Source organism: Taudactylus pleione, unplaced genomic scaffold, assembly GCF_031769625.1.
Source record: "Taudactylus pleione unplaced genomic scaffold, aTauple2 ptg000173l, whole genome shotgun sequence".
Classification (NCBI taxonomy): Eukaryota; Metazoa; Chordata; class Amphibia; order Anura; family Myobatrachidae; genus Taudactylus; species Taudactylus pleione.
This window is the reverse complement of record NW_028284575.1, coordinates 4271441-4343529: the sequence shown is the minus strand read 5'-3', so window position 1 is coordinate 4343529 and position 72089 is coordinate 4271441.

The window sequence follows — 72089 nt, the reverse complement described above, 5'->3', positions numbered from 1 at the left end:
TATTTCTCTCCAAGACTTAGTACATCTATCCCTAAAGACCTCCTCACTGCAACAGGACTAGCTGACCATACAGGTCATAGACATCAATGATAATGATGGTAGCTGGCCATATCTGTATGGATAACGCTGACAGAAGCCAGCTCACCATACAGGTTATACAGGACCTAGCTGGCACTCTCTGCTTTCCACTGACATCACACATCCCTATAACTTACTTCCTACCAGTGTCACTGACATCTCCATCACACATCCCTATATCTCACTCCCTACCAGTGTCACTGACATCTCCATCACACATCCCTATATCTCACTCCCTGCCAGTGTCACTGACATCTCCATCACACATCCCTATATCTCACTCCCTGCCAGTGTCACTGACATCTCCATAACACATCCCTATATCTCACTCCCTACCAGTGTCACTGACATCTCCATCACACATCCCTATATCTCACTCCCTACCAGTGTCACTGACATCTCCATCACACATCCCTATATCTCACTCCCTACCAGTGTCACTGACATCTCCATCACACATCCCTATATCTCACTCCCTACCAGTGTCACTGACATCTCCATCACACATCCCTATATCTCACTTCATACCAGTGTCACTGACATCTCCATCACACATCCCTATATCTCACTCTCTGCCATTGTCACTGACATCTATATCACACATCCCTATATCTCACTCCCTACCAGTGTCACTGACATCTCCATCACACATCCCTATATCTCACTCTCTGCCATTGTCACTGACATCTATATCACACATCCCTATATCTCACTCCCTACCAGTGTCACTGACATCTCCATCACACATCCCTATATCTCACTCCCTACCAGTGTCACTGACATCTCCATCACACATCCCTAAATCTCACTCCCTACCAGTGTCACTGACATCTCCATCACACATCCCTATATCTCACTCCCTGCCAGTGTCACTGACATCTCCATCACACATGCCTATATATCACTCCCTGCCAGTGTCACTGACATCTCCATCACACATCCCTATATCTCACTCTCTGCCAGTGTCACTGACATCCATATCACACATCCCTATATCTCACTCCCTGCCAGTGTCACTGACATCTCCATCACACATCCCTATATATCACTCCCTGCCAGTGTCACTGACATCTCCATCACACATCCCTATATATCACTCCCTGCCAGTGTCACTGACATCTCCATCACACATCCCTATATCTCACTCCCTGCCAGTGTCACTGACATCTCCATCACACATCCCTATATCTCACTCCCTGCCAGTGTCACTGACATCTCCATCACACATCCCTATATCTCAATCCCTTCCAGTGTCACTGACATCTCCATCACACATCCCTATACATCACTCCCTGCCAGTGTCACTGACATCTCCATCACACATCCCTATAACTTACTTCCTACCATTGTCACTGACATCTATATCACACATCCCTATATCTCACTCCCTGCCAGTGTCACTGACATCTCCATCACACATCCCTATAACTTACTTCCTACCATTGTCACTGACATCTCCATCACACATCCCTATATCTCACTCCCTGCCAGTGTCACTGACATCTCCATCACACATCCCTATAACTTACTTCCTACCATTGTCACTGACATCTCCATCACACATCCCTATATCTCACTCCCTTCCAGTGTCACTGACATCTCCATCACACATCCCTATACATCACTCCCTGCCAGTGTCACTGACATCTCCATCACATATCCCTATAACTTACTTCCTACCATTGTCACTGACATCTATATCACACATCCCTATATCTCACTCCCTACCAGTGTCACTGACATCTCCATCACACATCCCTATATCTCACTCCCTGCCAGTGTCACTGACATCACACATCCCTATAACTTACTTCCTACCATTGTCACTGACATCTATATCACACATCCCTATATCTCACTCCCTACCAGTGTCACTGACATCTCCATCACACATCCCTATATCTCACTCCCTACCAGTGTCACTGACATCTCCATCACACATCCCTATATCTCACTCCCTACCAGTGTCACTGACATCTCCATCACACATCCCTATATCTCACTCCCTGCCAGTGTCACTGACATCTCCATCACACATCCCTATATCTCACTACGTGCCAGTGTCACTGACATCTCCATCACACATCCCTATATCTCACTCCCTGACAGTGTCACTGACATCTCCATCACACATCCCTATATCTCACTCCCTGCTAGTGTCACTGACATCTCCATCACACATCCCTATATCTCACTCCCTGCCAGTGTCACTGACATCTCCATCACACATCCCTATATCTCACTCCCTACCAGTGTCACTGACTTCTCCATCACACATCCCTATATCTCACTCCCTGCCAGTGTCACTGACATCTCCATCACACATCCCTATATCTCACTCCCTGCCAGTGTCACTGACATCTCCATCACACATCTCTATATCTCACTCCCTGCCAGTGTCACTGACATCTCCATCACACATCCCTATATCTCACTTCCTGCCAGTGTCACTGACATCTCCATCACACATCTCTATATATCACTCCCTGCCAGTGTCACTGACCTCTCCATCACACATCCCTATATCTCACTACCTGCCAGTGTCACTGACATCTCCATCACACATCCCTATATCTCACTCCTTGCCAGTGTCACTGACATCTCCATCACACATCCCTAAATATCACTCCCTACCAGTGTCACTGACATCTCCATCACACATCTCTATATATCACTCCCTAACAGTGTCACTGACATCTCCATTACACATCCCTATATATCACTCCCTGCCAGTGTCACCGACATCTCCATCACACATCCCTATATCTCATTCCCTGCCAGTGTCACTGACATCTCCATCACATATCCCTATATCTCACTCCCTGCCAGTGTCACTGACATCTCCATCACACATCCCTATATCTCACTACCTGCCAGTGTCACTGACATCTCCATCACACATCCCTATATATCACTCCCTGCCAGTGTCACTGACATCTCCATCACACATCCTTATATCTCACTCCCTGCCAGTGTCACTGACATCTCCATCACACATCCCTATATATCACTCCCTGCCAGTGTCACTGACATCTCCATCACACATCCCTATATCTCACTCCCTACCAGTGTCACTGACATCTCCATCACACATCCCTATATCTCACTCTCTGCCATTGTCACTGACATCTATATCACACATCCCTATATCTCACTCCCTACCAGTGTCACTGACATCTCCATCACACATCCCTATATCTCACTCCCTGCCAGTGTCACTGACATCTCCATCACACATCCCTATATCTCACTCCCTACCAGTGTCACTGACATCTCCATCACACATCCCTAAATCTCACTCCCTACCAGTGTCACTGACATCTCCATCACACATCCCTATATCTCACTCCCTGCCAGTGTCACTGACATCTCCATCACACATCCCTATATCTCACTCCCCACCAGTGTCACTGACATCTCCATCACACATCCCTATATCTCACTCTCTGCCAGTGTCACTGACATCCATATCACACATCCCTATATCTCACTTCCTGCCAGTGTCACTGACATCTCCATCACACATCCCTATATATCACTCCCTGCCAGTGTCACTGACATCTCCATCACACATCCCTATATCTCACTCTCTGCCAGTGTCACTGACATCCATATCACACATCCCTATATCTCACTCCCTGCCAGTGTCACTGACATCTCCATCACACATCCCTATATATCACTCCCTGCCAGTGTCACTGACATCTCCATCACACATCCCTATATATCACTCCCTGCCAGTGTCACTGACATCTCCATCACACATCCCTATATCTCACTCCCTGCCAGTGTCACTGACATCTCCATCACACATCCCTATATCTCACTCCCTGCCAGTGTCACTGACATCTCCATCACACATCCCTATATCTCAATCCCTTCCAGTGTCACTGACATCTCCATCACACATCCCTATACATCACTCCCTGCCAGTGTCACTGACATCTCCATCACACATCCCTATAACTTACTTCCTACCATTGTCACTGCCATCTATATCACACATCCCTATATCTCACTCCCTGCCAGTGTCACTGACATCTCCATCACACATCCCTATAACTTACTTCCTACCATTGTCACTGACATCTCCATCACACATCCCTATATCTCACTCCCTGCCAGTGTCACTGACATCTCCATCACACATCCCTATAACTTACTTCCTACCATTGTCACTGACATCTCCATCACACATCCCTATATCTCACTCCCTTCCAGTGTCACTGACATCTCCATCACACATCCCTATACATCACTCCCTGCCAGTGTCACTGACATCTCCATCACATATCCCTATAACTTACTTCCTACCATTGTCACTGACATCTATATCACACATCCCTATATCTCACTCCCTACCAGTGTCACTGACATCTCCATCACACATCCCTATATCTCACTCCCTGCCAGTGTCACTGACATCACACATCCCTATAACTTACTTCCTACCATTGTCACTGACATCTATATCACACATCCCTATATCTCACTCCCTACCAGTGTCACTGACATCTCCATCACACATCCCTATATCTCACTCCCTACCAGTGTCACTGACATCTCCATCACACATCCCTATATCTCACTCCCTACCAGTGTCACTGACATCTCCATCACACATCCCTACATCTCACTCCCTGCCAGTGTCACTGACATCTCCATCACACATCCCTATATCTCACTACGTGCCAGTGTCACTGACATCTCCATCACACATCCCTATATCTCACTCCCTGACAGTGTCACTGACATCTCCATCACACATCCCTATATCTCACTCCCTGCTAGTGTCACTGACATCTCCATCACACATCCCTATATCTCACTCCCTGCCAGTGTCACTGACATCTCCATCACACATCCCTATATCTCACTCCCTACCAGTGTCACTGACTTCTCCATCACACATCCCTATATCTCACTCCCTGCCAGTGTCACTGACATCTCCATCACACATCCCTATATCTCACTCCCTGCCAGTGTCACTGACATCTCCATCACACATCTCTATATCTCACTCCCTGCCAGTGTCACTGACATCTCCATCACACATCCCTATATCTCACTTCATGCCAGTGTCACTGACATCTCCATCACACATCCCTATATCTCACTCCCTGCCAGTGTCACTGACATCTCCATCACACATCCCTATATCTCACTCCCTGCCAGTGTCACTGACCTCTCCATCACACATCTCTATATCTCACTCCCTGCCAGTGTCACTGACCTCTCCATCACACATCCCTATATATCACTCCCTGCCAGTGTCACTGACATCTCCATCACACATCCCTATATCTCACTCCCTGCCAGTGTCACTGACATCTCCATCACACATCCCTATATCTCACTCCCTGCCAGTGTCACTGACATCTCCATCACACATCCCTATATCTCAATCCCTTCCAGTGTCACTGACATCTCCATCACACATCCCTATACATCACTCCCTGCCAGTGTCACTGACATCTCCATCACACATCCCTATAACTTACTTCCTACCATTGTCACTGACATCTATATCACACATCCCTATATCTCACTCCCTGCCAGTGTCACTGACATCTCCATCACACATCCCTATAACTTACTTCCTACCATTGTCACTGACATCTCCATCACACATCCCTATATCTCACTCCCTGCCAGTGTCACTGACATCTCCATCACACATCCCTATAACTTACTTCCTACCATTGTCACTGACATCTCCATCACACATCCCTATATCTCACTCCCTTCCAGTGTCACTGACATCTCCATCACACATCCCTATACATCACTCCCTGCCAGTGTCACTGACATCTCCATCACATATCCCTATAACTTACTTCCTACCATTGTCACTGACATCTATATCACACATCCCTATATCTCACTCCCTACCAGTGTCACTGACATCTCCATCACACATCCCTATATCTCACTCCCTGCCAGTGTCACTGACATCACACATCCCTATAACTTACTTCCTACCATTGTCACTGACATCTATATCACACATCCCTATATCTCACTCCCTACCAGTGTCACTGACATCTCCATCACACATCCCTATATCTCACTCCCTACCAGTGTCACTGACATCTCCATCACACATCCCTATATCTCACTCCCTACCAGTGTCACTGACATCTCCATCACACATCCCTACATCTCACTCCCTGCCAGTGTCACTGACATCTCCATCACACATCCCTATATCTCACTACGTGCCAGTGTCACTGACATCTCCATCACACATCCCTATATCTCACTCCCTGACAGTGTCACTGACATCTCCATCACACATCCCTATATCTCACTCCCTGCTAGTGTCACTGACATCTCCATCACACATCCCTATATCTCACTCCCTGCCAGTGTCACTGACATCTCCATCACACATCCCTATATCTCACTCCCTACCAGTGTCACTGACTTCTCCATCACACATCCCTATATCTCACTCCCTGCCAGTGTCACTGACATCTCCATCACACATCCCTATATCTCATTCCCTGCCAGTGTCACTGACATCTCCATCACACATCTCTATATCTCACTCCCTGCCAGTGTCACTGACATCTCCATCACACATCCCTATATCTCACTTCCTGCCAGTGTCACTGACATCTCCATCACACATCTCTATATATCACTCCCTGCCAGTGTCACTGACCTCTCCATCACACATCCCTATATCTCACTACCTGCCAGTGTCACTGACATCTCCATCACACATCCCTATATCTCACTCCTTGCCAGTGTCACTGACATCTCCATCACACATCCCTAAAGATCACTCCCTACCAGTGTCACTGACATCTCCATCACACATCTCTATATATCACTCCCTAACAGTGTCACTGACATCTCCATTACACATCCCTATATATCACTCCCTGCCAGTGTCACCGACATCTCCATCACACATCCCTATATCTCATTCCCTGCCAGTGTCACTGACATCTCCATCACATATCCCTATATCTCACTCCCTGCCAGTGTCACTGACATCTCCATCACACATCCCTATATCTCACTACCTGCCAGTGTCACTGACATCTCCATCACACATCCCTATATATCACTCCCTGCCAGTGTCACTGACATCTCCATCACACATCCTTATATCTCACTCCCTGCCAGTGTCACTGACATCTCCATCACACATCCCTATATATCACTCCCTGCCAGTGTCACTGACATCTCCATCACACATCCCTATATCTCACTCCATGCCAGTGTCACTGACATCTCCATCACACATCCCTATATCTCACTCCCTGCCAGTGTCACTGACATCTCCATCACACATCCCTATATCTCACTCCCTGCCAGTGTCACTGGCATCTCCATCACACATCCCTATATCTCACTCCCTGCCAGTTTCACTGACATCTCCATCACACATCCCTATATCTCACTCCCTGCCAGTGTCACTGACCTCTCCATCACACATCCCTATATCTCACTCCCTGCCAGTGTCACTGACCTCTCCATCACACATCCCTATATCTCACTCCCTGCCAGTGTCACTGACATCTCCATCACACATCCCTATATCTCACTCCCTGCCAGTGTCACTGACATCTCCATCACACATCCCTATATCTCACTCCCTACCAGTATCACTGACCTCTCCATCACACATCCCTATATCTCACTCCCTACCAGTGTCTCTGACATCTCATCACACATCCCTATATCTCACTCCCTACCAGTGTCACTGACATCTCCATCACACATCCATATATCTCACTCCCTACCAGTGTTACTGACATCTCCATCACACATCCCTATATCTCACTCCCTGCCAGTGTCACTGACAACTCCATCACACATCCCTATATCTCACTCCCTACCAGTGTCACTGACATCTCCATCACGCATCCCTATATATCACTCCCTTCCAGTGTCACTGACCTCTCCATCACACATCCCTATATCTCACTCCCTACCAGTGTCACTGACATCTCCATCACACATCCCTATATCTCACTCCCTACCAGTGTCACTGACATCTCCATCACGCATCCCTATATATCACTCCCTGCCAGGGTCACTGACCTCTCCATCACGCATCCCTATTTCTCACTCCCTACCAGTGTCACTGACATCTCCATCACGCATCCCTATATCTCACTCCCTGCCAGTGTCACTGACATCTCCATCACGCATCCCTATATCTCACTTCCTACCAGTGTCACTGACATCTCCATCACACATCCCTATATCTCACTCCCTGCCAGTGTCACTGACATCTCCATCACACATCCCTATATCTCACTCCCAGCTAGTGTCACTGACATCTCCATCACACATCCCTATATATCACTACCTGCCAGTGTCACTGACATCTCCATTACACATCCCTATATATCACTCCCTGCCATTGTCACTGACATCTCCATCACACATCTCTATATCTCACTCCCTGCCAGTGTCACTGACATCTCCATCACACATCCCTATATATCACTCCCACCTAGTGTCACTGACATCTCCATCACACATCCCTATATCTCACTCCCTAACAGTGTCACTGACATCTCCATCACACATCCCTATATCTCACTCCCTGCCAGTGTCACTGACATCTCCATCACACATCCCTATATCTCACTCCCTACCAGTGTCACTGACTTCTCCATCACACATCCCTATATCTCACTCCCTGCCAGTGTCACTGACATCTCCATCACACATCCCTATATCCTACTCCCTGCCAGTGTCACTGACATCTCCATCACACATCTCTATATATCACTCCCTGCCAGTGTCACTGACATCTCCATCACACTTCCCTATATCTCACTCCTGCCAGTGTCACTGACCTCTCCATCACACATCTCTATATATCACTCCCTGCCAGTGTCACTGACCTCTCCATCACACATCCCTATATCTCACTCCTTGCCAGTGTCACTGACATCTCCATCACACATCCCTATATCTCACTACATACCAGTGTCACTGACATCTCCATCACACATCCCTATATCTCATTCTCTGCCAGTGTCACTGACATCTCCATCACACATCCCTATATCTCACTCCCTGCCAGTGTCACTGACATCTCCATCACACATCCTTATATCTCACTCCCTGCCAGTGTCACTGACATCTCCATTACACATCCCTATATATCACTCCCTGCCAGTGTCACTGACATCTCCATCACACATCTCTATATCTCACTCCCTGCCAGTGTCACTGACATCTCCATCACACATCCCTATATATCACTCCCACCTAGTGTCACTGACATCTCCATCACACATCTCCATATATCACTCCCTGCCAGTGTCACTGACATCTCCATCACACATCCCTATATATCACTCCCTGCCAGTGTCACTGACATCTCCATCACACATCCCTATATCTCACTCCCTGCCAGTGTCACTGACATCTCCATCACACATCCCTATATCTCACTTCCTGCCAGTGTCACTGACCTCTCCATCACACATCTCTATATCTCACTCCCTGCCAGTGTCACTGACCTCTCCATCACACATCCCTATATCTCACTCCCTGCCAGTGTCACTGACATCTCCATCACACATCCCTATATCTCACTCCCTACCAGTATCACTGACATCTCCATCACACATCCCTATATCTCACTCCCTACCAGTGTCTCTGACATCTCATCACACATCCCTATATCTCACTCCCTACCAGTGTCACTGACATCTCCATCACACATCCCTATATCTCACTCCCTACCAGTGTTACTGACATCTCCATCACACATCCCTATATCTCACTCCCTGCCAGTGTCACTGACATCTCCATCACACATCCCTATATCTCACTCCCTACCAGTGTCACTGACATCTCCATCACGCATCCCTATATATCACTCCCTGCCAGTGTCACTGACCTCTCCATCACGCATCCCTATATCTCACTCCCTACCAGTGTCACTGACATCTCCATCATCACTACCTGCCAGTGTCACTGACTTCTCCATCACACATCTCTATATCTCACTCCCTGTCAGTGTCACTGACATCTCCATCACACATCCCTATATCTCACTCCCTACCAGTGTCACTGACATCTCCATCACACATCCCTATATCTCACTCCCTGCCAGTGTCACTGACATCTCCATCACACATCCCTATATCTCACTCCCTGCCAGTGTCACTGACATCTCCATCACACATCCCTATATCTCACTCCCTGACAGTGTCACTGACATCTCCATCACACATCCCTATATCTCACTCCCTGCTAGTGTCACTGACATCTCCATCACACATCCCAATATCTCACTCCCTGCCAGTGTCACTGACATCTCCATCACACATCCCTATATCTCACTCCCTACCAGTGTCACTGACTTCTCCATCACACATCCCTATATCTCACTCCCTGCCAGTGTCACTGACATCTCCATCACACATCCCTATAACTTACTTCCTACCAGTGTCACTGACATCTCCATCACACATCCCTATATCTCACTCCCTGCCAGTGTCACTGACATCTCCATCATACATCCCTATATCTCACTCCCAGCTAGTGTCACTGACATCTCCATCACACATCCCTATATATCACTACCTGCCAGTGTCACTGACATCTCCATTACACATCCCTATATATCACTCCCTGCCAGTGTCACTGACTTCTCCATCACACATCTCTATATCTCACTCCCTGTCAGTGTCACTGACATCTCCATCACACATCCCTATATCTCACTCCCTACCAGTGTCACTGACATCTCCATCACACATCCCTATATCTCACTCCCTGCCAGTGTCACTGACATCTCCATCACACATCCCTATATCTCACTCCCTGCCAGTGTCACTGACATCTCCATCACAGATCCCTATATCTCACTCCCTGACAGTGTCACTGACATCTCCATCACACATCCCTATATCTCACTCCCTGCTAGTGTCACTGACATCTCCATCACACATCCCTATATCTCACTCCCTGCCAGTGTCACTGACATCTCCATCACACATCCCTATATCTCACTCCCTACCAGTGTCACTGACTTCTCCATCACACATCCCTATATCTCACTCCCTGCCAGTGTCACTGACATCTCCATCACACATCCCTATAACTTACTTCCTACCATTGTCACTGACATCTCCATCACACATCCCTATATCTCACTCCCTTCCAGTGTCACTGACATCTCCATCACACATCCCTATATCTCACTCCCTGCCAGTGTCACTGACATCTCCATCTCACATCTCTATATATCACTCCCTGCCAGTGTCACTGACATCTCCATCACGCATCCCTATATCTCACTCCCTGCCAGTGTCACTGACATCTCCATCACACATCTCTATATATCACTCCCTGCCAGTGTCACTGACCTCTCCATCACACATCCCTATATCTCACTACCTGCCAGTGTCACTGACATCTCCATCACACATCCCTATATCTCACTCCTTGCCAGTGTCACTGACATCTCCATCACACATCCCTAAATATCACTCCCTACCAGTGTCACTGACATCTCCATCACACATCTCTATATATCACTCCCTAACAGTGTCACTGACATCTCCATTACACATCCCTATATATCACTCCCTGCCAGTGTCACTGACATCTCCATCACACATCCCTATATCTCATTCCCTGCCAGTGTCACTGACATCTCCATCACATATCCCTATATCTCACTCCCTGCCAGTGTCACTGACATCTCCATCACACATCCCTATATCCCACTACCTGCCAGTGTCACTGACATCTCCATCACACATCCCTATATCTCACTCCCTGCCAGTGTCACTGACATCTCCATCACACATCCTTATATCTCACTCCCTGCCAGTGTCACTGACATCTCCATCACACATCCCCATATATCACTCCCTGCCAGTGTCACTGACATCTCCATCATACATCCCTATATCTCACTCCATGCCAGTGTCACTGACATCTCCATCACACATCCCTATATCTCACTCCCTGCCAGTGTCACTGACATCTCCATCACACATCCCTATATCTCACACCCTGCCAGTGTCACTGGCATCTCCATCACACATCCCTATATCTCACTCCCTGCCAGTTTCACTGACATCTCCATCACACATCCCTATATCTCACTCCCTGCCAGTGTCACTGACCTCTCCATCACACATCCCTATATCTCACTCCCTGCCAGTGTCACTGACCTCTCCATCACACATCCCTATATCTCACTCCCTGCCAGTGTCACTGACATCTCCTTCACACATCCCTATATCTCACTCCCTGCCAGTGTCACTGACATCTCCATCACACATCCCTATATCTCACTCCCTACCAGTATCACTGACCTCTCCATCACACATCCCTATATCTCACTCCCTACCAGTGTCTCTGACATCTCATCACACATCCCTATATCTCACTCCCTACCAGTGTCACTGACATCTCCATCACACATCCATATATCTCACTCCCTACCAGTGTTACTGACATCTCCATCACACATCCCTATATCTCACTCCCTGCCAGTGTCACTGACAACTCCATCACACATCCCTATATCTCACTCCCTACCAGTGTTACTGACATCTCCATCACACATCCCTATATCTCACTCCCTGCCAGTATCACTGACATCTCCATCACGCATCCCTATATCTCACTCCCTACCAGTGTCACTGACATCTCCATCACGCATCCCTATATATCACTCCCTGCCAGTGTCACTGACCTCTCCATCACGCATCCCTCTTTCTCATTCCCTACCAGTGTCACTGACATCTCCATCACGCATCCCTATATCTCACTCCCTGCCAGTGTCACTGACATCTCCATCACGCATCCCTATATCTCACTTCCTACCAGTGTCACTGACATCTCCATCACACATCCCTATATCTCACTCCCTGCCAGTGTCACTGACATCTCCATCACACATCCCTATATCTCACTCCCAGCTAGTGTCACTGACATCTCCATCACACATACCTATATATCACTACCTGCCAGTGTCACTGACATCTCCATTACACATCCCTATATATCACTCCCTGCCAGTGTCACTGACATCTCCATCACACATCCCTATATCTCACTCCCTGCCAGTGTCATGACATCTCCATCACACATCCCTATATATCACTCCCAGCCAGTGTCACTGACATCTCCATCACACATCCCTATATCTCACTCCATGCCAGTGTCACTGACATCTCCATCACACATCCCTATATCTCACTCCCTGCCAGTGTCACTGACATCTCCATCACACATCCCTATATCTCACTCCCTGCCAGTGTCATGACATCTCCATCACACATCCCTATATATCACTCCCAGCCAGTGTCACTGACATCTCCATCACACATCCCTATATCTCACTCCATGCCAGTGTCACTGACATCTCCATCACACATCCCTATATCTCACTCCCTACCAGTGTCACTGACATCTCCATCACACATCTCTATATATCACTACCTACCAGTCACTGACAGCTCAATCACACATCCCTATATCTCATTCCCTACCAGTGTCACTGACATCTCCATCACACATCCCTATTTCTCACTCCCTACCAGTGTCACTGACATCTCCATCACACATCCCTATATATCATTTCCTGCCAGTGTCACTAACATCTCCATCACACATCCCTATATCTCACTCCCTGCCAGTCTCACTGACATCTCCATCACACATCCCTATATATCACTTCCTACCAGTGTCACTGACATCTCCATCACACATCCCTATATCTCACTCCCTGCCAGTGTCACTGACATCTCCATCACACATCCCTATATCTCATTCCCTGCCAGTGTCACTGACATCTCCATCACACATCCCTATATCTCACTCCCTGCCAGTGTCACTGACATCTCCATCACACATCCCTATATCTCACTCCCTGCCAGTGTCATGACATCTCCATCACACATCCCTATATATCACTCCCAGCCAGTGTCACTGACATCTCCATCACACATCCCTATATCTCACTCCATGCCAGTGTCACTGACATCTCCATCACACATCCCTATATCTCACTCCCTACCAGTGTCACTGACATCTCCATCACACATCTCTATATATCACTACCTACCAGTCACTGACAGCTCAATCACACATCCCTATATCTCATTCCCTACCAGTGTCACTGACATCTCCATCACACATCCCTATTTCTCACTCCCTACCAGTGTCACTGACATCTCCATCACACATCCCTATATATCATTTCCTGCCAGTGTCACTAACATCTCCATCACACATCCCTATATCTCACTCCCTGCCAGTCTCACTGACATCTCCATCACACATCCCTATATATCACTTCCTACCAGTGTCACTGACATCTCCATCACACATCCCTATATCTCACTACCTGCCAGTGTCACTGACATCTCCATCACACATCTCTGTATATCACTACCTACCAGTGTCACTGACATCTCCATCACACATCTCCATATATCACTCCCTGCCAGTGTCACTGACATCTCCATCACACATCCCTATATCTCACTCCTGCCAGTGTCACTGACATCTCCATCACACATCTCTATATATCACTCCCTGCCAGTGTCACTGACCTCTCCATCACACATCCCTATATCTCACTACCTGCCAGTGTCACTGACATCTCCATCACACATCCCTATATCTCACTCCTTGCCAGTGTCACTGACATCTCCATCACACATCCCTATATCTCACTACATACCAGTGTCACTGACATCTCCATCACACATCCCTATATCTCATTCCCTGCCAGTGTCACTGACATCTCCATCACACATCCCTATATATCACTCCCTGCCAGTGTCACTGACTTCTCCATCACACATCTCTATATCTCACTCCCTGTCAGTGTCACTGACATCTCCATCACACATCCCTATATATCACTCCCAGCTAGTGTCACTGACATCTCCATCACACATCCCTATATCTCACTCCCTACCAGTGTCACTGACATCTCCATCACACATCCCTATATCTCACTCCCAGCTAGTGTCACTGACATCTCCATCACAAATCCCTATATCTCATTCCCTGCCAGTGTCACTGACATCTCCATCACACATCCCTATATCTCACTCCCTGCCAGTGTCACTGACATCTCCATCACACATCCCTATATCTCACTCCCTGCCAGTGTCACTGACATCTCCATCACACATCCCTATATATCACTTCCTGGCAGTGTCACTGACATCTCCATCACACATCTCTATATCTCACTCCCTGCCAGTGTCACTGACATCTCCATCACACATCCCTATATCTCACTCCCTGCCAGTGTCACTGACATCTCCATCACACATCCCTATATATCACTTCCTGGCAGTGTCACTGACATCTCCATCACACATCTCTATATCTCACTCCCTGCCAGTGTCACTGACATCTCCATAACACATCCCTATATATCACTCCCTGCCAGTGTCACTGACCTCTATATCACACATCCCTATATCTCACTCCCTGCCAGTGTCACTGACATCTCCATCACACATCCCTATACATCACTCCCTGCCAGTGTCACTGACATCTCCATCACACATCCCTATATCTCACTCCCTGCCAGTGTCACTGACATCTCCATCACACATCCCTATATATCACTTCCTGCCAGTGTCACTGACATCTCCATCACACATCTCTATATCTCACTCCCTATCAGTGTCACTGACATCTCCATCACACATCCCTATATATCACTCCCTGCCAGTGTCACTGACATCTCCATCACACATCCCTATATCTCATTCCCTGCCAGTGTCACTGACATCTCCATCACACATCCCTATATCTCACTCCCTGCCAGTGTCACTGACATCTCCATCACACATCCCTATATCTCATTCCCTGCCAGTGTCACTGACATCTCCATCACACATCCCTATATCTCACTCCCTGCCAGTGTCACTGACATCTCCATCACACATCCCTATATCTCACTCCCTGCCAGTGTCATGACATCTCCATCACACATCCCTATATATCACTCCCAGCCAGTGTCACTGACATCTCCATCACACATCCCTATATCTCACTCCATGCCAGTGTCACTGACATCTCCATCACACATCCCTATATCTCACTCCCTACCAGTGTCACTGACATCTCCATCACACATCTCTATATATCACTACCTACCAGTCACTGACAGCTCAATCACACATCCCTATATCTCATTCCCTACCAGTGTCACTGACATCTCCATCACACATCCCTATTTCTCACTCCCTACCAGTGTCACTGACATCTCCATCACACATCCCTATATATCATTTCCTGCCAGTGTCACTAACATCTCCATCACACATCCCTATATCTCACTCCCTGCCAGTCTCACTGACATCTCCATCACACATCCCTATATATCACTTCCTACCAGTGTCACTGACATCTCCATCACACATCCCTATATCTCACTACCTGCCAGTGTCACTGACATCTCCATCACACATCTCTGTATATCACTACCTACCAGTGTCACTGACATCTCCATCACACATCTCCATATATCACTCCCTGCCAGTGTCACTGACATCTCCATCACACATCCCTATATATCACTCCCTGCCAGTGTCACTGACATCTCCATCACGCATCCCTATATCTCACTCCCTGCCAGTGTCACTGACATATCCATCACACATCCCTATATCTCACTCCCTTCCAGTGTCACTGACATCTCCATCACACATCCCTATATCTCACTCCTTGCCAGTGTCACTGACATCTCCATCACACATCTCTATATATCACTCCCTGCCAGTGTCACTGACATCTCCATCACACATCCCTATATCTCACTCCCTGCCAGTGTCACTGACATCTCCATCACACATCTCTATATATCACTCCCTGCCAGTGTCACTGACCTCTCCATCACACATCCCTATATCTCACTACCTGCCAGTGTCACTGACATCTCCATCACACATCCCTATATCTCACTCCTTGCCAGTGTCACTGACATCTCCATCACACATCCCTAAATATCACTCCCTACCAGTGTCACTGACATCTCCATCACACATCTCTATATATCACTCCCTAACAGTGTCACTGACATCTCCATTACACATCCCTATATATCACTCCCTGCCAGTGTCACTGACATCTCCATCACGCATCCCTATATCTCATTCCCTGCCAGTGTCACTGACATCTCTATCACATATCCCTATATCTCACTCCCTGCCAGTGTCACTGACATCTCCATCACACATCCCTATATCTCACAACCTGCCAGTGTCACTGACATCTCCATCACACATCCCTATATATCACTCCCTGCCAGTGTCACTGACATCTCCATCACACATCCTTATATCTCACTCCCTGCCAGTGTCACTGACATCTCCATCACACATCCCTATATATCACTCCCTGCCAGTGTCACTGACATCTCCATCACACATCCCTATATCTCACTCCATGCCAGTGTCACTGACATCTCCATCACACATCCCTATATCTCACTCCCTGCCAGTGTCACTGACATCTCCATCACACATCCCTATATCTCACTCCCTGCCAGTGTCACTGGCATCTCCATCACACATCCCTATATCTCACTCCCTGCCAGTTTCACTGACATCTCCATCACACATCCCTATATCTCACTCCCTGCCAGTGTCACTGACCTCTCCATCACACATCCCTATATCTCACTCCCTGCCAGTGTCACTGACCTCTCCATCACACATCCCTATATCTCACTCCCTGCCAGTGTCACTGACATCTCCATCATACATCCCTATATCTCACTCCCTGCCAGTGTCACTGACATCTCCATCACAGATCCCTATATCTCACTCCCTACCAGTATCACTAACCTCTCCATCACACATCCCTATATCTCACTCCCTACCAGTGTCTCTGACATCTCATCACACATCCCTATATCTCACTCCCTTCCAGTGTCACTGACATCTCCATCACACATCCATATATCTCACTCCCTACCAGTGTTACTGACATCTCCATCACACATCCCTATATCTCACTCCCTGCCAGTGTCACTGACAACTCCATCACACATCCCTATATCTCACTCCCTTCCAGTGTCACTGACATCTCCATCACGCATCCCTATATATCACTCCCTTCCAGTGTCACTGACCTCTCCATCACACATCCCTATATCTCACTCCCTGCCAGTATCACTGACATCTCCATCACACATCCCTATATCTCACTCCATGCCAGTGTCACTGACATCTCCATCACACATCCCTATATCTCACTCCCTGCCAGTGTCACTGACATCTCCATCACATATCCCTATATCTCACTCCCTGCCAGTGTCACTGACATCTCCATCACACATCCCTATATCTCACAACCTGCCAGTGTCACTGACATCTCCATCACACATCCCTATATATCACTCCCTGCCAGTGTCACTGACATCTCCATCACACATCCTTATATCTCACTCCCTGCCAGTGTCACTGACATCTCCATCACACATCCCTATATATCACTCCCTGCCAGTGTCACTGACATCTCCATCACACATCCCTATATCTCACTCCATGCCAGTGTCACTGACATCTCCATCACACATCCCTATATCTCACTCCCTGCCAGTGTCACTGACATCTCCATCACACATCCCTATATCTCACTCCCTGCCAGTGTCACTGGCATCTCCATCACACATCCCTATATCTCACTCCCTGCCAGTTTCACTGACATCTCCATCACACATCCCTATATCTCACTCTCTGCCAGTGTCACTGACCTCTCCATCACACATCCCTATATCTCACTCCCTGCCAGTGTCACTGACCTCTCCATCACACATCCCTATATCTCACTCCCTGCCAGTGTCACTGACATCTCCATCATACATCCCTATATCTCACTCCCTGCCAGTGTCACTGACATCTCCATCACAGATCCCTATATCTCACTCCCTACCAGTATCACTAACCTCTCCATCACACATCCCTATATCTCACTCCCTACCAGTGTCTCTGACATCTCATCACACATCCCTATATCTCACTCCCTTCCAGTGTCACTGACATCTCCATCACACATCCATATATCTCACTCCATGCCAGTGTCACTGACATCTCCATCACACATCCCTATATCTCACTCCCTGCCAGTGTCACTGACATCTCCATCACACATCCCTATATCTCACTCCCTGCCAGTGTCACTGGCATCTCCATCACACATCCCTATATCTCACTCCCTGCCAGTTTCACTGACATCTCCATCACACATCCCTATATCTCACTCCCTGCCAGTGTCACTGACCTCTCCATCACACATCCCTATATCTCACTCCCTGCCAGTGTCACTGACCTCTCCATCACACATCCCTATATCTCACTCCCTGCCAGTGTCACTGACATCTCCATCACACATCCCTATATCTCACTCCCTGCCAGTGTCACTGACATCTCCATCACACATCCCTATATCTCACTCCCTACCAGTATCACTGACCTCTCCATCACACATCCCTATATCTCACTCCCTACCAGTGTCTCTGACATCTCATCACACATCCCTATATCTCACTCCCTACCAGTGTCACTGACATCTCCATCACACATCCATATATCTCACTCCCTACCAGTGTTACTGACATCTCCATCACACATCCCTATATCTCACTCCCTGCCAGTGTCACTGACAACTGCATCACACATCCCTATATCTCACTCCCCACCAGTGTCACTGACATCTCCATCACGCATCCCTATATATCACACCCTTCCAGTGTCACTGACCTCTCCATCACACATCCCTATATCTCACTCCCTACCAGTGTTACTGACATCTCCATCACACATCCCTATATCTCACTCCCTGCCAGTATCACTGACATCTCCATCACACATCCCTATATCTCACTCCCTACCAGTGTCACTGACATCTCCATCATGCATCCCTATATATCACTCCCTGCCAGTGTCACTGACCTCTCCATCACGCATCCCTATTTCTCATTCCCTACCAGTGTCACTGACATCTCCATCACGCATCCCTATATCTCACTCCCTGCCAGTGTCACTGACATCTCCATCACGCATCCCTATATCTCACTTCCTACCAGTGTCACTGACATCTCCATCACACATCCCTATATCTCACTCCCTGCCAGTGTCACTGACATCTCCATCACACATCCCTATATCTCACTCCCAGCTAGTGTCACTGACATCTCCATCACACATCCCTATATATCACTACCTGCCAGTGTCACTGACATCTCCATTACACATCCCTATATATCACTCCCTGCCAGTGTCACTGACATCTCCATCACACATCTCTATATCTCACTCCCTGCCAGTGTCACTGACATCTCCATCACACATCCCTATATATCACTCCCACCTAGTGTCACTGACATCTCCATCACACATCCCTATATCTCACTCCCTAACAGTGTCACTGACATCTCCATCACACATCCCTATATCTCACTCCCTGCCAGTGTCACTGACATCTCCATCACCCATCCCTATATCTCACTCCCTACCAGTGTCACTGACTTCTCCATCACGCATCCCTATATCTCACTCCCTGCCAGTGTCACTGACATCTCCATCACACATCCCTATATCTCACTCCCTGCCAGTGTCACTGACATCTCCATCACACATCTCTATATATCACTCCCTGCCAGTGTCACTGACATCTCCATCACACATCCCTATATCTCACTCCTGCCAGTGTCACTGACATCTCCATCACACATCTCTATATATCACTCCCTGCCAGTGTCACTGACCTCTCCATCACACATCCCTATATCTCACTACCTGCCAGTGTCACTGACATCTCCATCACACATCCCTATATCTCACTCCTTGCCAGTGTCACTGACATCTCCATCACACATCCCTATATCTCACTACATACCAGTGTCACTGACATCTCCATCACACATCCCTATATCTCATTCCCTGCCAGTGTCACTGACATCTCCATCACACATCCCTATATATCACTCCCTGCCAGTGTCACTGACTTCTCCATCACACATCTCTATATCTCACTCCCTGTCAGTGTCACTGACATCTCCATCACACATCCCTATATATCACTCCCAGCTAGTGTCACTGACAGTTCCATCACACATCCCTATATCTCACTCCCTAACAGTGTCACTGACATCTCCATCACACATCCCTATATCTCACTCCCAGCTAGTGTCACTGACATCTCCATCACACATCCCTATATCTCATTCCCTGCCAGTGTCACTGACATCTCCATCACACATCCCTATATCTCACTCCCTGCCAGTGTCACTGACATCTCCATCACACATCCCTATATATCACTTCCTGGCAGTGTCACTGACATCTCCATCACACATCCCTATATATCACTTCCTGGCAGGGTCACTGACATCTCCATCACACATCTCTATATCTCACTCCCTGCCAGTGTCACTGACATCTCCATCACACATCCCTATATCTCACTCCCTGCCAGTGTCACTGACATCTCCATCACACATCCCTATATCTCACTCCCTGCCAGTGTCTCTGACATCTCCATCACACATCTCTATATCTCACTCCCTGCCAGTGTCACTGACATCTCCATCACACATCCCTATATATCACTCCCTGCCAGTGTCACTGACCTCTATATCACACATCCCTATATCTCACTCCCTGCCAGTGTCACTGACATCTCCATCACACATCCCTATATCTCACTCCCTGCCAGTGTCACTGACATCTCCATCACGCATCCCTATACATCACTCCCTGCCAGTGTCACTGACATCTCCATCACACATCCCTATATCTCACTCCCTGCCAGTGTCACTGACATCTCCATCACACATCCCTATATATCACTTCCTGCCAGTGTCACTGACATCTCCATCACACATCTCTATATCTCACTCCCTATCAGTGTCACTGACATCGCCATCACACATCCCTATATATCACTCCCTGCCAGTGTCACTGACATCTCCATCACACATCCCTATATCTCATTCCCTGCCAGTGTCACTGACATCTCCATCACACATCCCTATATCTCACTCCCTGCCAGTGTCACTGACATCTCCATCACACATCCCTATATCTCATTCCCTGCCAGTGTCACTGACATCTCCATCACACATCCCTATATCTCACTCCCTGCCAGTGTCACTGACATCTCCATCACACATCCCTATATCTCACTCCCTGCCAGTGTCACTGACATCTCCATCACACATCCCTATATATCACTCCCAGCCAGTGTCACTGACATCTCCATCACACATCCCTATATCTCACTCCATGCCAGTGTCACTGACATCTCCATCACACATCCCTATATCTCACTCCCTACCAGTGTCACTGACATCTCCATCACACATCTCTATATATCACTACCTACCAGTCACTGACAGCTCAATCACACATCCCTATATCTCACTCCCTACCAGTGTCACTGACATCTCCATCACACATCCCTATTTCTCACTCCCTACCAGTGTCACTGACATCTCCATCACACATCCCTATATATCACTTCCTGCCAGTGTCACTAACATCTCCATCACACATCCCTATATCTCACTCCCTGCCAGTCTCACTGACATCTCCATCACACATCCCTATATATCACTTCCTACCAGTGTCACTGACATCTCCATCACACATCCCTATATCTCACTACCTGCCAGTGTCACTGACATCTCCATCACAAATCTCTGTATATCACTACCTACCAGTGTCACTGACATCTCCATCACACATCTCCATATATCACTCCCTGCCAGTGTCACTGACATCTCCATCACACATCCCTATATATCACTCCCTGCCAGTGTCACTGACATCTCCATCACGCATCCCTATATCTCACTCCCTGCCAGTGTCACTGACATATCCATCACACATCCCTATATCTCACTCCCTTCCAGTGTCACTGACATCTCCATCACACATCCCTATATCTCACTCCCTGCCAGTGTCACTGACATCTCCATCACATATCTCTATATATCACTCCCTGCCAGTGTCACTGACATCTCCATCACACATCCCTATATCTCACTCCCTGCCAGTGTCACTGACATCTCCATCACACATCTCTATATATCACTCCCTGCCAGTGTCACTGACCTCTCCATCACACATCCCTATATCTCACTACCTGCCAGTGTCACTGACATCTCCTTCACACATCCCTAAATATCACTCCCTACCAGTGTCACTGACATCTCCATCACACATCTCTATATATCACTCCCTAACAGTGTCACTGACATCTCCATTACACATCCCTATATATCACTCCCTGCCAGTGTCACTGACATCTCCATCACACATCCCTATATCTCATTCCCTGCCAGTGTCACTGACATCTCCTTCACATATCCCTATATCTCACTCCCTGCCAGTGTCACTGACATCTCCATCACACATCCCTATATCTCACTACCTGCCAGTGTCACTGACATCTCCATCACACATCCCTATATATCACTCCCTGCCAGTGTCACTGACATCTCCATCACACATCCTTATATCTCACTCCCTGCCAGTGTCACTGACATCTCCATCACACATCCCTATATATCACTCCCTGCCAGTGTCACTGACATCTCCATCACACATCCCTATATCTCACTCCATGCCAGTGTCACTGACATCTCCATCACACATCCCTATTTCTCACTCCCTACCAGTGTCACTGACATCTCCATCACACATCCCTATATATCACTTCCTGCCAGTGTCACTAACATCTCCATCACACATCCCTATATCTCACTCCCTGCCAGTGTCACTGACATCTCCATCACACATCCCTATATATCACTCCCTGCCAGTGTCACTGACATCTCCATCACACATCCCTATATCTCACTCCCTGCCAGTGTCACTGACATCTCCATCACACATCTCTGTATATCACTACCTACCAGTGTCACTGACATCTCCATCACACATCTCCATATATCACTCCCTGCCAGTGTCACTGACATCTCCATCACAGATCCCTATATATCACTCCCTGCCAGTGTCACTGACATCTCCATCACGCATCCCTATATCTCACTCCCTGCCAGTGTCACTGACATATCCATCACACATCCCTATATCTCACTCCCTTCCAGTGTCACTGACATCTCCATCACACATCCCTATATCTCACTCCCTACCAGTATCACTGACCTCTCCATCACACATCCCTATATCTCACTCCCTACCAGTGTCTCTGACATCTCATCACACATCCCTATATCTCACTCCCTACCAGTGTCACTGACATCTCCATCACACATCCATATATCTCACTACCTGCCAGTGTCACTGACATCTCCATCACACATCCCTATATCTCACTCCCTGCCAGTGTCACTGACAACTCCATCACACATCCCTATATCTCACTCCCTACCAGTGTCACTGACATCTCCATCACGCATCCCTATATATCACTCCCTTCCAGTGTCACTGACCTCTCCATCACACATCCCTATATCTCACTCCCTACCAGTGTTACTGACATCTCCATCACACATCCCTATATCTCACTCCCTGCCAGTATCACTGACATCTCCCTCGCACATCCCTATATCTCACTCCCTGCCAGTGTCACTGACATCTCCATCACACATCCCTAAATATCACTCCCTGCCAGTGTCACTGACCTCTCCATCACACATCCCTATATCTCACTCCATGCCAGTGTCAATGACATCTCCATCACACATCCCTATATCTCACTCCCTGCCAGTGTCACTGACATCTCCATCACACATCCCTATATCTCACTCCCTGCCAGTGTCACTGGCATCTCCATCACACATCCCTATATCTCACTCCCTGCCAGTTTCACTGACATCTCCATCACACATCCCTATATCTCACTCCCTGCCAGTGTCACTGACCTCTCCATCACACATCCATATATCTCACTCCCTGCCAGTGTCACTGACCTCTCCATCACACATCCCTATATCTCACTCCCTGCCAGTGTCACTGACATCTCCATCACACATCCCTATATCTCACTCCCTGCCAGTGTCACTGACATCTCCATCACACATCCCTATATCTCACTCCCTACCAGTATCACTGACCTCTCCATCACACATCCCTATATCTCACTCCCTACCAGTGTCTCTGACATCTCATCACACATCCCTATATCTCACTCCCTACCAGTGTCACTGACATCTCCATCACACATCCATATATCTCACTCCCTACCAGTGTTACTGACATCTCCATCACACATCCCTATATCTCACTCCCTGCCAGTGTCACTGACAACTCCATCACACATCCCTATATCTCACTCCCCACCAGTGTCACTGACATCTCCATCACGCATCCCTATATATCACTCCCTTCCAGTGTCACTGACCTCTCCATCACACATCCCTATATCTCACTCCCTACCAGTGTTACTGACATCTCCATCACACATCCCTATATCTCACTCCCTGCCAGTATCACTGACATCTCCATCACGCATCCCTATATCTCACTCCCTACCAGTGTCACTGACATCTCCATCACACATCCCTATATCTCACTCCCTGCCAGTGTCACTGACATCTCCATAACACATCCCTATATATCACTCCCTGCCAGTGACACTGACCTCTATATCACACATCCCTATATCTCACTCCCTGCCAGTGTCACTGACATCTCCATCACACATCCCTATACATCACTCCCTGCCAGTGTCACTGACATCTCCATCACACATCCCTATATCTCACTCCCTGCCAGTGTCACTGACATCTCCATCACACATCCCTATATATCACTTCCTGCCAGTGTCACTGACATCTCCATCACACATCTCTATATCTCACTCCCTATCAGTGTCACTGACATTTCCATCACACATCCCTATATATCACTCCCTGCCAGTGTCACTGACATCTCCATCACACATCCCTATATCTCATTCCCTGCCAGTGTCACTGACATCTCCATCACACATCCCTATATCTCACTCCCTGCCAGTGTCACTGACATCTCCATCACACATCCCTATATCTCATTCCCTGCCAGTGTCACTGACATCTCCATCACACATCCCTATATCTCACTCCCTGCCAGTGTCACTGACATCTCCATCACACATCCCTATATCTCACTCCCTGCCAGTGTCACTGACATCTCCATCACACATCCCTATATATCACTCCCAGCCAGTGTCACTGACATCTCCATCACACATCCCTATATCTCACTCCATGCCAGTGTCACTGACATCTCCATCACACATCCCTATATCTCACTCCCTACCAGTGTCACTGACATCTCCATCACACATCTCTATATATCACTACCTACCAGTCACTGACAGCTCAATCACACATCCCTATATCTCATTCCCTACCAGTGTCACTGACATCTCCATCACACATCCCTATTTCTCACTCCCTACCAGTGTCACTGACATCTCCATCACACATCCCTATATATCACTTCCTGCCAGTGTCACTAACATCTCCATCACACATCCCTATATCTCACTCCCTGCCAGTCTCACTGACATCTCCATCACACATCCCTATATCTCACTACCTGCCAGTGTCACTGACATCTCCATCACACATCTCTGTATATCACTACCTACCAGTGTCACTGACATCTCCATCACACATCTCCATATATCACTCCCTGCCAGTGTCACTGACATCTCCATCACACATCCCTATATATCACTCCCTGCCAGTGTCACTGACATCTCCATCACGCATCCCTATATCTCACTCCCTGCCAGTGTCACTGACATATCCATCACACATCCCTATATCTCACTCCCTTCCAGTGTCACTGACATCTCCATCACACATCCCTATATCTCACTCCCTGCCAGTGTCACTGACATCTCCATCACACATCTCTATATATCACTCCCTGCCAGTGTCACTGACATCTCCATCACACATCCCTATATCTCACTCCCTGCCAGTGTCACTGACATCTCCATCACACATCTCTATATATCACTCCCTGCCAGTGTCACTGACCTCTCCATCACACATCCCTATATCTCACTACCTGCCAGTGTCACTGACATCTCCATCACACATTCCTATATCTCACTCCTTGCCAGTGTCACTGACATCTCCATCACACATCCCTAAATATCACTCCCTACCAGTGTCACTGACATCTCCATCACACATCTCTATATATCACTCCCTAACAGTGTCACTGACATCTCCATTACACATCCCTATATATCACTCCCTGCCAGTGTCACTGACATCTCCATCACACATCCCTATATCTCATTCCCTGCCAGTGTCACTGACATCTCCATCACATATCCCTATATCTCACTCCCTGCCAGTGTCACTGACCTCTCCATCACACATCCCTATATCTCACTCCCTGCCAGTGTCACTGACCTCTCCATCACACATCCCTATATCTCACTCCCTGCCAGTGTCACTGACATCTCCATCACACATCCCTATATCTCACTCCCTGCCAGTGTCACTGACATCTCCATCACAGATCCCTATATCTCACTCCCTACCAGTATCACTGACCTCTCCATCACACATCCCTATATCTCACTCTCTACCAGTGTCTCTGACATCTCATCACACATCCCTATATCTCACTCCCTACCAGTGTCACTGACATCTCCATCACACATCCATATATCTCACTCCCTACCAGTGTTACTGACATCTCCATCACACATCCCTATATCTCACTCCCTGCCAGTGTCACTGACAACTCCATCACACATCCCTATATCTCACTCCCTACCAGTGTCACTGACATCTCCATCACGCATCCCTATATATCACTCCCTTCCAGTGTCACTGACCTCTCCATCACACATCCCTATATCTCACTCCCTGCCAGTATCACTGACATCTCCATCACATATCCCTATATCTCACTCCATGCCAGTGTCACTGACATCTCCATCACACATCCCTATATCTCACTCCCTGCCAGTGTCACTGACATCTCCATCACACATCCCTATATCTCACTCCCTGCCAGTGTCACTGGCATCTCCATCACACATCCCTATATCTCACTCCCTGCCAGTTTCACTGACATCTCCATCACACATCCCTATATACCACTCCCTGCCAGTGTCACTGACCTCTCCATCACACATCCCTATATCTCACTCCCTGCCAGTGTCACTGACCTCTCCATCACACATCCCTGTATCTCACTCCCTGCCAGTGTCACTGACATCTCCATCACACATCCCTATATCTCACTCCCTGCCAGTGTCACTGACATCTCCATCACACATCCCTATATCTCACTCCCTACCAGTGTCACTGACCTCTCCATCACACATCCCTATATCTCACTCCCTACCAGTGTCTCTGACATCTCATCACACATCCCTATATCTCACTCCCTACCAGTGTCACTGACATCTCCATCACACATCCATATATCTCACTCCCTACCAGTGTTACTGACATCTCCATCACACATCCCTATATCTCACTCCCTGCCAGTGTCACTGACAACTCCATCACACATCCCTATATCTCACTCCCCACCAGTGTCACTGACATCTCCATCACGCATCCCTATATATCACTCCCTTCCAGTGTCACTGACCTCTCCATCACACATCCCTATATCTTACTCCCTACCAGTGTTACTGACATCTCCATCACACATCCCTATATCTCACTCCCTGCCAGTATCACTGACATCTCCATCACACATCCCTATATCTCACTCCCTACCAGTGTCACTGACATCTCCATCACGCATCCCTATATATCACTCCCTGCCAGTGTCACTGACCTCTCCATCACGCATCCCTATTTCTCATTCCCTACCAGTGTCACTGACATCTCCATCACGCATCCCTATATCTCACTCCCTGCCAGTGTCACTGACATCTCCATCACGCATCCCTATATCTCACTTCCTACCAGTGTCACTGACATCTCCATCACACATCCCTATATCTCACTCCCTGCCAGTGTCACTGACATCTCCATCACACATCCCTATATCTCACTCCCAGCTAGTGTCACTGACATCTCCATCACACATCCCTATATATAACTACCTGCCAGTGTCACTGACATCTCCATTACACATCCCTATATATCACTCCCTGCCAGTGTCACTGACATCTCCATCACACATCTCTATATCTCACTCCCTGCCAGTGTCACTGACATCTCCATCACACATCCCTATATATCACTCCCACCTAGTGTCACTGACATCTCCATCACACATCCCTATATCTCACTCCCTAACAGTGTCACTGACATCTCCATCACACATCCCTATATCTCACTCCCTGCCAGTGTCACTGACATCTCCATCACCCATCCCTATATCTCACTCCCTACCAGTGTCACTGACTTCTCCATCACGCATCCCTATATCTCACTCCCTGCCAGTGTCACTGACATCTCCATCACACATCCCTATATCTCACTCCCTGCCAGTGTCACTGACATCTCCATCACATATCTCTATATATCACTCCCTGCCAGTGTCACTGACATCTCCATCACACATCCCTATATCTCACTCCTGCCAGTGTCACTGACATCTCCATCACACATCTCTATATATCACTCCCTGCCAGTGTCACTGACATCTCCATCACACATCCCTATATACCACTACCTGCCAGTGTCACTGACATCTCCATCACACATCCCTATATCTCACTCCTTGCCAGTGTCACTGACATCTCCATCACACATCCCTATATCTCACTACATACCAGTGTCACTGACATCTCCATCACACATCCCTATATCTCATTCCCTGCCAGTGTCACTGACATCTCCCTCACACATCCCTATATATCACTCCCTGCCAGTGTCACTGACTTCTCCATCACACATCTCTATATCTCACTCCCTGTCAGTGTCACTGACATCTCCATCACACATCCCTATATATCACTCCCAGCTAGTGTCACTGACAGTTCCATCACACATCCCTATATCTCACTCCCTAACAGTGTCACTGACATCTCCATCACACATCCCTATATCTCACTCCCAGCTAGTGTCACTGACATCTCCATCACACATCCCTATATCTCATTCCCTGCCAGTGTCACTGACATCTCCATCACACATCCCTATATCTCACTCCCTGCCAGTGTCACTGACATCTCCATCACACATCCCTATATCTCACTCCCTGCCAGTGTCACTGACATCTCCATCACACATCCCTATATATCACTTCCTGGCAGTGTCACTGACATCTCCATCACACATCCCTATATATCACTTCCTGGCAGTGTCACTGACATCTCCATCACACATCTCTATATCTCACTCCCTGCCAGTGTCACTGACATCTCCATCACACATCCCTATATATCACTCCCTGCCAGTGTCACTGACCTCTATATCACACATCCCTATATCTCACTCCCTGCCAGTGTCACTGACATCTCCATCACACATCCCTATATCTCACTCCCTGCCAGTGACACTGACATCTCCATCACGCATCCCTATACATCACTCCCTGCCAGTGTCACTGACATCTCCATCACACATCCCTATATCTCACTCCCTGCCAGTGTCACTGACATCTCCATCACACATCCCTATATATCACTTCCTGCCAGTGTCACTGACATCTCCATCACACATCTCTATATCTCACTCCCTATCAGTGTCACTGACATCTCCATCACACATCCCTATATATCACTCCCTGCCAGTGTCACTGACATCTCCATCACACATCCCTATATCTCATTCCCTGCCAGTGTCACTGACATCTCCATCACACATCCCTATATCTCACTCCCTGCCAGTGTCACTGACCTCTCCATCACACATCCCTATTTCTCATTCCCTACCAGTGTCACTGACATCTCCATCACGCATCCCTATATCTCACTCCCTGCCAGTGTCACTGACATCTCCATCACGCATCCCTATATCTCACTTCCTACCAGTGTCACTGACATCTCCATCACACATCTCTATATCTCACTCCCTGCCAGTGTCACTGACATCTCCATCACACAACCCTATATCTCACTCCCAGCTAGTGTCACTGACATCTCCATCACACATCCCTATATATCACTACCTGCCAGTGTCACTGACATCTCCATTACACATCCCTATATATCACTCCCTGCCAGTGTCACTGACATCTCCATCACACATCTCTATATCTCACTCCCTTCCAGTGTCACTGACATCTCCATCACACATCCCTATATATCACTCCCACCTAGTGTCACTGACATCTCCATCACACATCCCTATATCTCACTCCCTAACAGTGTCACTGACATCTCCATCACACATCCCTATATCTCACTCCCTGCCAGTGTCACTGACATCTCCATCACACATCCCTATATCTCACTCCCTAACAGTGTCACTGACATCTCCATCACACATCCCTATATCTCACTCCCTGCCAGTGTCACTGATATCTCCATCACCCATCCCTATATCTCACTCCCTACCAGTGTCACTGACTTCTCCATCACGCATCCCTATATCTCACTCCCTGCCAGTGTCACTGACATCTCCATCACACATCCCTATATCTCACTCCCTGCCAGTGTCACTGACATCTCCATCACACATCTCTATATATCACTCCCTGCCAGTGTCACTGACATCTCCATCACACATCCCTATATCTCACTCCTGCCAGTGTCACTGACATCTCCATCACACATCTCTATATATCACTCCCTGCCAGTGTCACTGACCTCTCCATCACACTTCCCTATATCTCACTACCTGCCAGTGTCACTGACATCTCCATCACACATCCCTATATCTCACTCCTTGCCAGTGTCACTGACATCTCCATCACACATCCCTATATCTCACTACATACCAGTGTCACTGACATCTCCATCACACATCCCTATATATCACTCCCTGCCAGTGTCACTGACTTCTCCATCACACATCTCTATATCTCACTCCCTGTCAGTGTCACTGACATCTCCATCACACATCCCTATATATCACTCCCAGCTAGTGTCACTGACAGTTCCATCACACATCCCTATATCTCACTCCCTAACAGTGTCACTGACATCTCCATCACACATCCCTATATCTCACTCCCAGCTAGTGTCACTGACATCTCCATCACACATCCCTATATCTCATTCCCTGCCAGTGTCACTGACATCTCCATCACACATCCCTATATCTCACTCCCTGCCAGTGTCACTGACATCTCCATCACACATCCCTATATCTCACTCCCTGCCAGTGTCACTGACATCTCCATAACACATCCCTATATATCACTCCCTGCCAGTGACACTGACCTCTATATCACACATCCCTATATCTCACTCCCTGCCAGTGTCACTGACATCTCCATCACACATCCCTATACATCACTCCCTGCCAGTGTCACTGACATCTCCATCACACATCCCTATATCTCACTCCCTGCCAGTGTCACTGACATCTCCATCACACATCCCTATATATCACTTCCTGCCAGTGTCACTGACATCTCCATCACACATCTCTATATCTCACTCCCTATCAGTGTCACTGACATCTCCATCACACATCCCTATATATCACTCCCTGCCAGTGTCACTGACATCTCCATCACACATCCCTATATCTCATTCCCTGCCAGTGTCACTGACATCTCCATCACACATCCCTATATCTCACTCCCTGCCAGTGTCACTGACATCTCCATCACACATCCCTATATCTCATTCCCTGCCAGTGTCACTGACATCTCCATCACACATCCCTATATCTCACTCCCTGCCAGTGTCACTGACATCTCCATCACACATCCCTATATCTCACTCCCTGCCAGTGTCACTGACATCTCCATCACACATCCCTATATATCACTCCCAGCCAGTGTCACTGACATCTCCATCACACATCCCTATATCTCACTCCATGCCAGTGTCACTGACATCTCCATCACACATCCCTATATCTCACTCCCTACCAGTGTCACTGACATCTCCATCACACATCTCTATATATCACTACCTACCAGTCACTGACAGCTCAATCACACATCCCTATATCTCATTCCCTACCAGTGTCACTGACATCTCCATCACACATCCCTATTTCTCACTCCCTACCAGTGTCACTGACATCTCCATCACACATCCCTATATATCACTTCCTGCCAGTGTCACTAACATCTCCATCACACATCCCTATATCTCACTCCCTGCCAGTCTCACTGACATCTCCCTCACACATCCCTATATCTCACTACCTGCCAGTGTCACTGACATCTCCATCACACATCTCTGTATATCACTACCTACCAGTGTCACTGACATCTCCATCACACATCTCCATATATCACTCCCTGCCAGTGTCACTGACATCTCCATCACACATCCCTATATATCACTCCCTGCCAGTGTCACTGACATCTCCATCACGCATCCCTATATCTCACTCCCTGCCAGTGTCACTGACATATCCATCACACATCCCTATATCTCACTCCCTTCCAGTGTCACTGACATCTCCATCACACATCCCTATATCTCACTCCCTGCCAGTGTCACTGACATCTCCATCACACATCTCTATATATCACTCCCTGCCAGTGTCACTGACATCTCCATCACACATCCCTATATCTCACTCCCTGCCAGTGTCACTGACATCTCCATCACACATCTCTATATATCACTCCCTGCCAGTGTCACTGACCTCTCCATCACACATCCCTATATCTCACTACCTGCCAGTGTCACTGACATCTCCATCACACATCCCTATATCTCACTCCCTGCCAGTGTCACTGACATCTCCATCACACATCCCTATATATCACTTCCTGCCAGTGTCACTGACATCTCCATCACACATCTCTATATCTCACTCCCTATCAGTGTCACTGACATCTCCATCACACATCCCTATATATCACTCCCTGCCAGTGTCACTGACATCTCCATCACACATCCCTATATCTCATTCCCTGCCAGTGTCACTGACATCTCCATCACACATCCCTATATCTCACTCCCTGCCAGTGTCACTGACCTCTCCATCACACATCCCTATTTCTCATTCCCTACCAGTGTCACGGACATCTCCATCACGCATCCCTATATCTCACTCCCTGCCAGTGTCACTGACATCTCCATCACGCATCCCTATATCTCACTTCCTACCAGTGTCACTGACATCTCCATCACACATCTCTATATCTCACTCCCTGCCAGTGTCACTGACATCTCCATCACACATCCCTATATCTCACTCCCAGCTAGTGTCACTGACATCTCCATCACACATCCCTATATATCACTACCTGCCAGTGTCACTGACATCTCCATTACACATCCCTATATATCACTCCCTGCCAGTGTCACTGACATCTCCATCACACATCTCTATATCTCACTCCCTTCCAGTGTCACTGACATCTCCATCACACATCCCTATATATCACTCCCACCTAGTGTCACTGACATCTCCATCACACATCCCTATATCTCACTCCCTAACAGTGTCACTGACATCTCCATCACACATCCCTATATCTCACTCCCTGCCAGTGTCACTGACATCTCCATCACACATCCCTATATCTCACTCCCTAACAGTGTCACTGACATCTCCATCACACATCCCTATATCTCACTCCCTGCCAGTGTCACTGACATCTCCATCACCCATCCCTATATATTTCACTCCCTACCAGTGTCACTGACTTCTCCATCACGCATCCCTATATCTCACTCCCTGCCAGTGTCACTGACATCTCCATCACACATCCCTATATCTCACTCCCTGCCAGTGTCACTGACATCTCCATCACACATCTCTATATATCACTCCCTGCCAGTGTCACTGACATCTCCATCACACATCCCTATATCTCACTCCTGCCAGTGTCACTGACATCTCCATCACACATCTCTATATATCACTCCCTGCCAGTGTCACTGACCTCTCCATCACACTTCCCTATATCTCACTACCTGCCAGTGTCACTGACATCTCCATCACACATCCCTATATCTCACTCCTTGCCAGTGTCACTGACATCTCCATCACACATCCCTATATCTCACTACATACCAGTGTCACTGACATCTCCATCACACATCCCTATATATCACTCCCTGCCAGTGTCACTGACTTCTCCATCACACATCTCTATATCTCACTCCCTGTCAGTGTCACTGACATCTCCATCACACATCCCTATATATCACTCCCAGCTAGTGTCACTGACAGTTCCATCACACATCCCTATATCTCACTCCCTAACAGTGTCACTGACATCTCCATCACACATCCCTATATCTCACTCCCAGCTAGTGTCACTGACATCTCCATCACACATCCCTATATCTCATTCCCTGCCAGTGTCACTGACATCTCCATCACACATCCCTATATCTCACTCCCTGCCAGTGTCACTGACATCTCCATCACACATCCCTATATCTCACTCCCTGCCAGTGTCACTGACATCTCCATCACACATCCCTATATATCACTTCCTGGCAGTGTCACTGACATCTCCATCACACATCCCTATATATCACTTCCTGGCAGTGTCACTGACATCTCCATCACACATCTCTATATCTCACTCCCTGCCAGTGTCACTGACATCTCCATCACACATCCCTATATATCACTCCCTGCCAGTGTCACTGACCTCTATATCACACATCCCTATATCTCACTCCCTGCCAGTGTCACTGACATCTCCATCACACATCCCTATATCTCACTCCCTGCCAGTGACACTGACATCTCCATCACGCATCCCTATACATCACTCCCTGCCAGTGTCACTGACATCTCCATCACACATCCCTATATCTCACTCCCTGCCAGTGTCACTGACATCTCCATCACACATCCCTATATATCACTTCCTGCCAGTGTCACTGACATCTCCATCACACATCTCTATATCTCACTCCCTATCAGTGTCACTGACATCTCCATCACACATCCCTATATATCACTCCCTGCCAGTGTCACTGACATCTCCATCACACATCCCTATATCTAATTCCCTGCCAGTGTCACTGACATCTCCATCACACATCCCTATATCTCACTCCCTGCCAGTGTCACTGACATCTCCATCACACATCCCTATATCTCATTCCCTGCCAGTGTCACTGACATCTCCATCACACATCCCTATATCTCACTCCCTGCCAGTGTCACTGACATCTCCATCACACATCCCTATATCTCACTCCCTACCAGTGTCTCTGACATCTCATCACACATCCCTATATCTCACTCCCTACCAGTGTCACTGACATCTCCATCACACATCCATATATCTCACTCCCTACCAGTGTTACTGACATCTCCATCACACATCCCTATATCTCACTCCCTGCCAGTGTCACTGACAACTCCATCACACATCCCTATATCTCATTCCCCACCAGTGTCACTGACATCTCCATCACGCATCCCTATATATCACTCCCTTCCAGTGTCACTGACCTCTCCATCACACATCCCTATATCTCACTCCCTACCAGTGTTACTGACATCTCCATCACACATCCCTATATCTCACTCCCTGCCAGTATCACTGACATCTCCATCACGCATCCCTATATCTCACTCCCTACCAGTGTCACTGACATCTCCATCACGCATCCCTATATATCACTCCCTGCCAGTGTCACTGACCTCTCCATCACGCATCCCTATTTCTCATTCCCTACCAGTGTCACTGACATCTCCATCACGCATCCCTATATCTCACTCCCTGCCAGTGTCACTGACATCTCCATCACGCATCCCTATATCTCACTTCCTACCAGTGTCACTGACATCTCCATCACACATCTCTATATCTCCCTCCCTGCCAGTGTCACTGACATCTCCATCACACATCCCTATATCTCACTCCCAGCTAGTGTCACTGACATCTCCATCACACATCCCTATATATCACTACCTGCCAGTGTCACAGACATCTCCATTACACATCCCTATATATCACTCCCTGCCAGAATCACTGACATCTCCATCACACATCTCTATATCTCACTCCCTTCCAGTGTCACTGACATCTCCATCACACATCCCTATATATCACTCCCACCTAGTGTCACTGACATCTCCATCACACATCCCTATATCTCACTCCCTAACAGTGTCACTGACATCTCCATCACACATCCCTATATCTCACTCCCTGCCAGTGTCACTGACATCTCCATCACACATCCCTATATCTCACTCCCTACCAGTGTCACTGACTTCTCCATCACGCATCCCTATATCTCACTCCCTGCCAGTGTCACTGACATCTCCATCACACATCCCTATATCTCACTCCATGCCAGTGTCACTGACATCTCCATCACACATCTCTATATATCACTCCCTGCCAGTGTCACTGACATCTCCATCACACATCCCTATATCTCACTCCTGCCAGTGTCACTGACATCTCCATCACACTTCTCTATATATCACTCCCTGCCAGTGTCACTGACCTCTCCATCACACATCCGTATATCTCACTACCTGCCAGTGTCACTGACATCCCCATCACACATCCCTATATCTCACTCCTTGCCAGTGTCACTGACATCTCCATCACACATCCCTATATCTCACTACATACCAGTGTCACTGACATCTCCATCACACATCCCTATATCTCATTCCCTGCCAGTGTCACTGACATCTCCATCACACATCCCTATATATCACTCCCTACCAGTGTCACTGACTTCTCCATCACACATCTCTATATCTCACTCCCTGTCAGTGTCACTGACATCTCCATCACACATCCCTATATATCAGTCCCAGCTAGTGTCACTGACATCTCCATCACACATCCCTATATCTCACTCCCTAACAGTGTCATTGACATCTCCATCACACATCCCTATATCTCACTCCCAGCTAGTGTCACTGACATCTCCATCACACATCCCTATATCTCATTCCCTGCCAGTGTCACTGACATCTCCATCACACATCCCTATATCTCACTCCCTGCCAGTGTCACTGACATCTCCATCACACATCCCTATATCTCACTCCCTGCCAGTGTCACTGACATCTCCATCACACATCCCTATATATCACTTCCTGGCAGTGTCACTGACATCTCCATCACACATCCCTATATATCACTTCCTGGCAGTGTCACTGACATCTCCATCACACATCTCTATATCTCACTCCCTGCCAGTGTCACTGACATCTCCATCACACATCCCTTTATCTCACTCCCTGCCAGTGTCACTGACATCTCCATCACACATCCCTATATATCACTTCCTGGCAGTGTCACTGACATCTCCATCACACATCTCTATATCTCACTCCCTGCCAGTGTCACTGACATCTCCATCACACATCCCTATATATCACTCCCTGCCAGTGTCACTGACCTCTATATCACACATCCCTATATCTCACTCCCTTTCAGTGTCACTGACATCTCCATCACACATCCCTATATCTCACTCCCTGCCAGTGTCACTGACATCTCCATCACGCATCCCTATACATCACTCCCTGCCAGTGTCACTGACATCTCCATCACACATCCCTATATCTCACTCCCTGCCAGTGTCACTGACATCTCCATCACACATCCCTATATATCACTTCCTGCCAGTGTCACTGACATCTCCATCACACATCTCTATATCTCACTCCCTATCAGTGTCACTGACATCTCCATAACACATCCCTATATATCACTCCCTGCCAGTGTCACTGACATCTCCATCACACATCCCTATATCTCATTCCCTGCCAGTGTCTCTGACATCTCCATCACACATCCCTATATCTCACTCCCTGCCAGTGTCACTGACATCTCCATCACACATCCCTATATCTCATTCCCTGCCAGTGTCACTGACATCTCCATCACACATCCCTATATCTCACTCCCTGCCAGTGTCACTGACATCTCCATCACACATCCCTATATCTCACTCCCTGCCAGTGTCACTGACATCTCCATCACACATCCCTATATATCACTCCCAGCCAGTGTCACTGACATCTCCATCACACATCCCTATTTCTCACTCCATGCCAGTGTCACTGACATCTCCATCACACATCCCTATATCTCACTCCCTACCAGTGTCACTGACATCTCCATCACACATCTCTATATATCACTACCTACCAGTCACTGACAGCTCAATCACACATCCCTATATCTCACTCCCTACCAGTGTCACTGACATCTCCATCACACATCCCTATTTCTCACTCCCTACCAGTGTCACTAAAATCTCCATCACACATCCCTATATCTCACTCCCTGCCAGTGTCACTGACATCTCCATCACACATCCCTATATCTCACTCCCTGCCAGTGTCACTGACATCTCCATCACACATCCCTATATCTCACTCCCTACCAGTGTCTCTGACATCTCATCACACATCCCTATATCTCACTCCCTACCAGTGTCACTGACATCTCCATCACACATCCATATATCTCACTCCCTACCAGTGTTACTGACATCTCCATCACACATCCCTATATCTCACTCCCTGCCAGTGTCACTGACAACTCCATCACACATCCCTATATCTCACTCCCCACCAGTGTCACTGACATCTCCATCACGCATCCCTATATATCACTCCCTTCCAGTGTCACTGACCTCTCCATCACGCATCCCTATTTCTCATTCCCTACCAGTGTCACTGACATCTCCATCACGCATCCCTATATCTCACTCCCTGCCAGTGTCACTGACATCTCCATCACGCATCCCTATATCTCACTTCTTACCAGTGTCAATGACATCTCCATCACACATCTCTATATCTCACTCCCTGCCAGCGTCACTGACATCTCCATCACACATCCCTATATCTCACTCCCAGCTAGTGTCACTGACATCTCCATCACACATCCCTATATATCACTACCTGCCAGTGTCACTGACATCTCCATTACACATCCCTATATATCACTCACTGCCAGTGTCACTGACATCTCCATCACACATCTCTATATCTCACTCCCTTCCAGTGTCACTGACATCTCCATCACACATCCCTATATATCACTCCCACCTAGTGTCACTGACATCTCCATCACACATCCCTATATCTCACTCCCTAACAGTGTCACTGACATCTCCATCACACATCCCTATATCTCACTCCCTGCCAGTGTCACTGACATCTCCATCACACATCCCTATATCTCACTCCCTACCAGTGTCACTGACTTCTCCATCACGCATCCCTATATCTCACTCCCTGCCAGTGTCACTGACATCTCCATCACACATCCCTATATCTCACTCCATGCCAGTGTCACTGACATCTCCATCACACATCTCTATATATCACTCCCTGCCAGTGTCACTGACTTCTCCATCACGCATCCCTATATCTCACTCCCTGCCAGTGTCACTGACATCTCCATCACACATCCCTATATCTCACTCCATGCCAGTGTCACTGACATCTCCATCACACATCTCTATATATCACTCCCTGCCAGTGTCACTGACATCTCCATCACACATCCCTATATCTCACTCCTGCCAGTGTCACTGACATCTCCATCACACATCTCTATATATCACTCCCTGCCAGTGTCACTGACATCTCCATCACACATCCCTATATCTCACTCCTGCCAGTGTCACTGACATCTCCATCACACTTCTCTATATATCACTCCCTGCCAGTGTCACTGACCTCTCCATCACACATCCGTATATCTCACTACCTGCCAGTGTCACTGACATCCCCATCACACATCCCTATATCTCACTCCTTGCCAGTGTCACTGACATCTCCATCACACATCCCTATATCTCACTACATACCAGTGTCACTGACATCTCCATCACACATCCCTATATCTCATTCCCTGCCAGTGTCACTGACATCTCCATCACACATCCCTATATATCACTCCCTACCAGTGTCACTGACTTCTCCATCACACATCTCTATATCTCACTCCCTGTCAGTGTCACTGACATCTCCATCACACATCCCTATATATCAGTCCCAGCTAGTGTCACTGACATCTCCATCACACATCCCTATATCTCACTCCCTAACAGTGTCACTGACATCTCCATCACACATCCCTATATCTCACTCCCAGCTAGTGTCACTGACATCTCCATCACACATCCCTATATCTCATTCCCTGCCAGTGTCACTGACATCTCCATCACACATCCCTATATCTCACTCCCTGCCAGTGTCACTGACATCTCCATCACACATCCCTATATCTCACTCCCTGCCAGTGTCACTGACATCTCCATCACGCATCCCTATACATCACTCCCTGCCAGTGTCACTGACATCTCCATCACACATCCCTATATCTCACTCCCTGCCAGTGTCACTGACATCTCCATCACACATCCCTATATATCACTTCCTGCCAGTGTCACTGACATCTCCATCACACATCTCTATATCTCACTCCCTATCAGTGTCACTGACATCTCCATCACACATCCCTATATATCACTCCCTGCCAGTGTCACTGACATCTCCATCACACATCCCTATATCTCATTCCCTGCCAGTGTCTCTGACATCTCCATCAGACATCCCTATATCTCACTCCCTGCCAGTGTCACTGACATCTCCATCACACATCCCTATATCTCATTCCCTGCCAGTGTCACTGACATCTCCATCACACATCCCTATATCTCACTCCCTGCCAGTGTCACTGACATCTCCATCACACATCCCTATATCTCACTCCCTGCCAGTGTCACTGACATCTCCATCACACATCCCTATATATCACTCCCAGCCAGTGTCACTGACATCTCCATCACACATCCCTATTTCTCACTCCATGCCAGTGTCACTGACATCTCCATCACACATCCCTATATCTCACTCCCTACCAGTGTCACTGACATCTCCATCACACATCTCTATATATCACTACCTACCAGTCACTGACAGCTCAATCACACATCCCTATATCTCACTCCCTACCAGTGTCACTGACATCTCCATCACACATCCCTATTTCTCACTCCCTACCAGTGTCACTAAAATCTCCATCACACATCCCTATATCTCACTCCCTGCCAGTGTCACTGACATCTCCATCACACATCCCTATATCTCACTCCCTGCCAGTGTCACTGACATCTCCATCACACATCCCTATATCTCACTCCCTACCAGTGTCTCTGACATCTCATCACACATCCCTATATCTCACTCCCTACCAGTGTCACTGACATCTCCATCACACATCCATATATCTCACTCCCTACCAGTGTTACTGACATCTCCATCACACATCCCTATATCTCACTCCCTGCCAGTGTCACTGACAACTCCATCACACATCCCTATATCTCACTCCCCACCAGTGTCACTGACATCTCCATCACGCATCCCTATATATCACTCCCTTCCAGTGTCACTGACCTCTCCATCACACATCCCTATATCTCACTCCCTACCAGTGTTACTGACATCTCCATCACACATCCCTATATCTCACTCCCTGCCAGTGTCACTGACAACTCCATCACACATCCCTATATCTCACTCCCCACCAGTGTCACTGACATCTCCATCACGCATCCCTATATATCACTCCCTTCCAGTGTCACTGACCTCTCCATCACGCATCCCTATTTCTCATTCCCTACCAGTGTCACTGACATCTCCATCACGCATCCCTATATCTCACTCCCTGCCAGTGTCACTGACATCTCCATCACGCATCCCTATATCTCACTTCCTACCAGTGTCAATGACATCTCCATCACACATCTCTATATCTCACTCCCTGCCAGTGTCACTGACATCTCCATCACACATCCCTATATCTCACTCCCAGCTAGTGTCACTGACATCTCCATCACACATCCCTATATATCACTACCTGCCAGTGTCACTGACATCTCCATTACACATCCCTATATATCACTCACTGCCAGTGTCACTGACATCTCCATCACACATCTCTATATCTCACTCCCTTCCAGTGTCACTGACATCTCCATCACACATCCCTATATATCACTCCCACCTAGTGTCACTGACATCTCCATCACACATCCCTATATCTCACTCCCTAACAGTGTCACTGACATCTCCATCACACATCCCTATATCTCACTCCCTGCCAGTGTCACTGACATCTCCATCACACATCCCTATATCTCACTCCCTACCAGTGTCACTGACTTCTCCATCACGCATCCCTATATCTCACTCCCTGCCAGTGTCACTGACATCTCCATCACACATCCCTATATCTCACTCCATGCCAGTGTCACTGACATCTCCATCACACATCTCTATATATCACTCCCTGCCAGTGTCACTGACATCTCCATCACACATCCCTATATCTCACTCCTGCCAGTGTCACTGACATCTCCATCACACATCTCTATATATCACTCCCTGCCAGTGTCACTGACCTCTCCATCACACATCCCTATATCTCACTACCTGCCAGTGTCACTGACATCCCCATCACACATCCCTATATCTCACTCCTTGCCACTGTCACTAACATCTCCATCACACATCCCTATATCTCACTACATACCAGTGTCACTGACATCTCCATCACACATCCCTATATCTCATTCCCTGCCAGTGTCACTGACATCTCCATCACACATCCCTATATATCACTCCCTGCCAGTGTCACTGACTTCTCCATCACACATCTCTATATCTCACTCCCTGTCAGTGTCACTGACATCTCCATCACACTTCCCTATATATCACTCCCAGCTAGTGTCACTGACATCTCCATCACACATCCCTATATATCACTCCCTTCCAGTGTCACTGACCTCTCCATCACACATCCCTATATCTCACTCCCTACCAGTGTTACTGACATCTCCATCACACATCCCTATATCTCACTCCCTGCCAGTGTCACTGACAACTCCATCACACATCCCTATATCTCACTCCCCACCAGTGTCACTGACATCTCCATCACGCATCCCTATATATCACTCCCTTCCAGTGTCACTGACCTCTCCATCACGCATCCCTATTTCTCATTCCCTACCAGTGTCACTGACATCTCCATCACGCATCCCTATATCTCACTCCCTGCCAGTGTCACTGACATCTCCATCACGCATCCCTATATCTCACTTCCTACCAGTGTCAATGACATCTCCATCACACATCTCTATATCTCACTCCCTGCCAGTGTCACTGACATCTCCATCACACATCCCTATATCTCACTCCCAGCTAGTGTCACTGACATCTCCATCACACATCCCTATATATCACTACCTGCCAGTGTCACTGACATCTCCATTACACATCCCTATATATCACTCACTGCCAGTGTCACTGACATCTCCATCACACATCTCTATATCTCACTCCCTTCCAGTGTCACTGACATCTCCATCACACATCCCTATATATCACTCCCACCTAGTGTCACTGACATCTCCATCACACATCCCTATATCTCACTCCCTAACAGTGTCACTGACATCTCCATCACACATCCCTATATCTCACTCCCTGCCAGTGTCACTGACATCTCCATCACACATCCCTATATCTCACTCCCTACCAGTGTCACTGACTTCTCCATCACGCATCCCTATATCTCACTCCCTGCCAGTGTCACTGACATCTCCATCACACATCCCTATATCTCACTCCATGCCAGTGTCACTGACATCTCCATCACACATCTCTATATATCACTCCCTGCCAGTGTCACTGACATCTCCATCACACATCCCTATATCTCACTCCTGCCAGTGTCACTGACATCTCCATCACACATCTCTATATATCACTCCCTGCCAGTGTCACTGACCTCTCCATCACACATCCCTATATCTCACTACCTGCCAGTGTCACTGACATCCCCATCACACATCCCTATATCTCACTCCTTGCCACTGTCACTAACATCTCCATCACACATCCCTATATCTCACTACATACCAGTGTCACTGACATCTCCATCACACATCCCTATATCTCATTCCCTGCCAGTGTCACTGACATCTCCATCACACATCCCTATATATCACTCCCTGCCAGTGTCACTGACTTCTCCATCACACATCTCTATATCTCACTCCCTGTCAGTGTCACTGACATCTCCATCACACTTCCCTATATATCACTCCCAGCTAGTGTCACTGACATCTCCATCACACATCCCTATATCTCACTCCCTAACAGTGTCACTGACATCTCCATCACGCATCCCTATATATCACTTCCTGCCAGTGTCACTGACATCTCCATCACACATCTCTATATCTCACTCCCTATCAGTGTCACTGACATCTCCATCACACATCCCTATATATCACTCCCTGCCAGTGTCACTGACATCTCCATCACACATCCCTATATCTCATTCCCTGCCAGTGTCTCTGACATCTCCATCACACATCCCTATATCTCACTCCCTGCCAGTGTCACTGACATCTCCATCACACATCCCTATATCTCATTCCCTGCCAGTGTCACTGACATCTCCATCACACATCCCTATATCTCACTCCCTGCCAGTGTCACTGACATCTCCATCACACATCCCTATATCTCACTCCCTGCCAGTGTCACTGACATCTCCATCACACATCCCTATATATCACTCCCAGCCAGTGTCACTGACATCTCCATCACACATCCCTATTTCTCACTCCATGCCAGTGTCACTGACATCTCCATCACACATCCCTATATCTCACTCCCTACCAGTGTCACTGACATCTCCATCACACATCTCTATATATCACTACCTACCAGTCACTGACAGCTCAATCACACATCCCTATATCTCACTCCCTACCAGTGTCACTGACATCTCCATCACACATCCCTATTTCTCACTCCCTACCAGTGTCACTAACATCTCCATCACACATCCCTATATCTCACTCCCTGCCAGTCTCACTGACATCTCCATCACACATCCCTATATTTCACTTCCTACCAGTGTCACTGACATCTCCATCACACATCCCTATATCTCACTACCTGCCAGTGTCACTGACATCTCCATCACACATCTCTGTATATCACTACCTACCAGTGTCACTGACATCTCCATGACACATCTCCATATATCACTCCCTGCCAGTGTCACTGACATCTCCATGACACATCCCTATATATCACTCCCTGCCAGTGTCACTGACATCTCCATCACGCATCCCTATATCTCACTCCCTGCCAGTGTCACTGACATATCCATCACACATCCCTATATCTCACTCCCTTCCAGTGTCACTGACATCTCCATCACACATCCCTATATCTCACTCCCTGCCAGTGTCACTGACATCTCCATCACACATCTCTATATATCACTCCCTGCCAGTGTCACTGACATCTCCATCACACATCCCTATATCTCACTCCCTGCCAGAGTCACTGACATCTCCATCACACATCTCTATATATCACTCCCTGCCAGTGTCACTGACCTCTCCATCACACATCCCTATATCTCACTACCTGCCAGTGTCACTGACATCTCCATCACACATCCCTATATCTCACTCCTTGCCAGTGTCACTGACATCTCCATCACACATCCCTAAATATCACTCCCTACCAGTGTCACTGACATCTCCATCACACATCTCTATATATCACTCCCTAACAGTGTCACTGACATCTCCATTACACATCCCTATATATCACTCCCTGCCAGTGTCACTGACATCTCCATCACACATCCCTATATCTCATTCCCTGCCAGTGTCACTGACATCTCCATCACATATCCCTATATCTCACTCCCTGCCAGTGTCACTGACATCTCCATCACACATCCCTATATCTCACTACCTGCCAGTGTCACTGACATCTCCATCACACATCCCTATATATCACTCCCTGCCAGTGTCACTGACATCTCCATCACACATCCTTATATCTCACTCCCTGCCAGTGTCACTGACATCTCCATCACACATCCCTATATATCACTCCCTGCCAGTGTCACTGACATCTCCATCACACATCCCTATATCTCACTCCATGCCAGTGTCACTGACATCTCCATCACACATCCCTATATCTCACTCCCTGCCAGTGTCACTGACATCTCCATCACACATCCCTATATCTCACTCCCTGCCAGTGTCACTGGCATCTCCATCACACATCCCTATATCTCACTCCCTGCCAGTTTCACTGACATCTCCATCACACATCCCTATATCTCACTCCCTGCCAGTGTCACTGACCTCTCCATCACACATCCCTATATCTCACTCCCTGCCAGTGTCACTGACCTCTCCATCACACATCCCTATATCTCACTCCCTGCCAGTGTCACTGACCTCTCCATCACACATCCCTATATCTCACTCCCTGCCAGTGTCACTGACATCTCCATCACAGATCCCTATATCTCACTCCCTACCAGTATCACTGACCTCTCCATCACACATCCCTATATCTCACTCCCTACCAGTGTCTCTGACATCTCATCACACATCCCTATATCTCACTCCCTACCAGTGTCACTGACATCTCCATCACACATCCATATATCTCACTCCCTACCAGTGTTACTGACATCTCCATCACACATCCCTATATCTCACTCCCTGCCAGTGTCACTGACAACTCCATCACACATCCCTATATCTCACTCCCTACCAGTGTCACTGACATCTCCATCACGCATCCCTATATATCACTCTCTTCCAGTGTCACTGACCTCTCCATCACACATCCCTATATCTCACTCCCTACCAGTGTTACTGACATCTCCATCACGCATCCCTATATCTCACTCCCTGCCAGTATCACTGACATCTCCATCACACATCCCTATATCTCACTCCCTACCAGTGTCACTGACATCTCCATCACGCATCCCTATATATCACTCCCTGCCAGTGTCACTGACCTCTCCATCACGCATCCCTATTTCTCACTCCCTACCAGTGTCACTGACATCTCCATCACGCATCCCTATATCTCACTCCCTGCCAGTGTCACTGACATCTCCATCACGCATCCCTATATCTCACTTCCTACCAGTGTCACTGACATCTCCATCACGCATCCCTATATCTCACTCCCTGCCAGTGTCACTGACATCTCCATCACACATCCCTATATCTCACTCCCTGCTAGTGTCACTGACATCTCCATCACACATCCCTATATATCACTACCTGCCAGTGTCACTGACATCTCCATTACACATCCCTATATATCACTCCCTGCCAGTGTCACTGACATCTCCATCACACTTCTCTATATCTCACTCCCTGCCAGTGTCACTGACATCTCCATCACACATCCCTATATATCACTCCCACCTAGTGTCACTGACATCTCCATCACACATCCCTATATCTCACTCCCTAACAGTGTCACTGACATCTCCATCACACATCCCTATATCTCACTCCCTGCCAGTGTCACTGACATCTCCATCACACATCCCTATATCTCACTCCCTACCAGTGTCACTGACATCTCCATTACACATCCCTATATATCACTCCCTGCCAGTGTCACTGACATCTCCATCACACATCCCTATATCTCATTCCCTGCCAGTGTCACTGACATCTCCATCACATATCCCTATATCTCACTCCCTGCCAGTGTCACTGACATCTCCATCACACATCCCTATATCTCACTACCTGCCAGTGTCACTGACATCTCCATCACACATCCCTATATATCACTCCCTGCCAGTGTCACTGACATCTCCATCACACATCCTTATATCTCACTCCCTGCCAGTATCACTGACATCTCCATCACACATCCCTATATCTCACTCCCTGCCAGTGTCACTGACATCTCCATCACACATCCCTATATCTCACTCCCTGCCAGTGTCACTGGCATCTCCATCACACATCCCTATATCTCACTCCCTGCCAATTTCACTGACATCTCCATCACACATCCCTATATCTCACTCCCTGCCAGTGTCACTGACCTCTCCATCACACATCCCTATATCTCACTCCCTGCCAGTGTCACTGACCTCTCCATCACACATCCCTATATCTCACTCCCTGCCAGTGTCACTGACCTCTCCATCACACATCCCTATATCTCACTCCCTGCCAGTGTCACTGACATCTCCATCACAGATCCCTATATCTCACTCCCTACCAGTATCACTGACCTCTCCATCACACATCCCTATATCTCACTCCCTACCAGTGTCTCTGACATCTCATCACACATCCCTATATCTCACTCCCTACCAGTGTCACTGACATCTCCATCACACATCCATATATCTCACTCCCTACCAGTGTTACTGACATCTCCCTCACACATCCCTATATCTCACTCCCTGCCAGTGTCACTGACAACTCCATCACACATCCCTATATCTCACTCCCTACCAGTGTCACTGACATCTCCATCACGCATCCCTATATATCACTCCCTTCCAGTGTCACTGACCTCTCCATCACACATCCCTATATCTCACGCCCTATCAGTGTTACTGACATCTCCATCACACATCCCTATATCTCACTCCCTGCCAGTATCACTGACATCTCCATCACACATCCCTATATCTCACTCCCTACCAGTTTCACTGACATCTCCATCACGCATCCCTATATATCACTCCCTGCCAGTGTCACTGACCTCTCCATCACGCATCCCTATTTCTCACTCCCTACCAGTGTCACTGACATCTCCATCACGCATCCCTATATCTCACTCCCTGCCAGTGTCACTGACATCTCCATCACGCATCCCTATATCTCACTTCCTACCAGTGTCACTGACATCTCCATCACGCATCCCTATATCTCACTCCCTGCCAGTGTAACTGACATCTCCATCACACATCCCTATATCTCACTCCCTGCTAGTGTCACTGACATCTCCATCACACATCCCTATATATCACTACCTGCCAGTGTCAATGACATCTCCATTACACATCCGTATATATCACTCCCTGCCAGTGTCACTGACATCTCCATCACACTTCTCTATATCTCACTCCCTGCCAGTGTCACTGACATCTCCATCATACATCACTATATATCACTCCCACCTAGTGTCACTGACATCTCCATCACACATCCCTATATCTCACTCCCTAACAGTGTCACTGACATCTCCATCACACATCCCTATATCTCACTCCCTGCCAGTGTCACTGACATCTCCATCACACATCCCTATATCTCACTCCCTAGCAGTGTCACTGAATTCTCCATCACACATCCCTATATCTCACTCCCTGCCAGTGTCACTGACATCTCCATCACACATCCCAATATCTCACTCCCTGCCAGTGTCACTGACATCTCCATCACACATCTCTATATATCACTCCCTGCTAGTGTCACTGACATCTCCATCACACATCCCTATATCTCACTCCTGCCAGTGTCACTGACATCTCCATCACACATCTCTATATATCACTCCCTGCCAGTGTCACTGACCTCTCCATCACACATCCCTATATCTCACTACCTGCCAGTGTCACTGACATCTCCATCACACATCCCTATATCTCACTCCTTGCCAGTGTCACTGACATCTCCATCACACATCCCTATATCTCACTTCATACCAGTGTCACTGACATCTCCATCACACATCCCTATATCTCATTCCCTGCCAGTGTCACTGACATCTCCATCACACATCCCTATATATCACTCCCTGCCAGTGTCACTGACTTCTCCATCACACATCTCTATATATCACTCCCAGCTAGTGTCACTGACATCTCCATCACACATCCCTATATATCACTCCCTGCCAGTGTCACTGACCTCTCCATCACACATCCCTATATATCACTCCCTGCCAGTGTCACTGACTTCTCCATCACACATCTCTATATCTCACTCCCTGTCAGTGTCACTGACATCTCCATCACACATCCCTATATCTCACTCCCAGCTAGTGTCACTGACATCTCCATCACACATCCCTATATCTCATTCCCTGCCAGTGTCACTGACATCTCCATCACACATCCCTATATCTCATTCCCTGCCAGTGTCACTGACATCTCCATCACACATCCCTATATCTCACTCCCTGCCAGTGTCACTGACATCTCCATCACACATCCCTATATATCACTTCCTGGCAGTGTCACTGACATCTCCATCACACATCTCTATATCTCACTCCCTGCCAGTGTCACTGACATCTCCATCACACATCCCTATATCTCACTCCCTGCCAGTGTCACTGACATCTCCATCACACATCCCTATATATCACTTCCTGGCAGTATCACTGACATCTCCATCACACATCTCTATATCTCACTCCCTGCCAGTGTCACTGACATCTCCATCACACATCCCTATATCTCACTCCCTGCCAGTGTCACTGACATCTCCATCACACATCCCTATATATCACTTCCTGGCAGTGTCACTGACATCTCCATCACACATCTCTATATTTCACTCCCTGCCAGTGTCACTGACATCTCCTTCACACATCCCTATATATCACTCCATGCCAGTGTCACTGACCTCTATATCACACATCCCTATATCTCACTCCCTGCCAGTGTCACTGACATCTCCATCACACATCCCTATATCTCACTCCCTGCCAGTGTCACTGACATCTCCATCACGCATCCCTATACATCACTCCCTGCCAGTGTCACTGAAATCTCCATCACACATCCCTATATCTCACTCCCTGCCAGTGTCACTGACATCTCCATCACACATCCCTATATCTCACTCCCTGCCAGTGTCACTGACATCTCCATCACACATCCCTATATATCACTCCCAGCCAGTGTCACTGACATCTCCATCACACATCCCTATTTCTCACTCCATGCCAGTGTCACTGACATCTCCATCACACATCCCTATATCTCACTCCCTACCAGTGTCACTGACATCTCCATCACACATCTCTATATATCACTACCTACCAGTCACTGACAGCTCAATCACACATCCCTATATCTCACTCCCTACCAGTGTCACTGACATCTCCATCACACATCCCTATTTCTCACTCCCTACCAGTGTCACTAACATCTCCATCACACATCCCTATATCTCACTCCCTGCCAGTCTCACTGACATCTCCATCACACATCCCTATATTTCACTTCCTACCAGTGTCACTGACATCTCCATCACACATCCCTATATCTCACTACCTGCCAGTGTCACTGACATCTCCATCACACATCTCTGTATATCACTACCTACCAGTGTCACTGACATCTCCATGACACATCTCCATATATCACTCCCTGCCAGTGTCACTGACATCTCCATGACACATCCCTATATATCACTCCCTGCCAGTGTCACTGACATCTCCATCACGCATCCCTATATCTCACTCCCTGCCAGTGTCACTGACATATCCATCACACATCCCTATATCTCACTCCCTTCCAGTGTCACTGACATCTCCATCACACATCCCTATATCTCACTCCCTGCCAGTGTCACTGACATCTCCATCACACATCTCTATATATCACTCCCTGCCAGTGTCACTGACATCTCCATCACACATCCCTATATCTCACTCCCTGCCAGAGTCACTGACATCTCCATCACACATCTCTATATATCACTCCCTGCCAGTGTCACTGACCTCTCCATCACACATCCCTATATCTCACTACCTGCCAGTGTCACTGACATCTCCATCACACATCCCTATATCTCACTCCTTGCCAGTGTCACTGACATCTCCATCACACATCCCTAAATATCACTCCCTACCAGTGTCACTGACATCTCCATCACACATCTCTATATATCACTCCCTAACAGTGTCACTGACATCTCCATTACACATCCCTATATATCACTCCCTGCCAGTGTCACTGACATCTCCATCACACATCCCTATATCTCATTCCCTGCCAGTGTCACTGACATCTCCATCACATATCCCTATATCTCACTCCCTGCCAGTGTCACTGACATCTCCATCACACATCCCTATATCTCACTACCTGCCAGTGTCACTGACATCTCCATCACACATCCCTATATATCACTCCCTGCCAGTGTCACTGACATCTCCATCACACATCCTTATATCTCACTCCCTGCCAGTGTCACTGACATCTCCATCACACATCCCTATATATCACTCCCTGCCAGTGTCACTGACATCTCCATCACACATCCCTATATCTCACTCCATGCCAGTGTCACTGACATCTCCATCACACATCCCTATATCTCACTCCCTGCCAGTGTCACTGACATCTCCATCACACATCCCTATATCTCACTCCCTGCCAGTGTCACTGGCATCTCCATCACACATCCCTATATCTCACTCCCTGCCAGTTTCACTGACATCTCCATCACACATCCCTATATCTCACTCCCTGCCAGTGTCACTGACCTCTCCATCACACATCCCTATATCTCACTCCCTGCCAGTGTCACTGACCTCTCCATCACACATCCCTATATCTCACTCCCTGCCAGTGTCACTGACCTCTCCATCACACATCCCTATATCTCACTCCCTGCCAGTGTCACTGACATCTCCATCACAGATCCCTATATCTCACTCCCTACCAGTATCACTGACCTCTCCATCACACATCCCTATATCTCACTCCCTACCAGTGTCTCTGACATCTCATCACACATCCCTATATCTCACTCCCTACCAGTGTCACTGACATCTCCATCACACATCCATATATCTCACTCCCTACCAGTGTTACTGACATCTCCATCACACATCCCTATATCTCACTCCCTGCCAGTGTCACTGACAACTCCATCACACATCCCTATATCTCACTCCCTACCAGTGTCACTGACATCTCCATCACGCATCCCTATATATCACTCTCTTCCAGTGTCACTGACCTCTCCATCACACATCCCTATATCTCACTCCCTACCAGTGTTACTGACATCTCCATCACGCATCCCTATATCTCACTCCCTGCCAGTATCACTGACATCTCCATCACACATCCCTATATCTCACTCCCTACCAGTGTCACTGACATCTCCATCACGCATCCCTATATATCACTCCCTGCCAGTGTCACTGACCTCTCCATCACGCATCCCTATTTCTCACTCCCTACCAGTGTCACTGACATCTCCATCACGCATCCCTATATCTCACTCCCTGCCAGTGTCACTGACATCTCCATCACGCATCCCTATATCTCACTTCCTACCAGTGTCACTGACATCTCCATCACGCATCCCTATATCTCACTCCCTGCCAGTGTCACTGACATCTCCATCACACATCCCTATATCTCACTCCCTGCTAGTGTCACTGACATCTCCATCACACATCCCTATATATCACTACCTGCCAGTGTCACTGACATCTCCATTACACATCCCTATATATCACTCCCTGCCAGTGTCACTGACATCTCCATCACACTTCTCTATATCTCACTCCCTGCCAGTGTCACTGACATCTCCATCACACATCCCTATATATCACTCCCACCTAGTGTCACTGACATCTCCATCACACATCCCTATATCTCACTCCCTAACAGTGTCACTGACATCTCCATCACACATCCCTATATCTCACTCCCTGCCAGTGTCACTGACATCTCCATCACACATCCCTATATCTCACTCCCTACCAGTGTCACTGACATCTCCATTACACATCCCTATATATCACTCCCTGCCAGTGTCACTGACATCTCCATCACACATCCCTATATCTCATTCCCTGCCAGTGTCACTGACATCTCCATCACATATCCCTATATCTCACTCCCTGCCAGTGTCACTGACATCTCCATCACACATCCCTATATCTCACTACCTGCCAGTGTCACTGACATCTCCATCACACATCCCTATATATCACTCCCTGCCAGTGTCACTGACATCTCCATCACACATCCTTATATCTCACTCCCTGCCAGTATCACTGACATCTCCATCACACATCCCTATATCTCACTCCCTGCCAGTGTCACTGACATCTCCATCACACATCCCTATATCTCACTCCCTGCCAGTGTCACTGGCATCTCCATCACACATCCCTATATCTCACTCCCTGCCAATTTCACTGACATCTCCATCACACATCCCTATATCTCACTCCCTGCCAGTGTCACTGACCTCTCCATCACACATCCCTATATCTCACTCCCTGCCAGTGTCACTGACCTCTCCATCACACATCCCTATATCTCACTCCCTGCCAGTGTCACTGACCTCTCCATCACACATCCCTATATCTCACTCCCTGCCAGTGTCACTGACATCTCCATCACAGATCCCTATATCTCACTCCCTACCAGTATCACTGACCTCTCCATCACACATCCCTATATCTCACTCCCTACCAGTGTCTCTGACATCTCATCACACATCCCTATATCTCACTCCCTACCAGTGTCACTGACATCTCCATCACACATCCATATATCTCACTCCCTACCAGTGTTACTGACATCTCCCTCACACATCCCTATATCTCACTCCCTGCCAGTGTCACTGACAACTCCATCACACATCCCTATATCTCACTCCCTACCAGTGTCACTGACATCTCCATCACGCATCCCTATATATCACTCCCTTCCAGTGTCACTGACCTCTCCATCACACATCCCTATATCTCACGCCCTATCAGTGTTACTGACATCTCCATCACACATCCCTATATCTCACTCCCTGCCAGTATCACTGACATCTCCATCACACATCCCTATATCTCACTCCCTACCAGTTTCACTGACATCTCCATCACGCATCCCTATATATCACTCCCTGCCAGTGTCACTGACCTCTCCATCACGCATCCCTATTTCTCACTCCCTACCAGTGTCACTGACATCTCCATCACGCATCCCTATATCTCACTCCCTGCCAGTGTCACTGACATCTCCATCACGCATCCCTATATCTCACTTCCTACCAGTGTCACTGACATCTCCATCACGCATCCCTATATCTCACTCCCTGCCAGTGTAACTGACATCTCCATCACACATCCCTATATCTCACTCCCTGCTAGTGTCACTGACATCTCCATCACACATCCCTATATATCACTACCTGCCAGTGTCAATGACATCTCCATTACACATCCGTATATATCACTCCCTGCCAGTGTCACTGACATCTCCATCACACTTCTCTATATCTCACTCCCTGCCAGTGTCACTGACATCTCCATCATACATCACTATATATCACTCCCACCTAGTGTCACTGACATCTCCATCACACATCCCTATATCTCACTCCCTAACAGTGTCACTGACATCTCCATCACACATCCCTATATCTCACTGCCTGCCAGTGTCACTGACATCTCCATCACACATCCCTATATCTCACTCCCTAGCAGTGTCACTGAATTCTCCATCACACATCCCTATATCTCACTCCCTGCCAGTGTCACTGACATCTCCATCACACATCCCAATATCTCACTCCCTGCCAGTGTCACTGACATCTCCATCACACATCTCTATATATCACTCCCTGCTAGTGTCACTGACATCTCCATCACACATCCCTATATCTCACTCCTGCCAGTGTCACTGACATCTCCATCACACATCTCTATATATCACTCCCTGCCAGTGTCACTGACCTCTCCATCACACATCCCTATATCTCACTACCTGCCAGTGTCACTGACATCTCCATCACACATCCCTATATCTCACTCCTTGCCAGTGTCACTGACATCTCCATCACACATCCCTATATCTCACTTCATACCAGTGTCACTGACATCTCCATCACACATCCCTATATCTCATTCCCTGCCAGTGTCACTGACATCTCCATCACACATCCCTATATATCACTCCCTGCCAGTGTCACTGACTTCTCCATCACACATCTCTATATATCACTCCCAGCTAGTGTCACTGACATCTCCATCACACATCCCTATATATCACTCCCTGCCAGTGTCACTGACCTCTCCATCACACATCCCTATATATCACTCCCTGCCAGTGTCACTGACTTCTCCATCACACATCTCTATATCTCACTCCCTGTCAGTGTCACTGACATCTCCATCACACATCCCTATATCTCACTCCCAGCTAGTGTCACTGACATCTCCATCACACATCCCTATATCTCATTCCCTGCCAGTGTCACTGACATCTCCATCACACATCCCTATATCTCATTCCCTGCCAGTGTCACTGACATCTCCATCACACATCCCTATATCTCACTCCCTGCCAGTGTCACTGACATCTCCATCACACATCCCTATATATCACTTCCTGGCAGTGTCACTGACATCTCCATCACACATCTCTATATCTCACTCCCTGCCAGTGTCACTGACATCTCCATCACACATCCCTATATCTCACTCCCTGCCAGTGTCACTGACATCTCCATCACACATCCCTATATATCACTTCCTGGCAGTATCACTGACATCTCCATCACACATCTCTATATCTCACTCCCTGCCAGTGTCACTGACATCTCCATCACACATCCCTATATCTCACTCCCTGCCAGTGTCACTGACATCTCCATCACACATCCCTATATATCACTTCCTGGCAGTGTCACTGACATCTCCATCACACATCTCTATATTTCACTCCCTGCCAGTGTCACTGACATCTCCTTCACACATCCCTATATATCACTCCATGCCAGTGTCACTGACCTCTATATCACACATCCCTATATCTCACTCCCTGCCAGTGTCACTGACATCTCCATCACACATCCCTATATCTCACTCCCTGCCAGTGTCACTGACATCTCCATCACGCATCCCTATACATCACTCCCTGCCAGTGTCACTGAAATCTCCATCACACATCCCTATATCTCACTCCCTGCCAGTGTCACTGACATCTCCATCACACATCCCTATATCTCACTCCCTGCCAGTGTCACTGACATCTCCATCACACATCCCTATATATCACTTCCTGGCAGTGTCACTGACATCTCCATCACACATCTCTATATTTCACTCCCTGCCAGTGTCACTGACATCTCCTTCACACATCCCTATATATCACTCCATGCCAGTGTCACTGACCTCTATATCACACATCCCTATATCTCACTCCCTGCCAGTGTCACTGACATCTCCATCACACATCCCTATATCTCACTCCCTGCCAGTGTCACTGACATCTCCATCACGCATCCCTATACATCACTCCCTGCCAGTGTCACTGACATCTCCATCACACATCCCTATATCTCACTCCCTGCCAGTGTCACTGACATCTCCATCACACATCCCTATATATCACTTCCTGCCAGTGTCACTGACATCTCCATCACACATCTCTATATCTCACTCCCTATCAGTGTCACTGACATCTCCATCACACATCCCTATATATCACTCCCTGCCAGTGTCACTGACATCTCCATCACACATCCCTATATCTCATTCCCTGCCAGTGTCACTGACATCTCCATCACACATCCCTATATCTCACTCCCTGCCAGTGTCACTGACATCTCCATCACACATCCCTATATCTCATTCCCTGCCAGTGTCACTGACATCTCCATCACACATCCCTATATCTCACTCCCTGCCAGTGTCACTGACATCTCCATCACACATCCCTATATCTCACTCCCTGCCAGTGTCACTGACATCTCCATCACACATCCCTATATATCACTCCCAGCCAGTGTCACTGACATCTCCATCACACATCCCTATATCTCACTCCATGCCAGTGTCACTGACATCTCCATCACACATCCCTATATCTCACTCCCTACCAGTGTCACTGACATCTCCATCACACATCTCTATATATCACTACCTACCAGTCACTGACAGCTCAATCACACATCCCTATATCTCACTCCTTACCAGTGTCACTGACATCTCCATCACACATCCCTATATCTCACTCCCTACCAGTGTCACTGACATCTCCATCACACATCCCTATATATCACTTCCTGCCAGTGTCACTAACATCTCCATCACACATCCCTATATCTCACTCCCTGCCAGTCTCACTGACATCTCCATCACACATCCCTATATATCTCTTCCTACCAGTGTCACTGACATCTCCATCACACATCCCTATATCTCACTACCTGCCAGTGTCACTGACATCTCCATCACACATCCCTATATCTCACTACCTACCAGTGTCACTGACATCTCCATCACACATCTCCATATATCACTCCCTGCCAGTGTCACTGACATCTCCATCACACATCCCTATATATCACTCCCTGCCAGTGTCACTGACATCTCCATCACGCATCCCTTTATCTCACTCCCTGCCAGTGTCACTGACATATCCATCACGCATCCCTATATCTCCCTTCCTACCAGTGTCACTGACATCTCCATCACACATCCCTATATCTCACTACCTGCCAGTGTCACTGACATCTCCATCACACATCTCTATATATCACTACCTACCAGTGTCACTGACATCTCCATTACACATCCCTATATCTCACTCCCTACCAGTGTCACTGACATCTCCATCACACATCTCCATATATCACTCCCTGCCAGTGTCACTGACATCTCCATCACACATCCCTATATATCACTCCCTGCCAGTGTCACTGACATCTCCATCACACATCCCTATACATCACTCCCTGCCAGTGTCACTGACATCTCCATCACACATCCCTATACATCACTCCCTGCCAGTGTCACTGACATCTCCATCACGCATCCCTATACATCACTCCCTGCCAGTGTCACTGACATCTCCATCACGCATCCCTATACATCACTCCCTGCCAGTGTCACTGACATCTCCATCACGCATCCCTATATCTCACTTCCTACCAGTGTCACTGACATCTCCATCACACATCCCTATATCTCACTACCTGCCAGTGTCACTGACATCTCCATCACACATCTCTATATATCACTACCTACCAGTGTCACTGACATCTTCATCACACATCTCTATATATCACTACCTACCAGTGTCACTGACATCTCCATCACACATCCCTATATCTCACTCCCTGCCAGTCTCACTGATATCTCCATCACACATCCCTATATCTCACTCCCTACCAGTGTCACTGACATCTCCATCACACATCCCTATATCTCACTCCCTGCCAGTGTCACTGACATCTCCATCACACATCCCTATATCTCACTCCCTGCCAGTGTCACTGACATCTCCATCACACATCCCTATATCTCTCTCCCTGCCAGTGTCACTGACATCTCCATCACACATCCCTATATATCACTCCCTGCCAGTGTCACTGACATCTCCATCACACATCCCTATATCTCACTCCCTGCCAGTGTCACTGACATCTCCATCACACATCCCTATATCTCACTCCCTACCACTGTCACTGACCTCTCCATCACACATCCCTATATCTCACTCCCTGCCAGTGTCACTGACCTCTCCATCACACATCCCTATATATCACTCCCTGCCAGTGTCACTGACATCTCCTTCACACATCCCTATATCTCACTCCCTGCCAGTGTCACTGACCTTTCCATCACACATCCCTATATCTCACTCCCTGCCAGTGTCACTGACCTCTCTATCTCACTCCCTGCCAGTGTCACTGACATCTCCATCACGCATCCCTATATCTCAATCCCTACCAGTGTCACTGACATCTCCATCACACATCTCCATATATCACTCCCTGCCAGTGTCACTGACATCTCCATCACGCATCCCTATATATCACTCCCTGCCAGTGTCACTGACATCTCCATCACACATCCCTATATCTCACTACCTGCCAGTGTCACTGACATCTCCATCACACATCTCTATATATCACTACCTACCAGTGTCACTGACATCTCCATCACACATCCCTATATCTCACTCCCTACCAGTGTCACTGACATCTCCATCACACATCCCTATATCTCACTCCCTGCCATTGTCACTGACATCTCCATCACACATCCCTATATCTCACTCCCTACCAGTGTCACTGACATCTCCATCACACATCTCTATATATCACTACCTACCAGTGTCAATGACATCTCCATCACACATCCCTATATCTCACTCCCTACCAGTGTCACTGACATCTCCATCACACATCCCTATATCTCACTACCTGCCAGTGTCACTGACATCTCCATTACACATCTCTATATATCACTCCCTACCAGTGTCACTGACATCTCCATCACACATCCCTATATCTCACTCCCTGCCAGTGTCACTGACATCTCCATCACACATCCCTATATCTCACTTCCTACCAGTGTCACTGACATCTCCATCACACGTCCCTATATCTCACTTCCTACCAGTGTCACTGACATCTCCATCACACATCCCTATATCTCACTCCCTGCCAGTGTCACTGACATCTCCATCACACATCCATATATATCACTTCCTGCCAGTGTCACTGACATCTCCATCACACATCTCTATATCTCACTCCCTATCAGTGTCACTGACATCTCCATCACACATCCCTATATATCACTCCCTGCCAGTGTCACTGACATCTCCATCACACATCCCTATATCTCATTCCTTGCCAGTGTCTCTGACATCTCCATCACACATCCCTATATCTCACTCCCTGCCAGTGTCACTGACATCTCCATCACACATCCCTATATCTCATTCCCTGCCAGTGTCACTGACATCTCCATCACACATCCCTATATCTCACTCCCTGCCAGTGTCACTGACATCTCCATCACACATCCCTATATCTCACTCCCTGCCAGTGTCACTGACATCTCCATCACACATCCCTATATATCACTCCCAGCCAGTGTCACTGACATCTCCATCACACATCCCTATTTCTCACTCCATGCCAGTGTCACTGACATCTCCATCACACATCCCTATATCTCACTCCCTACCAGTGTCACTGACATCTCCATCACACATCTCTATATATCACTACCTACCAGTCACTGATAGCTCAATCACACATCCCTATATCTCACTCCCTACCAGTGTCACTGACATCTCCATCATACATCCCTATTTCTCACTCCCTACCAGTGTCACTAACATCTCCATCACACATCCCTATATCTCACTCCCTGCCAGTCTCACTGACATCTCCATCACACATCCCTATATTTCACTTCCTACCAGTGTCACTGACATCTCCATCACACATCCCTATATCTCACTACCTGCCAGTGTCACTGACATCTCCATCACACATCTCTGTATATCACTACCTACCAGTGTCACTGACATCTCCATCACACATCTCCATATATCACTCCCTGCCAGTGTCACTGACATCTCCATGACACATCCCTATATATCACTCCCTGCCAGTGTCACTGACATCTCCATCACGCATCCCTATATCTCACTCCCTGCCAGTGTCACTGACATATCCATCACACATCCCTATATCTCACTCCCTTCCAGTGTCACTGACATCTCCATCACACATCCCTATATCTCACTCCCTGCCAGTGTCACTGACATCTCCATCACACATCTCTATATATCACTCCCTGCCAGTGTCACTGATATCTCCATCACACATCCCTATATCTCACTCCCTGCCAGTGTCACTGACATCTCCATCACACATCTCTATATATCACTCCCTGCCAGTGTCACTGACCTCTCCATCACACATCCCTATATCTCACTACCTGCCAGTGTCACTGACATCTCCTTCACACATCCCTATATCTCACTCCTTGCCAGTGTCACTGACATCTCCATCACACATCCCTAAATATCACTCCCTACCAGTGTCACTGACATCTCCATCACACATCTCTATATATCACTCCCTAACAGTGTCACTGACATCTCCATTACACATCCCTATATATCACTCCCTGCCAGTGTCACTGACATCTCCATCACACATCCCTATATCTCATTCCCTGCCAGTGTCACTGACATCTCCATCACATATCCCTATATCTCACTCCCTGCCAGTGTCACTGACATCTCCATCACACATCCCTATATCTCACTACCTGCCAGTGTCACTGACATCTCCATCACACATCCCTATATATCACTCCCTGCCAGTGTCACTGACATCTCCATCACACATCCTTATATCTCACTCCCTGCCAGTGTCACTGACATCTCCATCACACATCCCTATATATCACTCCCTGCCAGTGTCACTGACATCTCCATCACACATCCCTATATCTCACTCCATGCCAGTGTCACTGACATCTCCATCACACATCCCTATATCTCACTCCCTGCCAGTGTCACTGACATCTCCATCACACATCCCTATATCTCACTCCCTGCCAGTGTCACTGACATCTCCATCACACATCCCTATATCTCACTCCATGCCAGTGTCACTGACATCTCCATCACACATCCCTATATATCACTCCCTGCCAGTGTCACTGACATCTCCATCACACATCCCTATATCTCACTCCATGCCAGTGTCACTGACATCTCCATCACACATCCCTATATCTCACTCCCTGCCAGTGTCACTGACATCTCCATCACACATCCCTATATCTCACTCCCTGCCAGTTTCACTGACATCTCCATCACACATCCCTATATCTCACTCCCTGCCAGTGTCACTGACCTCTCCATCACACATCCCTATATCTCACTCCCTGCCAGTGTCACTGACCTCTCCATCACACATCCCTATATCTCACTCCCTGCCAGTGTCACTGACATCTCCATCACACATCCCTATATCTCACTCCCTGCCAGTGTCACTGACATCTCCATCACAGATCCCTATATCTCACTCCCTACCAGTATCACTGACCTCTCCATCACACATCCCTATATCTCACTCCCTACCAGTGTCTCTGACATCTCATCACACATCCCTATATCTCACTCCCTACCAGTGTCACTGACATCTCCATCACACATCCATATATCTCACTCCCTACCAGTGTTACTGACATCTCCATCACACATCCCTATATCTCACTCCCTGCCAGTGTCTCTGACAACTCCATCACACATCCCTATATCTCACTCCCTACCAGTGTCACTGACATCTCCATCACGCATCCCTATATATCACTCCCTTCCAGTGTCACTGACCTCTCCATCACACATCCCTATATCTCACTCCCTACCAGTGTTACTGACATCTCCATCACACATCCCTATATCTCACTCCCTGCCAGTATCACTGACATCTCCATCACACATCCCTATATCTCACTCCCTACCAGTGTCACTGACATCTCCATCACGCATCCCTATATATCACTCCCTGCCAGTGTCACTGACCTCTCCATCACGCATCCCTATTTCTCACTCCCTACCAGTGTCACTGACATCTCCATCACGCATCCCTATATCTCACTCCCTGCCAGTGTCACTGACATCTCCATCACGCTTCCCTATATCTCACTTCCTACCAGTGTCACTGACATCTCCATCACGCATCCCTATATCTCACTCCCTGCCAGTGTCACTGACATCTCCATCACACATCCCTATATCTCACTCCCTGCTAGTGTCACTGACATCTCCATCACACATCCCTATATATCACTACCTGCCAGTGTCACTGACATCTCCATTACACATCCCTATATATCACTCCCTGCCAGTGTCACTGACATCTCCATCACACTTCTCTATATCTCACTCCCTGCCAGTGTCACTGACATCTCCATCACACATCCCTATATATCACTCCCACCTAGTGTCACTGACATCTCCATCACACATCCCTATATCTCACTCCCTAACAGTGTCACTGACATCTCCATCACACATCCCTATATCTCACTCCCTGCCAGTGTCACTGACATCTCCATCACACATCCCTATATCTCACTCCCTACCAGTGTCACTGACATCTCCATTACACATCCCTATATATCACTCCCTGCCAGTGTCACTGACATCTCCATCACACATCCCTATATCTCATTCCCTGCCAGTGTCACTGACATCTCCATCACATATCCCTATATCTCACTACCTGCCAGTGTCACTGACATCTCCATCACACATCCCTATATATCACTCCCTGCCAGTGTCACTGACATCTCCATCACACATCCTTATATCTCACTCCCTGCCAGTGTCACTGACATCTCCATCACACATCCCTATATATCACTCCCTGCCAGTGTCACTGACATCTCCATCACACATCCCTATATCTCACTCCATGCCAGTGTCACTGACATCTCCATCACACATCCCTATATCTCACTCCCTGCCAGTGTCACTGACATCTCCATCACACATCCCTATATGTCACTCCCTGCCAGTGTCACTGGCATCTCCATCACACATCCCTATATCTCACTCCCTGCCAGTTTCACTGACATCTCCATCACACATCCTTATATCTCACTCCCTGCCAGTGTCACTGACCTCTCCATCACACATCCCTATATCTCACTCCCTGCCAGTGTCACTGACCTCTCTATCACACATCCCTATATCTCACTCCCTGCCAGTGTCACTGACCTCTCCATCACACATCCCTATATCTCACTCCCTGCTAGTGTCACTGACATCTCCATCACAGATCCCTATATCTCACTCCCTACCAGTATCACTGACCTCTCAATCACACATCCCTATATCTCACTCCCTACCAGTGTCTCTGACATCTCATCACACATCCCTATATCTCACTCCCTACCAGTGTCACTGACATCTCCATCACACATCCATATATCTCACTCCCTACCAGTGTTACTGACATCTCCCTCACACATCCCTATATCTCACTCCCTGCCAGTGTCACTGACAACTCCATCACACATCCCTATATCTCACTCCCTACCAGTGTCACTGACATCTCCATCACGCATCCCTATATATCACTCCCTACCAGTGTTACTGACATCTCCCTCACACATCCCTATATCTCACTCCCTGCCAGTGTCACTGACAACTCCATCACACATCCCTATATCTCACTCCCTACCAGTGTCACTGACATCTCCATCACGCATCCCTATATATCACTCCCTTCCAGTGTCACTGACCTCTCCATCACACATCCCTATATCTCACTCCCTATCAGTGTTACTGACATCTCCATCACACATCCCTATATCTCACTACCTGCCAGTATCACTGACATCTCCATCACACATCCCTATATCTCACTCCCTACCAGTGTCACTGACATCTCCATCACGCATCCCTATATATCACTCCCTGCCAGTGTCACTGACCTCTCCATCACGCATCCCTATTTCTCACTCCCTACCAGTGTCACTGACATCTCCATCACGCATCCCTATATCTCACTCCCTGCCAGTGTCACTGACATCTCCATCACGCATCCCTATATCTCACTTCCTACCAGTGTCACTGACATCTCCATCAAGCATCCCTATATCTCACTCCCTGCCAGTGTCACTGACATCTCCATCACACATCCCTATATCTCACTCCCTGCTAGTGTCACTGACATCTCCATCACACATCCCTATATATCACTACCTGCCAGTGTCACTGACATCTCCATTACACATCCCTATATATCACTCCCTGCCAGTGTCACTGACATCTCCATCACACTTCTCTATATCTCACTCCCTGCCAGTGTCACTGACATCTCCATCACACATCACTATATATCACTCCCACCTAGTGTCACTGACATCTCCATCACACATCCCTATATCTCACTCCCTAACAGTGTCACTGACATCTCCATCACACATCCCTATATCTCACTCCCTGCCAGTGTCACTGACATCTCCATCACACATCCCTATATCTCACTCCCTACCAGTGTCACTGACTTCTCCATCACACATCCCTATATCTCACTCCCTGCCAGTGTCACTGACATCTCCATCACACATCCCAATATCTCACTCCCTGCCAGTGTCACTGACATCTCCATCACACATCTCTATATATCACTCCCTGCCAGTGTCACTGACATCTCCATCACACATCCCTATATCTCACTCCTGCCAGTGTCACTGACATCTCCATCACACATCTCTATATATCACTCCCTGCCAGTGTCACTGACCTCTCCATCACACATCCCTATATCTCACTACCTGCCAGTGTCACTGACATCTCCATCACACATCCCTATATCTCACTCCTTGCCAGTGTCACTGACATCTCCATCACACATCCCTATATCTCACTTCATACCAGTGTCACTGACATCTCCATCACACATCCCCATATCTCATTCCCTGCCAGTGTCACTGACATCTCCATCACACATCCCTATATATCACTCCCTGCCAGTGTCACTGACTTCTCCATCACACATCTCTATATATCACTCCCAGCTAGTGTCACTGACATCTCCATCACACATCCCTATATATCACTCCCTGCCAGTGTCACTGACATCTCCATCACACATCCCTATATATCACTTCCTGCCAGTGTCACTGACTTCTCCATCACACATCTCTATATCTCACTCCCTGTCAGTGTCACTGACATCTCCATCATACATCCCTATATCTCACTCCCAGCTAGTGTCACTGACATCTCCATCACACATCCCTATATCTCACTCCCTGCCAGTGTCACTGACATCTCCATCACACATCCCTATATCTCACTCCCTGCCAGTGTCACTGACATCTCCATCACACATCCCTATATATCACTTCGTGGCAGTGTCACTGACATCTCCATCACACATCTCTATATCTCACTCCCTGCCAGTGTCACTGACATCTCCATCACACATCCCTATATCTCACTCCCTGCCAGTGTCACTGACATCTCCATCACACATCCCTATATATCACTTCCTGGCAGTGTCACTGACATCTCCATCACACATCTCTATATCTCACTCCCTGCCAGTGTCACTGACATCTCCATCACACATCCCTATATATCACTCCATGCCAGTGTCACTGACCTCTATATCACACATCCCTATATCTCACTCCCTGCCAGTGTCACTGACATCTCCATCACACATCCCTATATCTCACTCCCTGCCAGTGTCACTGACATCTCCATCACGCATCCCTATACATCACTCCCTGCCAGTGTCACTGACATCTCCATCACACATCCCTATATCTCACTCCCTGCCAGTGTCACTGACATCTCCATCACACATCCCTATATATCACTTCCTGCCAGTGTCACTGACATCTCCATCACACATCCCTATATCTCATTCCCTGCCAGTGTCACTGACATCTCCATCACACATCCCTATATCTCACTCCCTGCCAGTGTCACTGACATCTCCATCACACATCCCTATATCTCATTCCCTGCCAGTGTCACTGACATCTCCATCACACATCCCTATATCTCACTCCCTGCCAGTGTCACTGACATCTCCATCACACATCCCTATATTTCACTCCCTGCCAGTGTCACTGACATCTCCATCACACATCCCTATATATCACTCCCAGCCAGTGTCACTGACATCTCCATCACACATCCCTATATCTCACTCCATGCCAGTGTCACTGACATCTCCATCACACATCCCTATATCTCACTCCCTACCAGTGTCACTGACATCTCCATCACACATCTCTATATATCACTACCTACCAGTCACTGACAGCTCAATCACACATCCCTATATCTCACTCCCTACCAGTGTCACTGACATCTCCATCACACATCCCTATATCTCACTCCCTACCAGTGTCACTGACATCTCCATCACACATCCCTATATATCACTTCCTGCCAGTGTCACTAACATCTCCATCACACATCCCTATATCTCACTCCCTGCCAGTCTCACTGACATCTCCATCACACATCCCTATATATCACTTCCTACCAGTGTCACTGACATCTCCATCACACATCCCTATATCTCACTACCTGCCAGTGTCACTGACATCTCCATCACACATCTCTGTATATCACTACCTACCAGTGTCACTGACATCTCCATCACACATCTCCTTATATCACTCCCTGCCAGTGTCACTGACATCTCCATCACACATCCCTATATATCACTCCCTGCCAGTGTCACTGACATCTCCATCACGCATCCCTTTATCTCACTCCCTGCCAGTGTCACTGACATATCCATCACGCATCCCTATATCTCTCTTCCTACCAGTGTCACTGACATCTCCATCACACATCCCTATATCTCACTACCTGCCAGTGTCACTGACATCTCCATCACATATCTCTATATATCACTACCTACCAGTGTCACTGACATCTCCATTACACATCCCTATATCTCACTCCCTACCAGTGTCACTGACATCTCCATCACACATCTCCATATATCACTCCCTGCCAGTGTCACTGACATCTCCATCACACATCCCTATATATCACTCCCTGCCAGTGTCACTGACATCTCCATCACACATCCCTATACATCACTCTCTGCCAGTGTCACTGACATCTCCATCACGCATCCCTATACATCACTCCCTGCCAGTGTCACTGACATCTCCATCACGCATCCCTATATCTCACTTCCTACCAGTGTCACTGACATCTCCATCACACATCCCTATAACTCACTACCTGCCAGTGTCACTGACATCTCCATCACACATCTCTATATATCACTACCTACCAGTGTCACTGACATCTCCATCACACATCCCTATATCTCACTCCCTGCCAGTGTCACTGATATCTCCATCACACATCCCTATATCTCACTCCCTGCCAGTGTCACTGACATCTCCATCACACATCCCTATATCTCACTCCCTGCCAGTGTCACTGACATCTCCATCACACATCCCTATATCTCACTCCCTGCCAGTGTCACTGACATCTCCATCACACATCCCTATATCTCTCTCCCTGCCAGTGTCACTGACATCTCCATCACACATCCCTATATATCACTCCCTGCCAGTGTCACTGACATCTCCATCACACATCCCTATATCTCACTCCCTGCCAGTGTCACTGACATCTCCATCACACATCCCTATATCTCACTCCCTACCAGTGTCACTGACATCTCCATCACACATCCCTATATCTCACTCCCTGCCAGTGTCACTGACATCTCCATCACACATCCCTATATCTCACTCCCTGCCAGTGTCACTGACCTCTCTATCTCACTCCCTGCCAGTGTCACTGACATCTCCATCACGCATCCCTATATCTCACTTCCTACCAGTGTCACTGACATCTCCATCACACATCCCTATATCTCACTACCTGCCAGTGTCACTGACATCTCCATCACACATCTCTATATATCACTACCTACCAGTGTCACTGACCTCTCCATCACACATCCCTATTTATCACTCCCTGCCAGTGTCACTGACCTCTCTATCTCACTCCCTGCCAGTGTCACTGACATCTCCATCACACATCCCTATATCTCACTCCCTGCTAGTGTCACTGACATCTCCATCACACATCCCTATATATCACTACCTGCCAGTGTCACTGACATCTCCATTACACATCCCTATATATCACTCCCTGCCAGTGTCACTGACATCTCCATCACACTTCTCTATATCTCACTCCCTGCCAGTGTCACTGACATCTCCATCACACATCACTATATATCACTCCCACCTAGTGTCACTGACATCTCCATCACACATCCCTATATCTCACTCCCTAACAGTGTCACTGACATCTCCATCACACATCCCTATATCTCACTCCCTGCCAGTGTCACTGACATCTCCATCACACATCCCTATATCTCACTCCCTACCAGTGTCACTGACTTCTCCATCACACATCCCTATATCTCACTCCCTGCCAGTGTCACTGACATCTCCATCACACATCCCAATATCTCACTCCCTGCCAGTGTCACTGACATCTCCATCACACATCTCTATATATCACTCCCTGCCAGTGTCACTGACATCTCCATCACACATCCCTATATCTCACTCCTGCCAGTGTCACTGACATCTCCATCACACATCTCTATATATCACTCCCTGCCAGTGTCACTGACCTCTCCATCACACATCCCTATATCTCACTACCTGCCAGTGTCACTGACATCTCCATCACACATCCCTATATCTCACTCCTTGCCAGTGTCACTGACATCTCCATCACACATCCCTATATCTCACTTCATACCAGTGTCACTGACATCTCCATCACACATCCCCATATCTCATTCCCTGCCAGTGTCACTGACATCTCCATCACACATCCCTATATATCACTCCCTGCCAGTGTCACTGACTTCTCCATCACACATCTCTATATATCACTCCCAGCTAGTGTCACTGACATCTCCATCACACATCCCTATATATCACTCCCTGCCAGTGTCACTGACATCTCCATCACACATCCCTATATATCACTCCCTGCCAGTGTCACTGACTTCTCCATCACACATCTCTATATCTCACTCCCTGTCAGTGTCACTGACATCTCCATCATACATCCCTATATCTCACTCCCAGCTAGTGTCACTGACATCTCCATCACACATCCCTATATCTCATTCCCTGCCAGTGTCACTGACATCTCCATCACACATCCCTATATCTCACTCCCTGCCAGTGTCACTGACATCTCCATCACACATCCCTATATCTCACTCCCTGCCAGTGTCACTGACATCTCCATCACACATCCCTATATATCACTTCGTGGCAGTGTCACTGACATCTCCATCACACATCTCTATATCTCACTCCCTGCCAGTGTCACTGACATCTCCATCACACATCCCTATATCTCACTCCCTGCCAGTGTCACTGACATCTCCATCACACATCCCTATATATCACTTCCTGGCAGTGTCACTGACATCTCCATCACACATCTCTATATCTCACTCCCTACCAGTGTCACTGACATCTCCATCACACATCCCTATATATCACTCCATGCCAGTGTCACTGACCTCTATATCACACATCCCTATATCTCACTCCCTGCCAGTGTCACTGACATCTCCATCACACATCCCTATATCTCACTCCCTGCCAGTGTCACTGACATCTCCATCACGCATCCCTATACATCACTCCCTGCCAGTGTCACTGACATCTCCATCACACATCCCTATATCTCACTCCCTGCCAGTGTCACTGACATCTCCATCACACATCCCTGTATATCACTTCCTGCCAGTGTCACTGACATCTCCATCACACATCCCTATATCTCATTCCCTGCCAGTGTCACTGACATCTCCATCACACATCCCTATATCTCACTCCCTGCCAGTGT